This window comes from Gossypium hirsutum, chromosome D07 (assembly GCF_007990345.1).
Source record: "Gossypium hirsutum isolate 1008001.06 chromosome D07, Gossypium_hirsutum_v2.1, whole genome shotgun sequence".
Classification (NCBI taxonomy): domain Eukaryota; kingdom Viridiplantae; phylum Streptophyta; class Magnoliopsida; order Malvales; family Malvaceae; genus Gossypium; species Gossypium hirsutum.
The window spans coordinates 16,488,551-16,559,128 of NC_053443.1; the positions used below are offsets into that span (position 1 = coordinate 16,488,551).

General features: G+C 31.7%; 6 protein-coding genes, 2 long non-coding RNA genes and 1 other non-coding gene across 28 annotated transcripts; 4 read left to right on the plus strand and 5 right to left on the minus strand.

The window, feature by feature from the left end:
- Positions 1 to 8,437: 8,437 nt before the first annotated feature.
- Positions 8,438 to 9,521, minus strand: LOC107956640 (NDR1/HIN1-like protein 1). The gene has a single exon (XM_016892228.2). The coding sequence runs from the start codon at positions 9,366 to 9,368 to the stop codon at positions 8,736 to 8,738; it is 633 nt and encodes a 210-aa protein (XP_016747717.1). The 5' UTR covers positions 9,369 to 9,521; the 3' UTR covers positions 8,438 to 8,735.
- Positions 9,522 to 12,398: 2,877 nt separating this feature from the next.
- On the minus strand, positions 12,399 to 14,892 carry LOC107954114 (NDR1/HIN1-like protein 2). Of its 3 annotated transcripts, none has more exons than XM_016889587.2 (2): positions 14,014 to 14,892; positions 12,399 to 12,630 (listed from the first exon to the last, which is right to left on the minus strand). In XM_016889587.2, the coding sequence occupies exon 1, from the start codon at positions 14,725 to 14,727 to the stop codon at positions 14,020 to 14,022; it is 708 nt and encodes a 235-aa protein (XP_016745076.2). In that variant the 5' UTR covers positions 14,728 to 14,892; the 3' UTR covers positions 12,399 to 12,630; positions 14,014 to 14,019. The 3 variants fall into 3 exon arrangements, with proteins under 3 accessions (XP_016745076.2, XP_016745077.2, XP_040953536.1); XM_016889588.2 differs by having other exon boundaries at positions 12,399 to 12,799; positions 14,014 to 14,870; XM_041097602.1 differs by lacking the exon at positions 12,399 to 12,630 and adding an exon at positions 12,806 to 13,774 and having other exon boundaries at positions 14,014 to 14,870.
- A 2,636-nt stretch (positions 14,893 to 17,528) lies between these two features.
- LOC107954113 (piezo-type mechanosensitive ion channel homolog) lies at positions 17,529 to 20,192 on the plus strand. 6 transcript variants are annotated; one of them, XR_001699420.2, is made up of 5 exons: positions 17,599 to 17,993; positions 19,171 to 19,303; positions 19,479 to 19,549; positions 19,696 to 19,791; positions 19,908 to 20,192. XR_001699420.2 is itself a non-coding variant. In XM_041097603.1 (3 exons), the coding sequence occupies exons 1-3, from the start codon at positions 19,491 to 19,493 to the stop codon at positions 20,146 to 20,148; spliced, it is 396 nt and encodes a 131-aa protein (XP_040953537.1). In that variant the 5' UTR covers positions 19,171 to 19,490; the 3' UTR covers positions 20,149 to 20,192. The 6 variants fall into 6 exon arrangements, 1 of the variants encoding a protein (XP_040953537.1); XR_001699418.2 differs by lacking the exon at positions 19,479 to 19,549 and having other exon boundaries at positions 17,529 to 17,993; XR_005916172.1 differs by having other exon boundaries at positions 17,574 to 17,993; positions 19,171 to 19,549; positions 19,732 to 19,791.
- A 3,466-nt stretch (positions 20,193 to 23,658) lies between these two features.
- LOC107954112 (bystin) lies at positions 23,659 to 28,983 on the plus strand. Of its 3 annotated transcripts, none has more exons than XM_016889585.2 (12): positions 23,659 to 23,913; positions 24,011 to 24,211; positions 24,601 to 24,727; positions 24,834 to 24,885; positions 24,980 to 25,307; positions 25,620 to 25,699; positions 26,213 to 26,260; positions 26,512 to 26,658; positions 27,493 to 27,565; positions 27,674 to 27,749; positions 28,387 to 28,497; positions 28,687 to 28,983. In XM_016889585.2, exons 1-11 carry the CDS (start codon positions 23,794 to 23,796, stop codon positions 28,464 to 28,466), a joined length of 1,332 nt encoding a protein of 443 aa, XP_016745074.2. In that variant the 5' UTR covers positions 23,659 to 23,793; the 3' UTR covers positions 28,467 to 28,497; positions 28,687 to 28,983. The 3 variants fall into 3 exon arrangements, with proteins under 3 accessions (XP_016745074.2, XP_016745073.2, XP_040953538.1); XM_016889584.2 differs by having other exon boundaries at positions 28,701 to 28,983; XM_041097604.1 differs by having other exon boundaries at positions 28,712 to 28,983.
- On the plus strand, positions 27,047 to 27,166 carry LOC121219737 (small nucleolar RNA snoR111). The gene has a single exon (XR_005916628.1). It is a non-coding gene; the product is annotated as a small nucleolar RNA snoR111 (small nucleolar RNA).
- A 4,195-nt stretch (positions 28,984 to 33,178) lies between the features above and the next one.
- LOC107956639 (uncharacterized) lies at positions 33,179 to 33,763 on the plus strand. The gene is made up of 2 exons (XR_001700182.2): positions 33,179 to 33,391; positions 33,548 to 33,763. It is a non-coding gene; the product is annotated as an uncharacterized lncRNA (long non-coding RNA).
- A 16,583-nt stretch (positions 33,764 to 50,346) lies between these two features.
- LOC107956638 (uncharacterized) lies at positions 50,347 to 51,294 on the minus strand. Its single transcript, XR_001700181.2, has 2 exons — positions 50,975 to 51,294; positions 50,347 to 50,560 (listed from the first exon to the last, which is right to left on the minus strand). It is a non-coding gene; the product is annotated as an uncharacterized lncRNA (long non-coding RNA).
- A 905-nt stretch (positions 51,295 to 52,199) lies between these two features.
- Positions 52,200 to 58,748, minus strand: LOC107954111 (serine/threonine-protein kinase Nek5). The gene is made up of 14 exons (XM_016889583.2): positions 58,177 to 58,748; positions 58,018 to 58,084; positions 57,864 to 57,929; positions 57,693 to 57,739; positions 57,551 to 57,596; positions 57,379 to 57,459; positions 57,262 to 57,304; positions 57,058 to 57,107; positions 56,086 to 56,167; positions 55,964 to 56,013; positions 55,454 to 55,527; positions 55,046 to 55,097; positions 54,337 to 54,969; positions 52,200 to 54,254 (listed from the first exon to the last, which is right to left on the minus strand). Exons 1-14 carry the CDS (start codon positions 58,272 to 58,274, stop codon positions 52,497 to 52,499), a joined length of 3,147 nt encoding a protein of 1,048 aa, XP_016745072.2. The 5' UTR covers positions 58,275 to 58,748; the 3' UTR covers positions 52,200 to 52,496.
- Positions 58,749 to 60,307: 1,559 nt separating this feature from the next.
- Positions 60,308 to 64,152, minus strand: LOC107954110 (endo-1,4-beta-xylanase 5). 11 transcript variants are annotated; one of them, XR_005916181.1, is made up of 11 exons: positions 63,865 to 64,152; positions 63,210 to 63,332; positions 62,928 to 63,029; positions 62,686 to 62,832; positions 62,436 to 62,608; positions 61,789 to 61,875; positions 61,514 to 61,600; positions 61,317 to 61,371; positions 61,109 to 61,205; positions 60,737 to 60,794; positions 60,308 to 60,577 (listed from the first exon to the last, which is right to left on the minus strand). XR_005916181.1 is itself a non-coding variant. In XM_041097605.1 (4 exons), the coding sequence occupies exons 2-4, from the start codon at positions 63,087 to 63,089 to the stop codon at positions 62,591 to 62,593; spliced, it is 327 nt and encodes a 108-aa protein (XP_040953539.1). In that variant the 5' UTR covers positions 63,090 to 63,363; positions 63,775 to 64,151; the 3' UTR covers positions 62,435 to 62,590. The 11 variants fall into 11 exon arrangements, 1 of the variants encoding a protein (XP_040953539.1); XR_005916180.1 differs by having other exon boundaries at positions 63,775 to 64,152; XR_005916178.1 differs by having other exon boundaries at positions 62,686 to 62,827; positions 63,210 to 63,363; positions 63,775 to 64,152.
- Between the last annotated feature and the right edge of the window lie 6,426 nt (positions 64,153 to 70,578).

Consider the following 70,578-nt stretch of genomic DNA (forward strand, 5'->3'; position numbering starts at 1 on the left):
AATCTTTTCTTAATTCCCGAGATCATTTAAAAACTTGAGTTTGAAAAGATTCGTATATTTAGATTTATTGTGAAAATCGAAACCCAGTAAGTTAGGGTACGATCTTCTCGAATCTAAACACGAAGTGCCATTTTTTAAAACAAATTTTGTTATATCGAGTGAAATAAAAACACGAAGTCGTAGTAAAAATGTGAAAGCAAATTACATTATTATGCATGGCAAAACCATGATGAATACAAAAGTATAAAAATAATACGGGCAATAATACTAAAATAAAATAAAGAAAAAGAACAAATCGATAACATGTGAAATAATAAACCGTAACATATAAATAAAATGCGCAAATACGTATAAATATTATATAAATATATATATATAATATATATAAAAATGTGCATGTGAGATTTAAAAAAATAAAAATAAAAAAAGATAAATATATATATGTATAGATATAAAAGAAGCCATATAAAAAATATATAAATATGTATATGTATATTCGTGAGAAAAAATGGAAAGTATATAGATATAAATATATATAGATATACATATATAAAAAAGGTATTTATGTATATATTAAATACGTTAGAAAAAGAATAGATATACATATATACATATATACATATATAAGCAAATATATAATAATATTAATATAATAAGCCAGATACATTTAAAATTACATAAGTAAATATAAATGAAAATATATAATGAGAATGAGAATGAGAATAATAATAATAATAATAATAATAATAATAATAATAAATTTATTAAGAAAATAAACAAAATAACGAAAGGACTAAACTAAAAATTTAAAACAAAATTCGGAGTTAAATCATAAATAAATTAAAGGGAAGGGACCACATTGAACACGCGAATAACATAGAGGGGCTGGAAGGGAAATTTTCCCTTCTCCTCTAAAACGCATAGCTTCAAAGGGGATTAAATTGAAAACTAAAATAAACTAAGGGGATAAATTTAAAGAAATAAAAAAACTAATTACGGAGGCATTAAAAAGCGGAGGGGCTAAAAGCGAAAATAGCCCCTCCAAGCATAACACGCGGATCCTGACCGCATTCGGGTCAGGTCAAATGCGGGTCAGCATATTTAAATCAAAATTTTTCAAAAAAAAAACACTTTAACCACCATTTAAAAAAAACAGAACCCCTCTTATTTTTCTCTCAAACTTCTGACTTTTTGGGTTCTCTTCGCGCCGCCGTAACGCTTGCCGCACCGCCACAGTTTTCGACGGCCGACGAAGCGTCAGAACGGGTGTTCGAAGCCCTGGCCGGTGAGTTTTTTCTTTTTCCCTATTGTATTACATATATATGCGAATAAATAAACAGAAAATAACAAAAATAGAAAAATAAAACAACTAGGAAAACAAAAATGAAAAAAAAAACAGCAATCACCTTGAATCTTTTTTTTTTTATTTTCTTTCTGTTTTAATCTATTTTTGTTACAAAACTTGAAAAAAAAAAGAAAAGAAAAAAGAAAAGGAACCCCCCGATTACAGTGATTTTTTACCCTACAAAAATTGCCCCCCCCGATATTACAAATCTGTGTTTGGCTTTTATATAGCCAAAGAGAAAATAAAGAAACATCAAAAGAGCTATTGTCCATATTGCTTACTTCTATTTTCTGTCTCTATTTCCTTTTCGTGTTTGCAGGCATTGACGGAGACGTATCAGCGAACAGGTGGAGCAGAGGGCAGGTATGGCAGCAGCGTACGACGCACATGGGAGCAGCAAGGGATGCGGCGCCCTAGGTTTGGGGATTAAGGTTTTTTTGTTGAAATGTTTTAGGTGATTGGGCCATTGGGCTTGCTGTTTTTTTGGGTTTAATTTAGTTTGTTGGGCTGGGGCAAATTTGGGCTTTGTACATCATATTTCCTTATTTCGAAGGATTTCAAAGCAATATCAACCTTTTTAAATTCATTCACGTTTCTTCCAGCAGCTTCGCATGCTATTCTTCTGTGATGCAATAGTTTTGAAACTGATAACCAACTTTTAGGCTTTGGTCCGGAGATGAGAGATAACAAATCCTCAACCATAGAACAAGTCACTACTTCAATCTCCTTCAGCATGCTAACAGTGGCATGTGAAAGAGAAAGAGAAGAACCCAGAAACGGTTTGCATTGGTTCGTGGGCTGCTAAATGTTTACTTTCTTTTGGGGTTATTTTAAGAATGTCAAAGAAGTACTTTCAAGGTTTTAAGCAGAGAAAGAGAAGAACCCAAAAATGACTGATGATGAAGTGATGAGAAAGAGACGGGAAAATTGTTTTTATACTATTAATATAGAGTTCTATAAAATATAATTAAAAGCAAAAGAAAAATGTGAAGTATCAGTTACTCAATTAGTTAGTTAATATTTTATTACTAGTGAATGAAATTTTGATCGTAGGGATTAATTTGTATAATTATTTTAATTAAAGTGATTAAAGAGATTAAAATATGACAAATGTGATTAAAACCAAACAATGATAAACATTGCGGATTTGCGAAAAATTGAGAATCACTACTAGAAGCGCTTTACGGCAAAAGTGAAACAAATTCTGATGCATTCATCAGGTAAGTTCTGAAATGAATTGGACCATCAGCACTAAAAAAAAGAGGATTTAGATAAAAATATAAGTTCAAAAAATGAGTTTGGGTAAAAATATAAGGCTCGTTTAAAAAATAGGTCGGGTTTTAGGTAAAGTTTTTTTTTTGTTCGAGTTTGACTTGGTCCAATCCAAATTTGTTAAAAAAAAACTTGTTTTCTCACTGTTTTGCTGTTGTTTTTTTTACTATTTTCTTACTATTTTGTTGTCATTTCACTATTATATTGCTACTATTTTGTTGTTATTGTTTAGATATTGTATAACTATTGTTTTATTGTTAATTTTGCTACTATTATAAAGGCATATACTTGTTCAATTGTATCTATTTTAGTCTTATTTAAGTATAAAGACTTTTTTAAAAATTTATTTTCAATTTGTTGTGAAATATATTTTTAATGTTTTTATGTTTTTTATGAATTATATTTTTAAAATTTTTAATACGGGTGAGCCAAGCCAGGCTTAAATATTAGCATTTTTATCCAAACCGAGCTTGGATAAAAATTTAGGCTCATTTTTTGGCCCGGGCCCGACTCGATTCATGGACAACTCTATCAACAACTAAATTTTATTTGAAATAGATGCCACATAAGGCAAAAGCGTGACTCATCGATGGTGCTTTTAGAAAACGCTTTTGCTTTTTGTGGCACGTTCCGTCACCAAAAACAATCTATTTTGATAAATAAAAAATATGAAGTATTTTATTAAGATATTTGAAAGGAAAATCACATAATATAAGAATGTGCCTAATATAACCTAGTAGGATCAATAATCACGAAAAGGGAGGATTGAATTGGTGTTTAAAAAATTTAAACAAAAATGAAAAACAATAAAGACATAAAAATTTATAGCGTTTCAACCTCAATTACCTACCTCCACTGTCCTTACCACAACTAAAGATTTTCTAAATTCACTAGATTTTAACCTTTTAAAAACAATGTTTAACTTTTACAATCTCTCTTTTTACAAGGCAAGATAGGACCACTAGGTTTTCTACCCAAAACCTTAAGTAAATCCTCTCGAAAATGAGAAATAAAGTTTGGAAAGAATTATCACCTCTAGAAGGTTGATATGTACAATAAAAACACTTTTACACAATAATACAACACTTAAAGAATGAATCACAACTAAACCCACAAGTGTGTACAAGAGAATATGAGAAATGATTGGAATTAAGCTCTTGGTATTTATGCACTTGTTTCTTATCTTCATGTGAGTGTTCTTGAATGATATTTATACAGTCTCATTGAATTATGGACGTTTGGAGCCGTTGGAAGGACTTTCTAGCCTTTGGGAGCATTTATTTCGCACATTTAATGCAACATGTAGTAGTGCGTCTCAAGACACGGACCTCTTGCCTCGAGACAGGAAAAACAAAAATATGACTGTTAAAGCTAGAAGCTTTGAGACACAAATGGCTTGTCTCGAGACACATGGAAAATTGTCTTGAGACAAGGCTCCCCTGAAGCAAACCTTAACTTCAATGTTTGGTTATCTCAAGCAAAAGGCCTTTTGTCTCTAGATAGGGTTCCCCTATAGCTTACCTTAGGTTTGGTGTTGGCTGGTCTCAAGACAAAGTGACTTTTTCCTCGAGACAAGGCTTCTTTAAAGTATTTTTAGCTTTGATGTTGGTTTGTCTTGAGACAAGAATGGGAACTTTAAAAAATGTGGCTTAGAAACATTTTAAAAGACTTGGGGGTTCTCAAAACTTTTGTAGAAAGTTTAAGTCATTTAAAAACTTTATTTTTTGAGTTTGTAACAGTTGAAAATATATTTCAATAAGAGTGAAATAATTTATACAAATTTGATTAAAGGATCTTATAATTAAATTTGTTATATCAAAACAATTGAAAATCAAAGCTAACATAACCTTCTCATAAAATTGAATGGCACATCTTATGTGTCTTTAAATTAAGAAATCTTATTTGCTAATAAAGCAATCATGTGAATTTGGAAATTAAATTTTATAGTAAAATATAAATATATGGAACTATAAGAATCAAATAACTCACATTTGTTTGTAAATCAATAGTATTATAGTGTAGGTGTGAGAGCTTGGGTTCAATTTGGTAAAAGTGTCATGGAGATCCCTATACTAAGAGTTGGATTATATTTTGCCCCTTTACTCATAAAATGGGTAAATTAGTCCATTTATGTTAAATCAAAGAGCAAACTGATCTTTCTGTTAAAAATTTTATCCATTTCTACTATTAAAAACTAGTTCATGTATGTCAGCATGATGTACACGTGGCATGCCACAAATCATTGTCTGATTATTCTGTTAGCCATGTAAGTTTTTTACAATACAAATGGATGAAAATTTTAATAAAAAAAGACTAATGTGTTATTTGAACTAATGTACATGGGCTAATTTTTCCCATTTTATGAGTAGAGAGGTGACTGCGCCACGAGTCGAGAATTAACACAAAATGTAATAATTTAAAAGTGGTTTGACTGCAAGTGTGACAGATCAGTTGTAATATTTTTAAATATTATAGTGGAACACTTCGAGCATTATAAGGATTGAACCCAACAGAGATCTGGTGATAAGGCGAATGACATTGATCAAGCATGCAATTAAGAAGTCTAGCTAGCTAATCTCTAAGTACTATATTACGACAACTAATCATTCAAGGTTAATTACACTAAATTACACTTAGGATGACTAAATTGAATAATAGTCAAAAGTACACAACTATCAATTCAATGAGATCAAGTGGTCGATTGATACCCGTGTTGTGAATTAATTCTTAGATTAGGGATCTAAATTTCTCAAACTCCTAATTGGTCTAATTTTACCTCTCGGTCGTCATTTTACCCAATTAGACGATTTAGTCCGTTTTATCTTTCGACCTCACTAAACTAAATCGGGACAATCAAATTGGTTAGCGATAGGATCTCCTCTCGGCCTCACCTATCTAAATGTTCACCTAGAGGCATCAATTCTAGGTTTTGAAGTCTATTCAATTTAGTCTAATTTTTACGATTTAGTCCCTGACCCAAAAATTAACCATGCAGCATTTCAATCAACCAGTCACCATAAAACTTAGTGCCTATTCATCACAAAAATACAAATATCAACCAAATTCATACTCAGATGATTCATCAAATAACCATAAAAAGACAAGGTTTAGAGGTTCTTAGTGACTCTTGAAGGAGTCCTTGTTGAAGATGATGATAAGAAAAAGGATGATGAAACACAACCAAAGATGATATTTTTTCACTTTTGAAAGCTAACAAGATGAAAGTCTATTGAATGATTCAAAGAGAACTCAAAATAACAAGAGAAAGTTTTGTATCTACTTCCAAGAAAACTAAAGCTACAGTAAAAATAAAGTAGAAACTAACAACCATTAACTACTAACCTAAAAGAGGAAAACCTAGAAAACTAAAAATGTTGAAAAGAATAAAAAAGATGATAAAGAGCCTCCTCTTTTTTTTTTTGGCATCAAGTTGCCTTTAATACTACAAATTCTATAACTCTAATGTTTGACAAAAATGCCCTTGGAGAGAATGAAGTGACTTGTGTTGATGTTGGATACAAAATTACCTTTGTAGTTTTTTACACCCCATTAGACTTTAGTGTCACGACATCCTTGACGGTAGGCACAATCTTGGCTTTGGGGTTTTTGATGTCACGACACAGCCTAGCTAGTGTCTCGACATCATTGACAGTGGCACTAGGTTCTTTCACTTCAACCATCAGCTTGGAATCGCGACCTTGAAGGCTTGTAGTCGAGACAATGTCTCGACATTCCTAATGTCGCGACTTCCATGGCAGATTGCTCCAAGTTGATTTTTCGTTGAAATTTGATTCCTTGAGGAGATATAGGGTCAGTGTCGCAACACATACAACGGTTGATGTTCTCCTCAAGGTTTGGCCTTAGTCATCTTCCTACACAAACTCAAATCAACCATTAGACTCCCAATGACGGTTTTGTCAATTTGGGTTTCAAAAGGAGTAAATCGTAAGAAAAGCTATCATTAACTTTAAAAACTAAAAATCAATAAGAAGTATTAAAAAGGCTCATAAATTGCTAGAGAATAAACTAAAAATCAATAAGAAGTATTAAAAAGGCTCGTAAATTGCTAGAGAATAAACTCGTCAAGTATTCGAGAGAGCCTAATTTTACATATCAAATTATGACGTATCAAGAGGGAAAAATGTAATCTAACTCCTTGTATAGGAACCTCCATGGTACTTTAATTGTTCAATCCCATGCAACCCCATTCCCCACCCCCAGTTATAAAAAAAGAGTTATGGTCCAGAAATAAAGATATGATAATAGGTACTATATATGAGATGAATTTCAAAATTATATATAAACTTTGATTTGATGTACAATTTGATATATGAACTTTGATTTTAATTCAATTGTATACATTAGAAAAAAAACAAATAATTCTACTTATTTTCACATTGATAACTATAATTATTTATGTATTACACATTAATAGCATTATTGGTTATTTTTGAAAAATGCATCAAAATAAAATATTATATACACAATAAAATAAAATTAAAATTCACATATAACATTACATAATAAAACAAAGTTGATATGTAATTTTAATATTTAGGTTTATTGCATGTTAATTTTTTTCACTAACATACCACCATTTTATTAGTTAATTATATATATATTAAGTGTTGTATTCGGTACACTAACAATGTATTTTTTTATTTCACAAGCAGTCTTAAAAAATTATCACGAGTCCCTCCTCTCTTTTTTAATATTGTACTATAATCTTATAGGATACTTGTCAACCTCCTATTTTACTTGTGGAGTCTAAACATTGGTGAGAGTGTACCAAATATTTTTTTGGTATATTAAATATATTAAATGAAGTTAGTTGTGAGAAAGAACCAAACTAGTGTAGATGTCAAACCCCATTAAATTTCCAAAGATATGTTGGAAGGTGAGAGGTGAACGTGATCACCCTTCTTTTCTAGAATCAGCATCTCTCAAGTCATAGATCTTGCCACCAAAATGAAATCCGAAGCCATGAGCTATATTAATAGCACCTAACATGTATTGACAAAAGTCTTCAGCAAGAAAAACAGTAGTGAAACATTTCTAAGTTTCTTAATTGACTTATATTTAGGTCAAATTTTGATATTAGACCTTGTACTTTATGTAAATTATGAATTTAGTACCTATACTTTAATTTGATACTTTTAGTTCTTGTAATTTTCGAATTTTGAAATTTTAGTCTTAGACTCAATGGTAACAATTAAATTTGTTTGGTTAAATTATGTTATTAGTCATGTATTATGCTTAAAGTTATAAATTTAGTCCATTGGATTATTGTTAATGGCTATATTTTTTGAATTTCAAAATTCTAGTCTTAATGCAAATAACAATCATTAAATATATTAACTGATTTTTTGTAAATAATATGTAAAGATAACAAACAAATATAGATAATATGTTTGACACATCAAACTTTAAAAATAATATAATTTAATGAATTTAATTAGTTATGATTTGGTTAGAACTGAAATTTTCAAATTCTAAAAGTGCAGGGACTAGAAATAACCAAATTAAAGTACAAGTATTAAATCCGCAACTTATATAAAATACAGGGTCTAATATAGCATAATTTGACCTTATATTTGTATCTTAATGAAAGTCATTGAAATTGTCAGTTTTGTATAGTCCCGTTATCTTGATTTACCTAATGTTTACTGTTTAATTCAAGGTTAGAGAACGTGACTCGAATGACTCAATGTCCTGCTACCATGGAACAGGATCCAAAATTTGTGCTATTACACATTAAACTAACCCCATTTTCAATGAAAGAAAAAAACAAAACAAAAACAGTCGTAATGATTCACTGGATTGAAGAAAGTTGCTGAAGCTTTTGCATTGCAGTTTCCAACGACATGCATACAACTCTAGAATTTCACAATAATGTATCATGACCTGACTCGGTTTGCTGAGGCTTGTTGTGGGTGCATAATTCGAAATTAGGTCTTTCTAGATTTCAACCTGCATTAATTCTCAAATATAAAGAGAAGGTGACAAAAACTTGAGTGATTCGTAAGTGTTCAGAAAAGAACAATTTGGGATTATATCCACAATGTGGCCTAGTAGGTTGGGTCAAGTCCTGACAAGAAAGGGAATAAAGAAGGATCTGTTAAAGAGAAATATCAACTCTGCAAGTTTGGAGAAGTTGATACTTCATAGCAGAACCAACTTGGAAGCCCTTTATTCGATCACTAAACGAAATATAAGCAGGACAGTGGACGTTAATTTGATAGCGACGCGAAATCCAGGACCCAACTTTCCATTTTACATGGCCGAAAACCTTGATGTCGAGCATCACCAACCCACCATTCATGTCAGCGCTCAACCCAGCCTGAAGAAATGGAGCCACCGGCACATCATTACCGTACAAGAATGGGGACCAAATGGTGAAGTCTCGATGGCCCTGGTAGGTTGTGGGTAGGAGTGTGGGTAAAGTTATCTGCTGGTTACGATAGGATGCGAAGATATCGAGTTTGCGGTAGGAAATGCCGATCCTGCTATTTGGGTTCCTTGCAGCTAAAGTGATTTGGAGGTTGGAAGTGAGCAAGTGAGGGGCAGTACTAAGGTTGAAAGCGTAGATGGTGACGTCTTGGAGGAGGAATCTGGGCTTGGAAGGGTGGAGAATTGCCCATACCAGGAGGACTACTATGGCGCAAACTATCAATAACCCGACAATGGCTATCGCTATGCGCTTCACTAGTTGGTTCCCGTCCTGGTGGTGGGGGCAGTATTCTTCTGTCATGATTTCAGGTGGCGGTGGAGATGGCAAAGATTGAAAGCTTTTGGAGTTGGAGATTTAGCAACACGGATAACAACTAAGATGCCACATATAAAGAGTTCTCAGATGTGTATTAACTAGTAACGTTAATTAGGTGAAAATGAATCAAGCATTCAATCTAAATTTCTTTATTTGTTGGTATGCGAAATATTCAATTTGAAGCATAATTTATAATTCTACAAAATAATATCACATCTTTTAAAAATTTTAAAATTAATTTTAACCCCTTTAAAGTATTAATCATATTTCTTAGTTGATTGTTTAAAATTGAAGGAGATTAATAAAATAAATAGCCAGATGCCATCATTCTTAACTGTTATTTGGTTGATTATATAAAATTTAAGGGGATCAGTAAAATAAATATAGAAAGACCTAATTAATAATGAGTCAGTCAAACCTATTTTGGGATCCAATGCAAAAGTTGACCTGTACAGATATATAGAGGTAATTATAGCAATATTACTTCTGCTTTTTCTTTTCTCAAAATCAATAAAATGATTGTAAAAGTTAATGCTAATTTCCCTTTCCACAATAATATATACTTCACTGTTGCACCAAATAGTTATGACTTGTTCTTGTTATACAAGGTTAATTGCTACTCCTAATATTTCTTTAATTTTTAAATTCACGGGCCGGAGATCAAAACTCGTGATCATTGCGCATAAAATGTCATATAAAAATCAACTTATTAAATGGAGCCCATTTGACTCACGTGAATTGGCCTAATTTATGGATTCCAAAAAAAAGTCATCTACTTGAAGCCTTGGTAACCTAGTGAAACACTTCAATAAAACTAGAGTTACCTGAATAATTAATGTAAATTCTAAGGGATAAAGAATGTATAAAGTTTAAATCCCTTAGGACTCTCATCTTGTAAATAGGCACAAATCTTGACCGTCGATGTAACTCAATCTGTACCGTTGGTTTTGGAGGAGTTCGACTATAAATAGAAGTATTCTCCCTCATTTGCATTCACTCAATTGTAATCTTTCATAGTAATTTAATACTATTGAAAGCATTTACTCAAACACTTGGTGTGCACTACTTTTCTGTGGTTTTTTGTTCGTTCGTAATTTTTTTTGTCTTTCAAGTTTGTTTTCGCTTTGCTTCAATACTTTTGAGAATTTTTGTAAGAATTTTCATTTTTCGAGAGTAGGTTGACTTAGGCAGGATTTGAACCCAAAAAATCACTTAAAGCCACGTGATTTGCCAGACTAAACATCTAGCCCTGTGACACTTGAATGTGTTCGAATCCACGTTCTTCTTATCGTTGTAATAACAACAGTGCTAATTGAGTTAAGATTCAATCAATTGCACCCAACACTTATTGGTTAAATATATTATTTTTAATGACACATATTGTGTTATGCATGATATTATCAAATCAAATCATAATAAATTAATTTAATAATTTTTAAAAATATCAACATAATATTAATTACATTGCATTAATATGAAAATTTAAATTTAAATTCAAAATATAAATAAATATAACAAAAAAACATATTATCAATTAGAAAATAAATATGTAATCGCTTTTTTTAGAAAAATCTAATTGAATGATATAAAATATGAATATTATAATATTTTATAATACAATTTAATTAATTAAATTGATGTAATAATATTTAAAATATATAATTGATAATGTAATTGTAAGTTAATTTTTGAAAATAATAATTTCAATATAAATTTAATTAGCTACTATAAAGATAATGGTACTTATAAAAATATATAACATTTTACTTAATTAATAAGTTATGTGAATTTTTACAATTGTAATTAATCTTAAAAAATGAACTTATTAAATATTATATTATAAAATTTAAAGCATAATTAAGCTTTGATATTATAAAGATTATGATATGTAATGTAAAAATACATTTTTGGTCCCTTTCAATTTTGATATTGAGCAAATTGGTCCTTTTAAAAAATCAGAGTAATTTAATCCTTATTAATTTCAAAAGTGAGCAAATAAGGATAAATAATCATGACGTTAATGCATTTCGTCAATAGTACATAATTTTGATTGGTATAATGACAAATTTAGTTTTCGATGTTTACATATTCTGTCAATTTGAACAACTACTTGTATATTAAATTATAATCTATGATATGGTATTCCATAATATAATAATAGAAAATACATATATATGTATAATTATTAATTATATTATATTATATATTGATTTATATTATTTATTAAAAATTTTAGCTAAATTCAGTTAAATTAATATGGTATAAAATGTAAAGCAAATTCATGATTACAATGTTTATAATATTTTATAAAGTTTATATAATGTAATATAATATAATATAATTATGCAAATTGTAACAATAAGTTTGCATTGTATTATCATTATGTAAAAGTAAAATTAGTTATTACGTCAAAAATTAAAAAAAAATATTTATAACTTATAAAACACTAAAATTATTTAAATCCACTAAGCCCGCTCAACCTGAATCAAGTTGAATCTGATTTGAGCTTGAAAAATTTAAATACAAAAGAGTAATCTTAAAAGAACCAAGCTAAAAAATACTATATCCGAAAAAGTTCTAGCCCGAAATGATCTAAACCTAATATACGTAAGTCCAAAATAGTCTAAATCTGAAAACATGATCTGAACCCACGTATTTGGCACCTCTTGTACCAATATCAACGATTGTCTTAATTTTAAAAATGGTTAATTGTTGGTGCGGTGAAAGAAAAAGATTTAACCAAAATTTGAGATATATATATTTATCACACGTATGATAAATTGATTATCATGAACTTCAGTCAAATTTAAAATAATAAGATTATATGATCTCTAATTTATCTTTCATCAGACAAGATATATGTTGAATTACTATGCTTGAAAAAAATACATAAAAAAAGTAGCTTGCATGCTCTAGGAATTAATTTAATAAACCTCTATATTTTTGAGAACTAGATTTATTAATAAATCGAAAATTAGCAATTTATTCACTCTAGACTCAAATAAATATCACTTCTTGGCCGAAACTATAATTATATTTATATATAAATAGAACACCTAAAAGAGAACCATCAAATTTACATTCATATTTAACACAGGATGAAAGATAAATAGAGATTGTTGGGGGCAGGTTAACATCCCTCGAAACTACTCAAACAATTCCTCCCATTTGTAGCCTATTCATTCTTTCCTTGCCTCTTTTCTTCTCTATTCTTCCCCTTTTAACCATGAATGCCATTCATCTGCTCCTGAAAAATCCAAAATACAAACCAAAATCAAAGCTGGATGAGTTTTGGTGCATGACAAAGAATGGCATATGCCATTCCAGATAAAGATGACAGCACGTTCATCATCACTCCCTCGCATCTCAAGTTTCATGAACCAAATTACGAGTGAAATTTGATTTACATTCCATGTCTGTCACCAAGAAAAACTAGAATCAACATATATAACACAAGTGACCAAAGAGTGAAAAAACGAATATCACCTACTCAGAGATGAGGACAAGAATATGATCATGAAAGGAAAAAGCTAAAAGATTGACTCTCCCAAAAGATGGTAAGGAGGACTATCAAGCAGTGAAAACAGAGTAAGACAGCACAACTAAAATCGAGAAATGGAAAGCACAGATGTATAATCTGTTTCTAACATTAATTATAAGGGAAGATTTATTTCTCTGTAAAAGATTAGCAACTAGGTACCAAAATTCAGTTTCCAGTCCATTAACAAAACAGAGAAAGAGGAGCTTTGAATCTACCAATTCACAAACTTGAACATCAGAAAATAAAATTACTAGTTAGTAACCCAGTTCCACGAATAGGCCAAAAACAAGGATTAAACAAATCAACATAAATCTGTGACAGCTAATTAACATAGTGCACTGCTCCCCACTGTATACAAAAGGACTCACATTGAAATCCTCTCCCTTCCCATTAATCCAAAAATTTCCCCCAAAAAAGTAGTTCCATAGCCAAATCTCAGCATAAAACTGTTTAAAAAGATCTATCAGGTTACGGGTATGATCAAGTTGGCCATCCTTCCACCACCAACATTATCCCTTATACGAAGTACAAACTTCTGCCAACTGCGAAAGCAAATATTTACTTTCATGTTCGGAACAAAGTCAGCAGAGAGCCATCCACTCTTTTATGGCAATATTATACCAGTAGTGTCATTATAATTAGTTAGTACAACAACCAGTTCGATTGTATTTTGGATCAAATTTTGCCCTTCTCAAACCATAACCATAGCTGAAGGTTCAAACATCAAATCACTGTGCTTTAGCAGCATAAAACTTAAATCAATTCCGAATACATTGAAAAACCTTACACAGCAACATTATGTCACGGCTGCAATCATTTTCATTGAAGTTGAAATGAAGATGAATTTTAGCTTCACAACAAAGAAACTTCAGAGTCAAAACTGATTTCAAAGGAGAATAAAGAAGGAATAGGAAGTGAATAAAATAATTAACCAGGAACCATTAAACTAGACATCCAACAACCTATTATTCAATAGATTAATACATAAAGGCTAAAAAAACGTTCTCATTGAAACTATTTTATCATTTTAAATCCTGGAAATTCCCTAAGTTAGCCATGATAAGGAGAGAAATTAAACTGAATACTCACAGTAAATCAATCAACACTGCATTTTTTGGAACCGCCGGTCATCTTTCCGGAGGAACCAGTAAGCGCCACGTCGTCACACCAAACCCTAAGTATCCTACGCCGTCCTCTCCACCCCCCGTATCGAAACGCAACGTCGGCGACCACCTTTATATTGAACTTGAGCTCGCCACGGCTCCTCTCCCCATTCATCGCGTCGACAACCTTTCCTTCCACGAAAGAATCCACCACCGAATAACTTGCCTCCACCGAGTTCACCTCGCGCGTGCCCTGCACGAACTGCCCGATCTTTGTCTCAGTCAAGAAGTCGTCCTTGTGGAAAACCGACGAAACGATGTCTCCGTAGTAGATGGAGAGCTTCTTGTTGGGGTTGGAGACCTGGAACTGGGCATTCCACGTGCCGTTCACGCGCTGGTTGGAAGCGTTGAAGTTGGAAAGGGAGATGGATTGGATGGAGAAATCGGGGAGGTGAGGGCGGAGGACGAGCCAGAAGATGAGAAGGATGGTGCCGAAGATGATTAAGAGTAAGGCGAAGGCGACGAAGAGGCGGCGGAAGAAGGTGGGGCGAGGATTTTGAGGTGGGGGCGCTGGGTAGTAAGGGTATGGGCTGGGGTTAACGTAAGGGTAGGCGGTAGTGGAGGTGGCGGGGGGTGGCGGACCGCAGCCGTTAACGTTATGAACCGGGTAACCAGTTACCGGTCTGGAAGAGTCCTGCATTTTCTAGTTTTTTTTCTTTCCAAAAGGAATTTACTTTTGCTTTGCTTTGCTTGCAAACAGTGGAATAGGAATCGAAGAGATATTGGGGCGGCAAATAATACTCCTTGCTGTCACCAGTTAACAGAAATTTGTAAATTTAATGTTCAAGAATTAAATTTATAGTATAACACATATTTTTATGTACCAAAAATACATATCTATCTAGATTCTAGAAATATATAATATAATTTATAATCTATATAAAAATATGAGTTTAAAAAAACAGTTGAGAATATCTTTTATTTTTTATTATATTATTAAATTCATATTTATAAATAATTATCATATTTAATTTAGAATTGTTAATTTTAAAAAGTTGAAATAAATTAAAAATTGTGACAGCTATACATTTAAAAATAATTAATTTATTTAGTAGATAAAAGTTCGAATTTGAAAAAACATTTGAATTAATAAAAATATCCATTATTTTTCATTGTATTATTAAATTTATATTTAAAAATATTTATAATATTTAATTTAGAATTATTAATTTAAAAAAATTAAAATTATTAGTTTGAAAAGTTTGAATAGAATTTTAAGTTTAATAATCATTTGCTGAATATGTTAAAATCGTTTTATTTATTATTTAAAATTTTCTATTATAATATTTGAATGGATAAGTTAATATATTTTAATCATCTTCAATAATTCAAACAATGAATATTATTTTACGTTAACTTCTCTAATTAAAAAAACAATATTTAAAAAAGCCAACTAAATATTAAATGTGTAAAAACACATATAACACACGTGATATTAAAAATTACTATATATAAATGCATAAATTTGGAAAATCTTTTGAACGGATAAAAATACTTTTATTTTTTAACATATTACTAAATTCACATTTAAAAATAAAAATTTTTAAATAAAATATAAATTGTGATGATTGTACATTTAAAATAATAATTTATTAAAAACTAAAGTTGTGAGAAATACACATTTAAAAGTAATTATAATTTAATTTACAATTATTTGTTAAAAATTGGTGTACTACTTTTAAATAGAAGTTGTGCTAATTTTATTTTTAAAAAGTTGTGCTAATTTTATTTGTGTAAAATAGAGTTATTATTGAATAAATTTCTAAGCATCTTAATTATCGTTTAATTACTATTAGACTTAATTAAGTTAATTAATTATTATTTTAAACAATATTATTTTGCATTAATTACATAAATAAATAGATATTATATGTTAAGGGAAAATTAGGGAAATATTTCAATTTTAAAAAATATTCAAGATTATAGGCTATTTTTATCAAATTTAGGAAAATAGGCCGTTTTTGAGAGACTCGAGTACCACAAGGCAAAAGCGCACCATGCAATTGATTTATTTAAAATAAATATATATATTAACCGTTGGATCGACAATGGTTAGAAAATCAAAGACGTTTTTACTCAACGACTATAAAAATCCAATGGTAAAATTTTTTCCTATATCCCTTTACACTTTCAAAATTTTTCATTCAATCCTATTCATCTATTCTCTCGACTCTTTTACTCAAATTTCTCTCAACTTCTTCTTCTCTTAATTTTTTATTCAATTTTCATCATTTTAAATATTTAAAAAATGATAATGCCTCTAATTTGTTTGGATCACAAACACATTTCTGATGTCCAATTATAAATGGTAAGAAAATATTATTATATTTTTATCTTAATTAATATCATTATTTAATTTGTTACTATTATTAGTTTTTTTATTTTTTATGTTTATATAATCAGGATGAAGATCGGACTATTGAAACATATATACACAATTTAAGTGCAAGAGCACCGTGTGTTATTGATACACGTCTCGTATGCTCGGTGGGACTAAATTGGAGCCTCACTTATTAGTGCTTTGCTAGAAAGATGGAGATCCGAGACATACATATTCTATCTTTCGTTCGGCGAGTGTACAATTACTTTCGAGGATGTGACATTACAATTCGGTCTACTAGTTAATAGGTCAGTCATTTCGGAGTAGCGCGCGTTGGTGATTGGAGCGCAATTTGCCACCAACTATTAGGCAATGTGTTGAACAAGTTTTGTGGTAACCGGATAGATATGAAATGGATAGAAGATAATTTCTCACATCTCGACAACTATTCTAGTGTAGTTAAAAGACAGTAGTGCCCTCAAGCATGCATATTGAGGTTGATTGAGGTTTTTTAATGCTAGATAAATCTTAAAATCTGGTACGATATTTAAAGTGGCTTCTACAACTAATCGACCTAAAAGAAGCTGAACAATTCAGTTGGGGATCAGCTATCTTAACTACATTGTATCGAGAGATGTGTCTGGAATTGAAGTATAAAAAATCAAAATCAATGGTTATGTACTCCTTCAGTCATAAGCATAGTATCGCTTTACCATTTTTACGTCCCGAGTAATATTTTCTTATCAATTCACACTCATAGTAAGGTAAGATTCATTTAATAATATAGTTACCATATTATTATTTATTATTATTATTATATTTTTGGAATAACATACTATTTGAACAGGTGGAAATTACTTGAGTCATGTGGGTATACCGAACGAACTTGAAGATATCCAGTTATTGTTAGATCAAAATTCAAAAGTTAATGTTAGTTTTTGAAAATTTCAATTACATAATAATTATGTAAGGATTTGAAATTTAATGTTAGGTATGTAATAAAAATTATAACTAATATTACAGTTTGAATAGATGCAATACTCTAATATTAGAATTCAAGAATGTATCTCAGTCAATTTTTGACAAATCGCAATATTTGGCACGTTAAAGTGCCATCGATAGTTTTTGCAACAATTGAGATGCATGGATGTGATCGAGTGATGCACCAATTTAGGTTTGTGCAAAATATTTCGCCCTCACCCTAAAACCTTGATGAACTTCACAAGATTAACTTGCAGAGGAGAATCGATGAAAATTGGCCTAAATTCCATGCTAAGGGCCCGGTCTTTATCCTGTTTGAGAATCACTTTTTCACCCAAAAGTGCTTTTCTCTTAAAAGGAGCAAAGAACAGCCTCCTTTTTCTCTTAAAATTTCTCCATCAAAAAAGTGCTTCTCTCTAGATGGAGAAGCTAAAAATTTCACCATCTAAAACGCTGGAAGTGCTTTTGGCTAATAAAAGACCAAATTAACCTATTTCTCCCCCTTGAAAAAACGTTCTTTCCTCTGCTGTGAAAGCTCTATACCCATTTTTTTTTCACATTTTCACTGTGAAAGCTCTTTTCTGTTCTTTGTTCCTCTTCCGCAGGTAAGTTTGTTTTCTTCTTCTTCTCTTTAATTATTAATTATGCTTTGTTTTTAGTTGCTTTTTAGTTTCTCTTCCGCAGGTAAGTAACTCTTCCAACAGAAAAAAAAGAGGGAAAATTCTGGCTTTTGTGCCTGTTTTGCTTTTACTGCTTTGTTCCTCTACTGCTGCTTTGCTCTGCCTCTTTTGCTTTACCGCTTTGTAATTATTCCAAACTATTTTAATTGATAAAAATAGAAGAAATATAGACTAAATCAAAATTCGTATCCAAATTCCATATCGTTGGTGAATTTTCTGTATCTTTTGTATTTAAAAGTTTTGATGATGTTCTTTTTAATTGTTTCTAGGGTTTAGCTTTACGATAAGAAACATTACTAATTACTGGAATTCAAGCTCTCCAATCTGTTGTTGATATTTTGATACTGAAAATTAATTATATAAATGATCATAAAATCACATTCAACGGTTGGATTTTGCAATGAATCAGATTCGTATCCAAGCTAAAGGGGAAGGTTTGATTTGAAAATGCTGTGAAGTACTTTCAAATTGATAACCAGCAAGGCCTTTCTTCTTAGAAAAGTCAAATAGATTGAATGTGCAGATTCCAACTTTGCTCAGTTTATGTAATTGTTCTTAGATCTGTTTGATTATATTAAAGGCTGAAGTCCCTTTTCTTCTTTTAGTAAATTATGGAATTGGTTCTGCTTGTTGCATTCTTTGCATTCGAGAATCGAGAGAAAAATCAAGAAGAAGCAAAGAGTTTTATTTATTAATAATGATATTTACGTAATGAAAACCTGATTGGTTCTTTCCATTTTTGGTGTTTTTACTTTGTGGTTTGGAAGTAGTTAGTAAGATGCTTTTGGAATTAATTCTTATCTAATATAACAATTGATTTGATCAACGTGATTGCTTGGATTTGAGAATAGATGAACTTGTTTAATGTTGGGAACTTAGTTGGAGAACTTGTGAATAGCTAAACATGGTATATTTCTTTGTTTTGGTAAAAGAATCTAATGCCAGTAAGTGCCCATTGGGGTATATTCCTGTTCCATTTTTTAACATAAGTTTTGGCTTTTCTCTGCTAAAGCTTGATTTATACTTAAAACATTTAATCAAGAGCCATTCTTCTCTCTACGGCACTTGGCTCACAGCCTTCTGTTTGTAAATTTGTTCCCAGGTAGAATATGATATTCTCAGATGCTAGCATTTGATGTTGGTGAATTATGTGACATTTGGTGGAGAGTGTGAGGCTCTGCGCTGAGCAAATAGATGCAGGCTGTTGGCTTTTAGTAGTAATGAAAAACATACAGGTGTTTCCCTCTTTTAATAAGTAATTATATGTATATAATTGCTCTCTTTGGTGTCAGCTAAGTAGCCACTGTGTCAAGTTACAAGTGATTATTACTCCTAAGTTAACATATAAAAGAACTGTTCACTCCTAAGTTGCAACTGTTGTATTTTTTGGATTTTTTTTTTTACTTTTAGTAGGAAAAAAGTATGATTAATTCTGTTAAGTGGGACAAAGAGATTGGAAAGCATGGCTTGAACTTTGAAAGGTGATATCATGTGTAACTCAAACCATATTTATGTTTGAGTTCCTTGTTTTAGAAAATGGATATAGCTGCTGCTTGCTGTTGACGATTCTTAACCCAAAGTATTAATGCTTGCTCAGATTCTTAACCCAGTGTTTATTTCATGAAAGGTTCCATCTTAAAGTTGCTTCCTGTTTGACTAGCAGTTTTCTAGTATTAATGCTAGTGGATTGGTCTTTGACTAGCAATTTTCTAGGACTATTCAGGTGATTGCTTCTTGACTCTTTGTACATTGTTCTATTTCATTTTCTTTGTCAATGAATTTGATTTTATCATTGGTTAATGTTTTTAGTAGCTTATGTTCTATTTCTTTTTTGTCAAGGTTGTGGAAGGCTCTCCAGTTTTATGCAGGCTTCAGCATTTTCATGCTTTATGTGTATCAACTCCCTATAGAGTTCTCAAGTATGTTACAGTGGATAGCTGATTTTGTTGGTCTATTCAAAATATGTTCAACATCTGAGTGGACTGAAATTTGCTCTTCTGTTTCTCTTGTACTTTTTTACATCATGGTATGTACTAGTTTTATTACTATAGGTCTGATTTTGTTTAAAGATTTTAGCTGAACCTTTAAATGAAATGCAATACACGTTAAACTGTTCAATTGAAACTATGTTTGCTTTTATAATTCTAAGTATTTTGTTTTATATTCTCAAACATTTAATCTAAGGGGTGATGAAATAGTTAGTTCGATCCATTGTTAATTGAACTATAATTAACTAAACCGTTAGTTGAATTGAGCTTTTTTCTGTTAAAATAATTAACCGAATCGAACCAACTTCAATTAATTTTGTCGGCTTTCTATTGAATTGTTGTTTATATAACTTTTTTTTTCTTTTGGTCCAAAGTTCATACCATTTTGAAACAATTATTGGCAAACATTACACTAAAATAGTAGTGTGCATTAAATCGGAACAAAAATATGACAAACAATGTGCATTGTCATATAGTAGAACAAAAATATTATAACATTACAATACAATGACAGTTGGAACGAAATTGATAGGTGTTTAATTAATTAAAAGTAAAAAATAATTTTTATAATAATACAATCGTGTCAATATCTAATTACAAATATTTAATTTTTATATTTAAATATTTAAATATAGTTTATATATTCTAATTAAATTTTATAAATAATTAATATTAATTACTTAGAAATATTTAAAATTAATATTATATATTAAAATATTAACAATAAGTTATAATAAGTTATTTTTTTATATTTTTGCTAAAATATCATAATATTAACTAATTTGAACATTATTTAAATACATATTTGTTACTTTATAATCTCATGTCTAAAATGGGCATTTTATTCTTCAAAAACACTTTTTGACAGCAATGCCAAACACTCAAAATTCTCAAAAGCACTTCTGAAAAACACTTCTCAAAAGCACTTCTCAAAAGCAATGAAGAACTGGCCCTAAGTATATCTACTTATGGGAACATAGGTACGACTTCATACCTATATTCGAACCAATTGTTAAACTGGATTTGGCAACATCTTCAGATTATATGACATGGTTTAGACTTCATGGTAAGCCATATTTATTGTCAAAAGGAGGAAAGAAGTAGACAAATTCGTCGTAGAAGGCCAACATGACCCAACATGAGGCCACAATTGGGAGTACATGCAACAAGTTCATCATCATCATCAACTTCAACCTCGAATGCTATACCAATGGATGCACCTTCCAACCAGTATGGTTCTTATTTTTCTAGTGCATTTACTAACCCGTGTTTTTCACACAAGCACCAATTTATGCACCATCATACCATGCATCAACACCTTCTCCAGAAATATTCTACGTACCACCTCCATCTATAAGAGCATATTACACTCCACTACCATCAATAATACTAATTCATCCGCCATTGCCTACAATTCCAACATTTTATGCACAATCGGATTATTCAACACCATATATTTCTTTATCAATAATGTCACAAGCACCACCAGAATTACTGTTATTCAAAGGTGAGTCATCTTTACAACCACCTACTAATACAATCAATTATATAAGATGGCAACTTAGGATGCAAAGAATAACAATATGAAGATAATGTTAGAGATGAAGATGAAGATGAAAATTGATGTGGAGATGGAGATGAAGATGAAAATGACAATGATAAGCTAAATCCTCAACCAATAAAACATGTATTTTAATAATTTTATTTATTATAATAATTTTTATATAATTTTTCCAAACTTCATAATAGAACATATATTTTATCTATATATTACTAATATGTTTAGTTGATTTTTTGTAAACTTGTCTATGGGCCGGGCCACCCGACCTAGCCCAAAGACTCACTCGGAAAGTGGGAGAGTTTAAGTAAAAATATAGACCCAAAAAATAGGTTTGAGAAAAAAAAGGCCCTGCTTAGAAAATGAGTTAGGCATTGGATAAGGCTTTTTTGGCCCGACCCAAATATGCAAAAAAAAAAACTGTTACTTTTCCTTGTTGTTTTTTGTTGTTGCTATTTTATTGTTATTTTTCATTATTTTGCTACCATTTCACTATTATGTTAGTACCATTTTGTTATTATTGTTTGAATATTGTATAACTTTTATTGTTAATTTTTTTTTACTATTTTAGAGACATTTTCTTGTTAAAATTTACCTATCTTAGTGTTATTTAAATATACATATATATATTTATTTTTAATTTGTCGAAAAATATTTATTTTAATATTTTTAGTATTTTTGATGTATTATATATATTTAAAAATTTTATATAATAAATAATATAAAAAATTTAATACAGACAGGTCAGGCCGGACCCAAATTCTAGCATTTTCATCTGGGTTGAGTTTGGATAAAATCTTAGGCCATTTTTCGGACCAAACCTAGCAAACAGACTTTAAATTTTAGTTGCAGCCAACCCATAGATACCTCTAATTTTTTATGTTAACATTAATTTTACATTAATTTTTATTTATTTTTAAAGTTGACAAACACTGCTAGCTCATGCATTGCACAGTTATGCAAGCTAGCATTTGTATAATTCTTAGTAAGTTTTTTAATTATATTTTTTGCACTTTCTATATATATTTTAATAAATGTATATATTTATAACTTTTATCTTTTTATAATTTTTATGTAACAGCCCGTTTTTAGTAAAATCAGAATACTGATTTTGGGACCATAAATTTGAGTCCAAAAGAAAAATTATTTTAATATTATTGCATGGTCTGCATAATGATAGAAATATCGTATAAAAATTTCGTTAAGAAAATTTTACCGATTACATGTTTAATTAGATGTAAAGGACCAAATTGCAAAAAATGTAAAAATTGAGTTCTAGTAGCTATATGTATCAATAGCTATAGAAATCAAAATTTGAGGTCCTTATATGACAAATAGACCATTAAGAGGAGTTAGTAGATAAGTATGCTTAGTCATCAATGGAAAATTAAACAAAGAAAATGACTAGGGGTGAGTTTGGATGGGCGGTGCGTTTACTTGCGGTTAGTGTTAAAATAACGGTAGCAGTGAGATTAGATACTGTAGCGATATTGTAGCGTGAGACAAAAAGTAAGCTAAACGCACCGCACCGCATCCAATCGCCCATCCAAACCCACCCTAAATTGGAAAGATGAAATAATAAAAGATGATATTTTAATTAAATAAGAAATATCATTTTATATCATCTTTCCTCAAATTAAATACATGGAAACCATAGTTAGAAGAGCTTGAAGATAACAAACTTATTTGGTATTGGGTAAGTATTCTTGTCCCATTTTTAGTAATTTTCATATTTATGAGATTGTAATAGTTTAATCTAGTTATCTCGGGGATTAATTTGTAAAATTATCAAAGTACTAGGGTTTTTCCATTGATAAATATAGTTGAATTATAAAATTTTACTGTAAAAAATGAAAGATGATTGATAGATAAACAACTTTTGTAAAGTGAACATTGATGAAATTATTATAATTTTTGATACCATACTTAAAATTATTATAATTTTTGATTGAATACTTAAAATTATTTACAATCTTTCTCAACTTTAACAAAGATAATGTCCACTAGAAATAAATCGAAATTACGAAAAGGAAAAAAATATTACGAAATTGCTTCAAGTTAAAACCCTGGCACCGTATTACTAAAACCTCGTCTCTTTTGAGTGCCATAGCCGCCTCCACATTCCTTTCACTCTTCCAAACATCGAATTTTCATATTCCTTTTGGCCGAAGCTCCGTCAATGGCGAAGAACAAAAGAGAGCGAAACCAAAATCCGCAGCCATTTTTAGCAGATGACGATTCCGTCGCCTCTACAAAGAAACACTCCAAAGCTCCCAAACACCACCAGAAGCAAGACAAAGTAAGATTCCGCTTCCTTCCTTCAGCTTTTTCTTTATTTATTGAATTCTTTTTGTTGCTATTTTTTTTTTAAAATCTATGTGTGTGTGTTTTTGCAGATGATTTCGTCGGGGATGAGCTCGAAAATCTTAAAAGAAGCGCTTCTTCAACAGAAGGAAATAGAAGAAGAAGCGTCAGGAGGGATCGCTAAGAGCGCGTTCGGTTCGGTTGAAGAAGAACCTAACAAGCATGAGGAAGAAGAGGACATTGACGATTTTGGTGGATTTTCTGAGACACAAAGTCAATTTGGCAACTATGAAGTAACAACTTTTTATTTAATCATTTAATTTGATTTAATTAAACATTTCAATATTGCTTTCCTGACTAGTTATCTTCACTAGTATTCTCTTTAGGAACTTAGGCTCGATTTACTGTTACTGTTTCCAATTTTCCTTTTGATATGAAGTATGAACAATTGAACTTTTATTTTTATGAAGAAAATATCAGGATTTTGTTGCAATATCAAATGTTAATTTTCTTTTTAACAATTTTAAGATACATAAGCAAATAGGACAAAGCAAGTTTCACAAGTAACAACCAAATGGAGCCTTAGTTTATTGAGGATTGCTTAGTTTTTTCCCCCTCTATTTGCAGATCATTGCAATTATTCTGGTTAAAAGGTCAGTTCTACGTTTATTTTATGTTGTAGGAGGAAATTGATGAGGATGATGAAAAATTGCTGGAGGCATTCTTATCAAAGGATGCTGGTCCACAAAGGACACTTGCGGACGTTATAATTCAAAAGATCAAGGAGAATGATGCAAATGCTGCTTCAGGTAACTTTTTAAGTTGATTATATTCAGTTATTTGATCTACCGATATTGTGAAAGAATTTTACCTACTTAGAAATGGGGTTTTATGGTTGAAATTGTTTAATTGCAGAAAAACAACCTTTGCCTAAGTTGGATGACTCTCTTATTGATTTGTATAAGGGGTAATATTGCTCCCCTTGTGTTTGTAAGATTCTTTTTGTTTCTATAAAAGAAAGTGCAGAGCCCTTAACAGGTGAATGCAAACTAAATGTGCAGAGTTGGCAAGTTTCTGAACAAATACACAGCTGGGAAAATGCCCAAAGCCTTTAAACACATTCCGTCAATGCAACTCTGGGAGGATGTTTTGTACTTGACTCAGCCTGAGAATTGGTCTCCAAATGCGATGTTTCAAGCCACAAGAATATTTGCTTCCAATTTGGGTGCTAAGAAGGCAGAGCGTTTTTATAGGCTAGTCTTGCTTCCACGTGTTAGAGATGATATTCGGAAGAATAAGCGACTTCATTTTGCTCTATATCAGTCTTTGAAGAAGGCTCTATACAAACCTGCTGCATTCAACAAGGGAATATTGTTTCCATTGTGTAAGGTATACAAATTTCTGCCCACTGCAATGAATTTTGGTATCTAGTTTTCTTTTTCTATCTGAAAAAATTCAAATAATCCATGTCTTCTTTATGAAATCCCTTTTGCTGCTACTGTTGTAAGCTTTTAGCCTTAAGACTTTCTCTTTAGATTGATATTTCAGCTTCTTCATTGTTCTTCACTTCTACCTTATTTTATTTGCATAAGTTTTTGGGTTTTTGGTCATGTGGTAGAGGATATTTTTGGATTGTATGATAGGCTGCTTTCTTTTATTTTGACATAAAAGCTTTTTTTTTTCTCCCCTGCTCCTTTTCAGTCAGGGACATGCAATCTCAGAGAGGCAGTTATCGTTGGGAGTGTTCTTGAAAAAGTCTCCATTCCTATGCTTCATTCAAGGTATTTTACTGGTGGTTTAGTTATTTGATACTAGGAGGGGTTTTATTTCAATGTTAGAATTCAGGTAGTATGTTGAACCTGTTACCAAACTTATTATCATAGTTTTTACTGTTACTGGAGATTGTAATTAATGTAGATTTTACTTATGCCTAAATAAGAATCACAATATTGGACACAGACTGAATAGGAGTTTGCAAGTCAGGATCTTGTGGCTGGCTTTGCCAGAAATTTTGGATAGCCTGCAGCTTCTTGTAGGAAATGCAATAATATCCTTTCCAGCAAGAATATTTTAAAGTTGGTACTCATCATTGTGGATGTTATAAAGTGGTCGGGAGAGGTGTTTTTTTGAATCTTTAAAAGCAAGTTAATTGCTTATAGTTTATTATAGTAAATGGAATTGATGATCTGAGCATGGTAGGTTTGTTTAATTCTCTCTAAGGCTGCTGGATTGTCATTCAAATTGTTTAAGTTCAGATGATTACGAGGGCCTCTAATTTGTAAATGGAATTGCAGTGTTGCATTAATGAAGCTTGCGGAAATGGAATATTGTGGCACAACAAGGTATTTTAATATTTTGACATTTCCTTTTGTTGTTTCTCTCTCTCTTAGAAGCAAAATGGTGGATGGTGGTAGAAGTAAAGTTTCAGCATGTTTTATGGTTCATGGTTTCATGATCTTGATATCTTGTTGATGCGTTAATCTCTTTCAGTTATCAGATAGGGATCAATAATCTAGAGATTTGCAATTCATTTTTTTTCTTGTAGTGCCCTTTCTTACAAACTGTATCATGTTTGTCGGTAAAATTGTTACAGTTACTTTATAAAGCTTCTTTTGGAGAAGAAATATGCTCTGCCATATCGGGTTGTTGATGCTGTTGTTGCTCATTTTATGAGGTTTCTTGAGGATACAAGGATAATGCCAGTAATATGGTATCAGTCTCTTCTGGCATTTGTGCAACGGTCAGTGAAATTTATTTGAGATACTCTTTGCCTCTTGAGTATACCACTTCACATCTTATTTAATATGCACCAAATTATAATAATGAGTTTGAGATAGTATGGTAGACCTTTACTGAGGAAAATATTTATGTCAAGCATCAATGGAATTGTTCCTAGTTTATATTAAAGCAAAATAAGGTAAGAAATGGTTAAAATGGATGAGAGAAAATAGTAATGGAGAGACACCGTCCTTCTTTACTCTCTGCAGCCATAATGACATTGCTGGCTCACTGGTTCTGCTATACTTGGCATTCATATTTGTTGACTGGTAGTTTTATTTTTTAGATACTATTGAAGTTTCTTGATCTTCCCTTTTTGTTATTTTAAAGGAGACCTCTGTTCATCTAAGGAAGTGAGGAGACATTTTATTATTGTGTCTCTTCCTTGAGGTATAGTGAAATCGAAGGCTGAGATATTGTTCCAGTCATCAGTTTTCTCAATTGATAAATTGGTTGTTGCTTGTACACATTTTATTCTCTTAGGTTATATCGTGTGTTTGTGTAGCAAAAGATTTCTGTTTTTAACTTAATAAATATGAAAAAAAAAAGATGATGCTGGTGATTCGAATTTCCTTTTCCGCGCTTTGAACTGATGAATTATTAAGTACCCATGTGGATGGTGATGCACTTGTATGTATTTGTTTTCCTTTTAAAATTGCGCGGGAATGTTTCATGAATTAAAAGTTATTTGAAGTTGATTAATCTGATGGAACTATAGCATATCTTTAGTATCTCACTAGCTCATGACACCTCTGTGATGTCCCCGTTTACTGCATTTTTATCTAAATATTTACAGGTACAAAAATGAACTGCTCAAGGAAGATAAAAATAACCTTAGAGTTCTACTTGAGACTCAAAAGCATAAATTAGTAAGACATCGCTCTCACATCCGTACTGATGACGAATAGCTTCTTTTAACTCCCCCCCCTTTGGTCCAATTTTGACAGTCAATGATCCTTGTGCTCATCATGATATAGGTTACACCTGAAATAATGAGGGAGCTAGATAACAGCCGTAACCGAGGCGAGAAGGAGGATGATCCTATGCTATTAGATATCCTTTTCTTTTTAAGTGGCCATTTCCTTTTTCATGTTTATGAATGTAAGAATTAACTTATAAATTTTGTTGCTTTGTGGTAATGGTGCTTGTTTATGATTCATTTATTTGCTTTGAGGTTTTTAAAGATGACATTAGTTGTACTGTGTTCAAGGAATAACTTAAATTAGTACGTATAAGTATTGTGCTGTAATGCAATAGAAAGCAAGATGCCATGCTCTAGGATGTATGTTGTTTAACTGTTCATTGAAGGGCAGAATATTAGGATTGACATGCATTAATCCTAATCCTAAAAGCAAGAATTTACTGTGCACGTTTGGAAAATTGGATGCACTTGATATTAATTTTGTCTGCTAAAAGAAAAGCAGACGAATATCCGTTGTATAAATGGTTTATTTATAATATTATATCCTGTATGAAGTTGCCTATACCTGTTTGCAATCTTATTTATGTCTGCTTGAGTTCAAGTGTCACGTAGATACATTTCAGTATTAATAATAATTATATATGTTTATATCTGAAGACGTCTCCAATATTGAATAAAGAGTATAATGTTATACATTGTATTTCTCTGTTTTTCTCATATTGGTATGTTGGCGGAGTTGGATTTTTTGTTACCTTGACTTGGTATTACCATCTTCTGTTCATGTGATCAATAAAACCATTGAGGAAGACAGGTTTGATATTCCAGAAGTACCTATGGAGGAGGATTGACTTTACGATTGCTGACCCCATTGATGCCTTGGTATGATTGATTCCTGCTTATGCATGATATAAAATTATATATTTAGGATTCTGAATGTGAGCTTTTCTTCAAATGCATCCAAATACTGGCATGATTATTATTTAAATTGTTTTATGTTGTTCTCCTATGCTTAATCCAGTTCTTATGTTTCTGAGCAAAGTTTTGAACAAGACATTTTTTATTATTTAGACTTCCTGGTACAGGATTTTGATAGGGTTGCTGGACGAAGCCCCTTAAGTTAAATGGTAAAGCTGGGTAGCTGAGATGGGAAGTACGCGAGGAGTAAGCATGAATTCTCGGGTGGGGTCTTGCCAATTAGAAGTTATCGAGAAGGTTATACCATGATTGCATGTAAAATATGATTGCTAGTAGGGGAGCTTTACAATTCTTTGAACTTGTTAAAGATTTAGGGTTCACATAGGTGACAAATTTTGCCTTGAAGATTGCAGGATGAATTTTGTTTATGCCATTTATAATTTTGTGGCACCTAAATTGTTTTTAAGCAGTTCGTACCAACTTAATCATTTGTTTGGTAAGTGTTAAACCGTTTGTTATTTTTTTTTAATGTCTGGGGGTCGGCAGAGCAATGGCCTTACCATTAAATTTGTCCTTTGTTCTTCACATGGATCAGGCTGGCCGAACTCTCTAAAAAGCTCTCAAAGTGTAAGGTTCCTAGCTCAAATGCCATGCGACATATATTACAGAATTCATGTGAATCGTGTGTTTTATACAAGTATATCTAATTTTTTTATGATCACATATTTGTTTTAGTATGTTGAGCACACGTGTCAGATTCGAACTTGTAATAGAAAATAGTTTTAAAAATGTGAAAATAAAAGATAAAGCTTATTTTAACATAGTGTGAGTTTAAGGCTGTGTTTCTTATGGAAAGTGCTTTTGGAGTGTAGCAAGGTTAAATTAAATATGTTTTGTTTGGGGTCAAAAGGTACTTTTACATCCAACTTGGGAACTAGTTTTGGCTTTTGCCAAAAGCATTTTTGGTTATCTTTTTACATTCATTTAACCCATTTTCATGCTGAATTTTGAATACTTTTTCTTATTCCTTAAGGGGCAAGGTTGTTTTTTTTTCTTTGAACAAATTTTGCTTGTATTTGTGGAATTGTAGTAGAGAACCTTCCCGAGTTAATATTTTGTGCTTATTCCTATCATTTTTGAATAAAAATAAATTTTAAAATAATTCATTAAATTATTGAAATATAAAATATTCTTTTTGCTATGTGGAAATAAAATAATAACAAATTTAATATAGGTATAGGTACTAAATTCTAAAATTTTGAAAAGTGCAAAAGACTATAAAAATGTTTAAAATTTATATTTTGTGTCAAAATGTTGATAATGAATTACAATAAATTAATTTTATATTGCACTAAAATTTAAGTTATATTTTATACATCAAAATATTAAGTAATTTTAATATCATTTAAATGTATATTATTTAATTTTACAACATCATGAATTTACTTATTAATGATTCAAATGTATTAATTCATCACTTGTTTTGTATCAACTGTACATATTTATTATTATTATAACAATAAATTTATCTTCAAAGTTTTCATATTTTGTCATTTTGGTATCTCAATTTAACAAATTTTATTCTTAACATTTATACGAATTGACAGTGATTTAATAAATTTAATTTGTAATATTTACATATTTTATTAATATTTACCTAAAATATATAAACATTAAAGATTAAATTTATTATTATAGTAATCAAAATTATATAAAAAAATTATTATTTTTTAATATACAACAAAGAAAAAACACAGATTAAATAAACGTGGTCAATGTATAGGGGTCTAACGATTTCATCCGATAGTTTCAGCAAGCAATGAAGTCCAAAAGATTGTAAGTACGCCATCAAAGTTAAACTGTTAACAACTTTGTTTACTTCTTTCTTTAAATATTAATGCCATAATTAATTTCTTTTAGTTGCTGATTTCTAAAAATGATAAAATTTTAATAAAATAAAATTATTTAAACTTTTTTTAAAGAATAAATTTAAATTGAGAAGAGTAAAAAGTATTTTTATTTAGGGTAAACTATAAAAATAGTTACTTTCGTTTAGTCACTTATATTTGAAATGTTACGTTTTAGTCACTTACACTATCGTTTTGTTATAGAGTGGTCATTTTACCGTTAAGGTCCGTTATCTCCCTAATGGTAGTCCTACGTGGTAGTCCAAATAAGTTTTAAATGCCAACTTGGATATCTAGTTGCTGAGATGAAAATAGGTTTTTAATTAAATAAAATTAATTTGGACTGCCACGTAAGACACCTAAGTTGGCATTAAAACCTATTTGGACTGCCACGTAGGACTACCGTTAGAGAGGTAATGGAGCTTAACAGTACAGTGACCACGTCGTAACAAAGCAATAATGTAAACAGTTAAAATGTAACATTTCAAATATAAGTGACTAAAATGTAATTTGAAGTAAATAAAAGTGACTGTTTTTATGGTTTACTCTTTTATTTATTTATTTTATATTTATTTAAGATCAGAGGTTTTGACTTTATGGTAGGATAGCATCGCAAGCATCCTTAGCCCATGTTATTTGACCTTTTATTTATTAAACTTTGTAGTTGTCCTGAACCTGAAAAGATAATAGGAAACCGAAAGTGAAGGAAAAGTTTATTTCATACAATTAAAGAAAATGAGAATGAGATTATTTTATCATTTTGTAAATTAGGATAAAAGAGAGTTTAAAAAATCAGTCTTTAGGCCGATTCACTCTAAAAGTCAATTTCACTTAAGAAAAAAAAAACAAAATATTATCAATCGACACTAATAAATAATATCAACTTGAATTTAAACCATTTTTATTGGAATCTGATTAATTTATTTTTACCTACCTACCCGTAAATACTTTTTAAGCATTTGTATCAAATGAATCAAAAAATTACTATTTGTTAACTTTGTTGACGTGGATCTAGGTGTATATCGCATTAATAACTAATTAATTTTTTTAAAATTTTAAAAAAAACTTTTTTATATGTTTATATTTTTTTGATAACTTTAATAATTTTTAAAGATAATTATTGTACTTTTTTTAATTTTTAAAATTTTAAAAAATTAATTAATTGTTAACATGACAATTCACGTGTGTGTATGCCACATCGGCAAAATTAACAAGCGTTAGCATTTCTATTCATTTTAGCATGATTTGATAAACATCAATATTTAAGATTAAAAAAATTGAAAAATTAAATGAAGGACTAAAAAAACTTATAATTAAGTTAATCATATATAATATTAATTGAGCTGAATTATCGCAACTAATCCACCCTACATATATTGTTAAAGATTTTATAATTAAGATAATCAGACGAATATTTTAGGGAATCTTTCATATTTCGTGATGTAATAAAATAAGCTGAAAATTTGGAGCTTTGAACGGCCACTTTAATGGTGCTATAAAATAGGAGGAAAGAAAATGAAGACAAATTTAATTGTACTTCATCTTGGATGATTATTTATTTTTGAGAGTCAAAGAAATATAAAATTCAACAAAAATATTGAGGAAACAAACAAATTTCTCATTCGTTTCTCAAGGTTATAAGGATTAATAATTATTATCAATTGTGTCATCGTGGTACCTACATTATAAAAATGTTCATACATTATTGACTCCCCTTTTTTTTTGTTAATTTTTTAAATAGAATAAAGTTATATTTAAAACATTAAATTTTTTTTTAAAAGAAGAAATCATTTGTTAAAGGGTAAACTATGCCCATTGTCACTTTTGTTTACCTTAGGTTATATTGTAGTCACTTATGTTTGTAATGTTAATTACTTAGTTATTGTGTTGTAACATTTTAGTCACTGAGCCGTTAATTGCCATTAACGGTGTAACGGTAAGCTGATGTAACACGTTAAATCATATTTCAAACAAAAATTTTAGGTTAAATTATACAATTGGTCCCCATATTTTTTCTTTTTGAGCAATTTAATTTTTTTTATTTTATGTTCTTTAAACATTCTGTTTCCATTCTCTTTTGCTTCTCCTTTTGTTTTACTACTTCTCCATTTCTTTTAACATATAAAGAAGTCAAATTGGCAGTGAAGAAAGAAGCAGGGTTTTGATAGTTAGTAGATGGTATGTGTTTATGGGTTTTGACGGCTTTCGACTTCCTGCTTCCTTTTTCATTGCCAATTCGACTTCCTGATATGTTAAAAAAAATGGAGAAGGTAGGAAAACAGAAGGAGAAGCCGAAGAGAGTGGAAAAAAAAGAAAAAAAAAGAAAGTTTAAAGAACTTAAAAGAAAAAAAATTAAAGTGCTTAAAACGAAAAAAATATGGGGACCAATTGTATAATTTAACCTAAATTTTTTGTTTGAAATGATGATTTAATGTGCCACATCAGCTAACTGTTACACTGTTAAGGGCAATTGACGGCTCAAAGACTAAAATGTTACAATACGATAACATAAGTGACTAAAACGTAACCTTTCAAACATAAGTGACTAAAATGTAACCTGAGATAAACAAAAGTGACCATGAGTGTAATCTAGCCTTTTTTAAATTAAAAAAATATTATAAGAATTAAAATATTAAAAAAGGAAATGAAATTATTTTCAAAACATGAAAATTTCTTGATTGGATAATGATTTCTAAGTAATTAATTAGCGCAACTCCGCGTTGAATTAGTTTGTGAATATTTAATAAATCAAGGTGGATAGTGAAATCAAATCAAGATTATAATATTATGAAGCTTTGAAGTGACTATAAAATGGAAAATGAATCAAGCAAAATCTTTAATCTCAATAATGATGTCCAAAATGAAGGCGTTCCTTATGGCTATCATTCTCTTGGTGTTCACTCTTCTTACTTTCACGGCTCCAGCTTCAGCTCGATCTCTAGCTATCCACAGTAAGATCAAATTGATTTACACCGAAATTCTTCTTAATATTTCACAACATATGTTGATAAAAGAGGCTCTTTTTTCTTTTTGAAGATGTAGATACTAAATTTTCAGATTTGGGTTTGGTTTAATTAGCTTATATATGGTATTGTTAATATTTGCAGAAAAAAGTAGCTATCCATTGCCAAAGCCAACGCCGAGTCACAGGTGTTCTAGGGTTCGTGGTAAGCGTGTTTGCGTGGGATATTGATATGTATAAGGTCAAGTTGCTTCCCGTTTATCTTGTTCTTCAGGCTCCGATTATATTATATAAAAGATGGCTTTGAATCGTGTGTATTTGCACTTTGGAAATTGGAATTGGAATTTGTTGTTTGATGCAAGTGTTTAGAAAATAAAACATTTTTGTTTGGATATAGAACTGTCCATGGGTCGGGCGGCCCGGCCCGACGGCCCGTCCGAAATATGGGAGGGTTTGGGTAAAAATATAAGTCCGAAATATGAGCTTGGGTAAAAATTTAGGCCCGTTTCAGACAAGATTTTTTTGGCCCAGGCCCGGCCCGGCCCGAAAAATATTAAATATATATTTTTTATTTTTAAAATATAATAGTTTTTTATTTTAAGTTTATTTACTTTCATTTCCTTGACTAGTGTTACAAAATAATAATAATAAAACATCAAGTTTGTTTTACTAATCAAATGTTAGATTTTGTTACAACAATTAATACAATTAATACAATTAATAATTTGATAAATTTACTAATCAAATGTTAGATTTTATTACAACAATTAATACAATTAATAATTTGATAAATTTACTAATCAAATGTTAGATTTTATTACAACAATTAATACAATTAACAATTAATAATTAGATAATTTTACTAACAATTAATTTTAATAACAATTAGTTTTAATTTTATTAAATTTTTTTTAATTTTAATTAAAAATGGGCCGGGCCGGGCCGGGCTCGGGCCCCATATTTTTTCTCCGGGCTGGGCCTGGGAAAAATCTCAGGCCCATATTTCGGGCCGGGCCTAGTAAACGGGCTAAAATTTTTTTGTGGGCCTAGCCCGAACCCAACCCGGCCCGGCCCATGGACAGGTCTATTTGGATAAGTAGAAGTCTTTATTTATGCGTACGTTTAAATAGCAGTAATAAATTATTTATTGAATTCAATCCTTATCCATTACTTAGTTTTTGTTCAATTTAATTGTTTTTTAATAATTAAAAAATACTGATTGAGTCTTAGTTCAATTAGTATGAATATTGTTATCAATACAAGAGGACATAAGTTCGGATGCGCTAAAGTGCATTATCCTCCTATTTATGAGTTGTGGAGGGGCTATGAGTAATTTTAGGTTTTGTGTCAAGAAGAATAAATATTATTGGAACCTATAATGAGATTGTTAAAAAAAAAATTGAAAAAGCACACTATTGAAAATCCTATAATAATAACTGTTCTAATAGAATTGTGAAACAAAGTGTAGAATAATATTGTAATTGTTTAGGTGGTTGAGATAATAATTTTAGCTGTGTGGAGAATGAATTCACTAATTAATTTTTTCAACACACCCAATGATTAACCCTTAACTATGCAATAACATAGATAAAAGTAACCTAATCAATGTATTTGTAACACCTCGATACCTGATCCGATTGTCGGGTCCGAGTTACAAGGTGTCACATCCACTTTCGGAGCAACTACGACCAAGCTACATTTAACTTATATGGTAAAATGGTTAATTTCAACCAAAACATGCATACAATACGATAGACAACTGTTAATTTCAACCAAAATGCACCCAGTGCTCATCGACATATAGCCAAAGTAACCCGTCTATCCTATGGCATGCCAACTATTTCTGACACTGCCCGAACAATTAATAGGGCAACTAATAATCCAATTTCATTATAAGTTCAATTCACATTCTATTAATCTTAATATGTCATTAATTCACCATTTCATCATTTCATATATCATGTTTCAGCTTAATATCATATATAAGACCATAAAATAAGTTATGCTACTTTTCATTCTATTCAATTTAGTCCTCTATCTTGATAATTCATCCAAATCATATCAATTCGATTCAATTAACTATATTCAACTCATCTCAGAATCATACCAAGCAAAACATCATGAATATGCAATAAATAGATTGATTCAAACCATAGAAATACAAATCGAAAACTCGAATTACTCGTCGTCGGCTCTCGCCTTTCCTTTCCCTTTCGACGGTCCTACGCCGTCTTTAGTTACAAATAATAATTCAATAGTACAAAATATCAAATTCCATATCAAATCACATTCAATTATAAAGTCATACAAAATTTTCAATTTATTCAATTTAGTCCCTAAACCCGGGACGAGCATAACTTTCTATCTAGACCTTTGGATTAAAATTCGATTTCACATATATTCATTAGGGACCTTCTACTTTCTATTAGGGGCAAGGGTGAGCAAAATCCGATTCGATTCGAAAAACTCGATAAAAAAATTCAAATTTTGAATTAAATAGTGAGTTATTTGAGTTAATTGAGTTAATTCGAATAAACTCGAAAAAAAATTAAGTTTTTAGGTTCAACTTGAATATGAATTACACAATTCGAGTTATATGAAAATCCAAATAAGAAAAGACAAAACTACGTCGTTTGATAAATGTTTACCTTTTCTAAAGTTAAAAGTTAAAACCATTAAGTTAAAAGGCAAAACCATTATGTTGTTTATATAGTTAAATAATCTTGTACTTCGTCTACTAGTTAAATAATCGGTCCATGTAAACGCAACATTGAGTATAAATAATAGAATTCGTTAAATCGACTCGAAATTTCTTGGCTCAATTTGATTAAAAAAATTCAAATTGAGTTCGGTTGCTAAAATAGGATTCGTCAACTCGAATAACTCAAAATTTTTTGACTTAATTCGACTTGACTCGATCGAATACCCACCCCTAATTAGGGGTGTTCAAACTTCGGTTAAAATCGAATTAATCAACTGAACTAATCTAATTTGGTTAATCAGTTGGTTACCTGATCTAGATTGGTTAGAGGTTGGTTAAAGATTTTTTTTAGAATTTCGGTTAACGGTTAATTCAGTTTTAAATTAGGTAACTAATTGAATTAATTAAACTTAATAAATAATATTATATATTATATGTTAGGGTGAGAAAAACTTGATTCGATTCGAAAAAATAAAAAAAAAAATTGAATTTCGGGTTAATTGAATCGAGTTATTCGAATTATTCGAGTAAACTTGAATTTCAAGTTCAAATTGAGTTAAATTTTACAATTCGAATAATTTGAATAACAGATTGGTGTAAATACCTTTTTGGTCCCTGTCAAGTTTGAAAATGAGCAAATTGGTCCCTCTCTCAACAAAGATTACAAAAAATTCAAAATAAATTTTAAAATTCAAAATATTTATAAAAAATCCAAAATATATATTTAAAAATTTATAAAAATTTCAAAAAAAATCTAAAAAATATATAAAGTAAGTTAAAAAATTAAAAATTTCTAGAATAATAATTTTGGGACCTAAATAAGTTAATTAACAATTCAAGTTTATCATACTAAAATATTTTTTATTATTTTTCTTTGAAAAAGTTTTCAAATATTTTTGGTTTCAAATTTATGTGCTCTAACATGGAATTAGTTATACTGTAACAAGATTTTAATTTGACTTGTTTAGTTTCACTCGATTCGACTCAACTTGATTCGAAAAAGATTCAAATCAAGTTAGGATGATAAAATAGGACTCGTCAACTAGATTAACTCGAAATTTTTTCACTCGATTCGATCGAACGCTCGGCCCTGATTAGCCCACTGCCCAACCAAACCCCAACCACAGGCCCACCCCCTACCAATATAAACCCAACCTAATCCTAAAAACAAAAAACAATTTAATAATTTAATAAAAAACCTAAAAATCCTAGAAAAACACCGAAATTCCTTAAGACCCTAATCCTATTATGATTTTTGATCTCCTAAAATTGAAAGTCCTTTGAAATCTCCCAAAATCCCTACTGCCGATAGCCCAACATCGGCAACACGCTCAGTGTAACACCTTAAACCCGACCTGCTTTACCGGATTCGAATATAAGTTGTCACCAGAAGTTAAAACACTTAACATAAAATTTAGAATGGGTGAAGATGTTACTGAACATACTTCTTACCTATTTATTATTATTCTAAGCCATGGGTTCTGAAGATAAACGTTTATTTGATTACATCTGATTCTCAATGATAGTATAAGATAATATCACTTAAAACTTTATTAAAATAGACCCAATCATGGAATATAACACCATTCACTATTTAAAAACATATTCTCAAATGTGTCCCTATGTATGCATAATATTGCTATTCAATCAACTACTTTGGTGCGCCCTTGGCTTATTCCCTTTTGGTGAACTGGTTCAACTTAATAACCTGCTTTGCAAATAAGCACCCATAAGTTCAATGGAACTTAATGAGTCCCAATCAATATTACCTTTTAACGTTATTGTTGAAATCTTTGACTTTAAGATTCTGGACTTTCAAACATTTGCAAATACTTTTTTGATCCCTGGTTGGTGGATAACCATACACCAATCTTTACACTTAACCATCTTATACAGATTTCACTCGATTAGTGGATTAAATATTTTATACCAATATTCAAATACCATTACACAATTTCTTTACAGATAGTAGTTGGATACACTTCTCAAAATGATACTCAGCGGATGCTACTCTTGACGGATTCTTCTACAGGATTCAGTGATTATCAAAACACTAGTTAAATCGTATCTTCAAATTAGTCCAGACAAACAGACTTATTCAAAAGGATATAACAATTTAATTAAAGTAATAGATTCCTAGATATCTTTAATACAGGACCTAAGAAATTCCAGGTTTGGTGGAAACTTGCACCACCCAACATTCCAAATACACAAAGTTCTCTGTCCTGATGATCACTATGGTGTATTCCCCAGTCTATTACACTTGTTTTGAGAATTCATTCAGAAAATGCCTCGAAGGCATACCCACATTTCACCATATGACTGGTTAATAACTTGTCAATTAGACTCATATGCTAGAATTCAATACACAGGTTTTCTACATGGCTTGTCACCAAGGCTCTCCATATAAGACCCCGCATAAGATTTACAAATTTTGTCATACAAGCTCTTCAGATAATTCCTCAGGATTTCCAGATTGCTATGCCATTAAGGCTTTCCTCTATAATATGCCACAAAGGCTTTTCAGGTAATCCATGTTTACTATCCCGGCATACCATTTTTGTGGATGCCATGGGGCTTTTCACAAATGAAAGAGGAAACTCCTCTCAAACAAATTGCTGCTGAAGCAGCAAATGTTTCAAAAAATAAAGAGATTGTTTTACACAAACCAAAATCTCTTAAAAATGTTTTAAAAGAGACTTCTCTCCAAGATGTTTTTCAAAAGAGATAGCAGCGTCTTCACAGACTGCTACACAAAAATCTTCACAATATTTTCCAAACAAATATTTTGAAAAAATTCTTGTTATGGAGGAAGAATTTTCAGAAAAACCTCCACAAATACTTGCAAAATAACTTTTCAATGGATGACATTTCAAACTATTGGATTCTCAAAAACCCCAACAGTATTTTGAAAATATACTGGTCCAAACAGGATGAGTATTGTTCAAACATTACACAAATCCAAAAGATCCAAATTTTATTACCCATTCAACAGCCCAAATATTAAAAATTCTTCGACCAAGGGATTGGAGTGAAAACCCAAATTCTCCAAAGAAATTCCGAGCCAAATTTGCCACCAAAATAGTCCATTACCCATATTTTACATATTGGGATTACCAAATGGCATGGTACAATGCCTTCTTAATGAACAACCAACACATGAGACATTCTTGGCTCATATATTTCAAATATGACACCCAATTCAAATTCCCAAACTGGTTCCATGAGTGGTGGAATTGGTATGGACCATCATCATTTGAGATACTACCAGAAAAAATTCAAAACTTATGGCCCAAATTCTTTGACAAATTTCATCCTAAACCAGATCAAAAACACATTTACAGGACAATCCATTTTTTCTCAAAACTATGTATTTCTTGGATTGTCTCAGGGAATTATTCTTATGAGCAAGACCAACATACTGGAATTCTATTATTAGTTCGCAACTACAGGACTAAATGGTGGGATAAATTTAATGATTAAAAATATGATTCAAAATATTTTGATAATTTTTTCAACAAGAATCCAAGATTATGTAAGTCCGCAGCCCCGGATCAAACCACAACAAAATTTCTTCAAGCAAAGTCGATAGCTAGTGTAATGTTAGCTCAAGCCAAGACCAAAAAAGAATACAAAAAACTCATGGCTGAAATGCTCAGCTCATTGGACTCTGAATCTAAAGATGAATCTTCAGCATCCTCAATAAAGATGGTGAATCTTGTAGATGATACCACTTCGGTAACCATCACCAGGTCCAAAAAGGAATAATACCAGAATTGATGTATGAACATGAGAGATTCCCTGCAAGAAATGATGTGTGAACATGAGAGATTCCCTGCAACAAAATAATGCGTGAACATGAAATATTCCCTGCAAGAAATGATGCGTGAAGAGGAAAGATTCCCTGCAAGAAATGATGTGTGAACATGAGAGATTCTCTATAACAAAATAATGCGTGAACAGGAAATGTTCCCTGCAAGAAAAGACAAGAGAATAGTTCTGTAATTTGTATTTTTGTAATCAGAGAATATATTCTCTGAAAAGTTCTAATCAAAGTTTCAAATGTAATGATTTCCCAATTCAGATAATGTAAAGAGAGAATAGCCCTCTATAAAAGGCTATAGTTTGAGAATGAATGACATATTTAAAATTTACCCATTTGAATTGTTTCTCCAAATTTTCCAAAAAGCTTCTTCAAAATTTAATTTTAAGTTTCCAAATTTTCAAATTAAGTTTTCAAACTTAACTTTTCAAATTACAAATATCTCATTACCACAAGATCTCTATTTAATAAAAATATTTACAAGCTCAATTTATGAAAATGAAGTCCTGATACTTCATTTTTCATAACCACTAGCTTCCGGTACAGACAACTTGTAACTTTATTAACTAATCACTTAATAAAATCTGTCAAATCAAAATCTCATATAATACTAAAATAAATTTTTAAATATTATTAAATAGTATTTATAGACTCGACCATCGAATAACGGGATTTCAAAACCATCATTTCTGACACTACTACTTTTCGGGTCGTTAAAGATGAGATGAATTTTCTTGTGTTTGTTGCTTGTGTTTAGATCCTAGACAAAAATTGAAGTATATTAAATTTGCACTTAGTGAAATGTCTAGTGTTGAAAAAGCTTATGAAATGATTCAAAAGTTGAAAGAAGCTTTATATAAATTGTTTGATGAGTTTAAGCCTCCACTTCATAATGCTTGTAGCCAATCGAGTGTGGCAGCACATATTTCTCTCGATGAACCACAACAAAAAATGAAAGGGTGTATGCAAGCTTTGTATAAAAAGCGTGAGTTAGAAAATGGTGGTGAGGACAAAACATCTGAATTAGATAAATATCTAGTTGAGGCTAATGAGAATTTTATTGAAGATCTTGATTTTTTATTGTGGTGAAAAGTGAATAGCCCTAGATTTCCCACTCTTTTAAATATGGCCAAAGATGTGTTAGCTATACTAGTTTCTACGGTTGTTTTAGAGTCTGCATTTAGCACCGGGGGGCATGTGCTTGATCAATTTAGGAGTTCTTTAACTCTTAAAATTTTACAATCTTTTGTGTGTACTCAAGATTTGATTCGAAAATCATCATAAAAAATTGACGTCGAGAAGATTGAAGAAAGAATCCAAGAGATAGACAATATTGAAAATGATATATTTATTTTTAATTTAATAGTTTCAATTTTTTACCACATCACTTCTACATTAACATATTTAATTATTTCAATGTTTAGACTTTTCTTGGAATGCATCAGAGCCTATTCTAAATTCATGAGCTTTCGTGAATTGAAGAGTATGCTTGCTATCTTATTCTTGTTAACTTACAATTGATTCCTTTGTTTATATTATTTGATTTTTTGAAATGCATATATTACTACTATATGCTCATTTTTTGCACCTATTTTGTAGGTATAATGCAAATGGAGATATTTTGGAGAGAAGAAATAGATGTAAATGAAGAATATTAAAGACAAAACATTTTAATTATGTGATAATTTCAAGACTTATGTAGTGTTTTTAATATGTAGTGTTTCAAGACTTATAATTTGGTTAATTTGGTTAATTCGATCAAATGAACATTGCAAATTTATTTTTTTGATATGTTTTATACTTTTTTTAACCAAAAAATAAAAACATATAAAATTTGGTTAACCGAAATATTTCAGTTCAGCTAAATTTTTTTGAAAAAAATTCGGTTCGATTAACGATTAAAAGATTAAAAAAGATTAAAAGGTTCCATTAATTCGGTTAATACTAGTTTGGTTCGGTTAACCGTTTGAACACCCCTAGCTGCTGCAGACATAACATGGCTTGAGTTGTTGTTGAGTGAGCTTTGTTTGGATTCAAAGGGCAAGTCTGTTATTTGGTGTGACAATTCAAGTGCTGTGGTTGTTTCTGCTAATCCTATTCTTCATTCGAAATTCAAACATGTTGAGCTTGATTTTTTTTTCTTCGTGAAAAGGTTGCTGATGGGAAATTAGCCTTGGGTGAAGTTCTCGCACATGATCAGGTTGCTGATATACTTACCAAGCCGTTGTCATCGATATTTTTTTCTCTGTTGCGGAGCAAACTAAGAGTCACAAAACATGGATGATGGGTGAATATTAGAGTAACTGAAGTCGATTGTGAGTATAGTTAAAGTTGTTAATTAGTTAACAACAGTTTTTCAAAGCAAATCTCTGTATAAATTCACATCAGTGTTCATCTATGAAAAAAAGTAATTCTCTCTATTCATAAATGAAGAGTCAGAAATATTTTCTTCATTTGTTTACTATTATGTTCTATCAATGTGTCATCCATGTCAACCACCTCATCGACTGAGATGGCATGCCATATAGGATAAAAATGTTGGTAGTTAGTTGACTGACAGTTTCCATCAATTCTGGTTATATTTGAAATTTTTTTCAATGTTGTGAGTCAAATTGAAACAAAAAAAAAAGTTAAGGGCTGAAGTGAAAAATCCCTGAAACATTAAGAATGATTTTTATAATTATGCCTTTTTTATAACGTTGAGAAGATTTTATTTTAACGCATTTGAATAATTAAAAGTGCCACAAAAATCTAAGTTCTTTCCTTTGAAGTATATTATTTGATAATAATTAGAATAGATGTCTCTATCATTAAGGTAGTATTTAGTAGGATGAAAAGTGATCGCTTTCCTAAGAATTTAATCAGTTGAAAAGTGATTCCAACATTTGGTACGCCAAATTTTTTTTATTTTTCTTGGAATCTAACTTCTCTTGAGTTACTTTCTCTTGAACACAGTAATATGATTCCCATGATAAAAAGTGAGGAAATTACTTTCTCATGTAGATTGAAAAGTAAAAAAAATATCAAGACAAAATTAACCCACTTTATATTAGTTTAGGGCTTTAGTCTAGTAATAAACATTAAGAAGAAGAAGAAGAAGAAGAAGAAGAAGTTATTGCCTTCCTCTTACTTGATTTTCTCTACTACTTCAATAGATTTTTTTGGAATAATTTCTTTTCCTTAATTTTATTTTTTATATGTATATTTAATCATCTATATATTATATCGTTTACATATTATATTTATCTTCTATTGTTTTTTTTTCTCTCTTTCCTTTCGTTATATTAATTGAAAAATCAAATTTATCATAGTATTTATGAATCTTTATGAGCAAAAGGGAAAAAAAGAAAAGGTTTAGGTTTAGCTCTGTTATGAATAAGAGTTAATTGTAAAAGTTAGTCAAGATAGTTAGTTGAGTTCAGTTGTTGTATAGTTAGTCAGTTAACAGTTAGTTAGTGACTTACTGTATTAAATACTTAGCTAGTCCCTCTTTTATTTTCAATGAATTCAGTTTATCTTAACATGGTATGAAGAGCCATGGCTTTCTTGGTATAAATTTTTTTTATCTCTTCTTCTCTCTCGTGTTCATGGCTACAGAAGGTGTTCCACCAGTTGACACACCTCGGCATTCTACCAACTCTGGTGAAGCAGTCCATCAACCAGATTCTGGGATTCTTAATTCATTCGGTGTTCATTACTTTGCCAAGCATGATACTATTAAACTCAGTGAACAGAATTTTATTTTGTGGAAGCATCAGTTGCTGTTGATTCTCGAAGGGTATGGTCTTGAAGGGTTTGTCTTAGGCACCACTCTTCCTCCTTCTGCTTTCATACTTGGCACTGATGGTCAGCTTGTAGCAAATTTGACATTTCTTGTACATAATAAGCAGGATAAGTTCTTGGCCTCGTAGATTTTATCCACAGTCTCCGATGAAGTGTTAGTGCATCTAACAGCAGCTAGGACCAGTTTTGATATTTGGACAACCATTGACAGAAAGTTTGGTGCCAAGTCCAATATCAAGCTCTCAAGTATGCATCATGCGCTATACTCGATCAAGAAAATAGGTCTTCCCATTAAAGATTACTTTTCCAAAGTCAAGAGTCTAAGTGACAGTTTGACTGCAGCAGGTAGCCTAGTTAATGAATAAGAACAGATCAACGTTATTTTGGCTGGCTTTCTCATCGAGTTTGAGTCCATTCGAGTACTTGCCTTTGCCACTCCCATGAGTCTTGAGCTGGTTATTGAGATGCTTCTTGATTGTGAAGCATGAAAATTGGCTTTATTGACTGATATGCCTCTACAAGCCAACTTGGTGTCTCGTTCACAGCAAGGTAATCTCGACAACTTGAAATCTGATTCAGGTTCTAGTCGTGGTTCTAATCATGGACACATGGGTCAAGCTCGTGGGTGGTTTCGTGCTCGTGCTCGTGGCTCGAGCTGAGGGTGGTCTCGTTCTAAACCACAATGTCAATTATGTGGTAAAATATGACAGTTGGTGCAGACATGCTATCACCGCTTTGATGAGAATTTTTCTGGCCCTGGTTCAAGTTCTTCAATGTCAGTCAATTACCATCATCTTGGTAAAGCTCCTACGTCCTACTGTTATAGCTCGTGTTCACAGCCTTTCACGGCAGCTCCTTCATCATCTTCTCCGTCTTTGTCTTCCTCCTTGGCTAATCAGACTTGGTACCCTGATTTCAGTACAATTAATCATATTACCCCGACCATGACTAGTCTTAACAATGCTTCTACTTACACAGGTACAAGTCAAGTCTCTATGGGTAATGGTGAGTCAGTTTCCATTGCTAATGTAGGTTCTTCAACTTTTGTAGCTGGTTCTCGGTTGTTACATCTAAAAAATGTTCTACATGTTACTGCAGTTTGTAAAAATTTGATATCAGTAGGGCAATTTGCAAGAGATAATACGGTGTATTTCGAGTTTCATCCTTTTTTGTGTTTTGTGAAGGACATTTAGACAAGGAAGATTCTACTAGAGGGCTACATGCATGATGGTATGTATAGGTTTGACTTCTCTCGAGCTACTTCACATAGGCCTAGTCCTGCTCAAAGCTCCGAGTCTCCTCTTTTGTGCAATGTTAAGACTCCTCCCTCTGTTGAACTCTGGCACGACAGGCTTGGACATCCCTGTCATAATACACTTGCTCGTGTTTTGAATTCTTGTAATGTTTCTTTCAAGCATAGCAGCTTACAGTTTGTGAGTACACCTTATAAGTTGGGCAAATCTCACAAGTTGCCTTTCGGTACCTCCCAAACAGTGTATTCATTTCTATTTGAGTTATGGCATCTAATGTTTGGGGACCATCACATGTGTCTCGAATGGTTTTTCTTACTATGTTTCTTTTGTGGATATGTATAGCATATATACATGGTTGTATTTTCTTAAATCCAAGTCAGAAGTGTTTCGCTGTTTCCTTCATTTTCACAAGATGGTGTAAGTACAATTTGGGACGTCCATCAAAATGCTATAGACAGATTGTGGGGCGAGTATCATTCCTTATCCACTACTCTCTCTCGGCTGGGTATTCAACATCGAATAACATGTCCATACACCTCATAACAAAACGGGGTTGCTGAAAGGAGACATCGTCATATAGTTGACATGGGGCGCACATTACTACCTCGAGCTTCAATGCCTTTGGAGCACTGGTCGTCTACTTTTTCTCATGCAGCTCATCTTATCAACAGGTTACCAACACCTATTTTGCAACATCAAACCTTTTATGAGAGACTATATAAGGCTCCACATGATTATTCTCAACTAAAAGTATTTGAGAGTGGCTGCTATTCGTACCTGAGACCTTTTCAGTAGCGTAAACTTCAGTTATGATCTCAGAAGTGTGTTTTTCTCTGGTTTGGTTCTAACTGAAGGGTTACAAATGCCTTGCTGAGGATGGCCGTGTTTTTGTTTCACGTCATGTTATGTTTCATGAAACAAATTTTCCATTTCAAGCTAGTTTTCTCCACCAACAGCCGTGACTCCTATCAGATTTTTTCATCAACAGTCTCATGTTCCTGTAATTGCACCGACTAGTCTTTTGTCTTCTGGCTTGTTACATTCACCTGCAGCCCTCCCTGTCTCTGCTTCAACTCAGTCTCTTGTTATCCAACGTTCTCCTAGTTTGTTACCTTCACCAAGGGAGTCGTTTACCATGGACAGCTCACCTACATCCAGTGCACCAGCTGATACTCTTGCACAGTTACCTCCTCCTGTTAATTGTTATCTAATGCGAACTTGGTCGAAGAATGGCATTTTTAAGCCAAAATTTTTTTCCACTATCTTGAACGAGAATGAGCCATCTACCATTGTTGAGGCATTTAAAATTTCTACCTGGACTGTAGCTACACGAGGCGAATATGAAGCCTTATTAGCTAATAACACATGGGATCTTGTACCATTACCCGAAGATCGTCGGGCTGTTGGTTGCAAGTGGATTTTCAAGGTGAAACGACATGCAGATGGATTCGTAGCTCGCTACAAGGGAAGGTTAGTTGTTAAGGGCTATTTACAAGAGGCAGGTATCGATTTTCTGGAGACTTTTAGCCCAGTGGTCAAGCCAACGGCGATCCGGGTAGTTTTGGCTCTTATAGTGTCTCGAGGGTGGTCTCTCAGACAAGTCGAGATCAACAACGCTTTTTGAATGGGGATCTGAATGAGGAGATTTATATGACACAACTGCCAGGTTTTGAGCAACAACAAACTGATGGTCGTCAGCTTGTCTGTAAACTACGAAAGACACTTTATGGCCTTAAACATGCACCTCATGCATGGTTTTATAAGCTGCAAGAATTCTTGCTGGCTACTAAGTTTATAGCATCTAAAGCTGATAATTCTCTCTTCATTCGGCGAGTAGGGTCTCAGCTTCTCTATGTTTTAGTATATGTCGATGAAATAATAGTCACTGGCACGGACTCTCTTGCCATTAATCACTTTGTCAAGGATCTTAATGTTCATTTTCTTTTAAGGACTTAGGCCAGTTGAACTATTTTCTTGGGATCGAAGTAACACATAATCCGAGAGGTATTTTCTTGAATCAGAGGAAGTACATCTTGGAGTTACTTCAAAGAGCTTTCATGGAAACGTTAAAAGCTTCTCCTTCCTCAATGGTGACCACCTGTCGGCAGTCTGTTCATGAAGGAAGCCCGATGGAGGATGAACACTTATTCAGAAGCATTATAGGTGCCTTACAGTATGTGGTCATAACAAGACCAGACATTGCCTTTTCTGTCAACAAGGTTTGTTAGTATAAGCACAAACCTTTAGATGCGCATTTCAAAGCTGTCAAATGAATTTTAAGATACTTACAAGGGGCACTAGACTATGGGTTACATTTTACTCGAAACTCAAAGCTTCTTCTTGAAGGTTATTCTGATGCGAGTTGGGGATTCGATATTGATGATCGCCGGTCCACCTCTGGTTTTTGTGTTTTTCTTGGAGGAAATCTGATTTCTTGGAGTTCTAGGAAGCGGCAAGTGATGTCGAGATCCACAGCTGAGGCCGAATATCGAAGCTTGGCTCATGTCACTGCAGAAACAATTTGGATTTGGTCGTTGTTGACAGAACTAGGTGTTTCAGTTCAAAGTAAAGCACTGGTTTGGTGTGATAGCTCGGCTGCTATTGCTGTAGCAAGCAACCCTATGATGCATTCCAAGTTTAAACACGTTGAATTAGACTTGTTTTTGTAAGAGAAAAGGTGGCAAACGGGTCGTTGCAAGTAGGTCATATTTCTGGACAGGATCAAATTGCTGATATCTTGACCAAGCCCTTGTTAGTAGGATTGTTCGACAAATTCAGAAGAAAGCTTAGAGTTGTTTCTACAAGAGGGGATGTCATGCAGAAGCAGGGAAAGTCGAGAAGCACGGGCCATGTTATGAATAAGAGTTAATTTTAAAAGTTAGTCAAAATAGTTGAGTTCAGTTGTTGTATAGTTAGCAGTTAATTATTGACTTACTGTATTAAATACTCAGCTAGTCCCTCTTTTGTTTTCAATGAATTCAGTTGATCTTAACAAGCTCTAAGACTTGTTTGATCATAACCTTTTTCCATGCTTTTTAAATTATGGTTTGTTGTATGTGATTGAGAAGTCAATTGAAATGATTTTCGAGAATGAGCAAATGGTTGACAACCCATTTAGAAGTAGAATAGATAAGGCAAGTGATCAATCAAATTCCAAAACAATAATGTATTATGTTCATGTAAATTATTTTCTTTTTTCTACGCTAGGCTTTGAAAAAAATGTAAAAATTATCAATTAAATTTTAATATCAAATATTTAATTCAAATATTTGTTAAGAATAAAGTTTATTATAAAAATTAAATATATGAATATTATATTTTATTTAATAAGGGTAAATTGTAAATTATCATTATATTTCTAGGAAAGTACTTAGTGAACCAAACATGATAATGTAACTTTTCGGGATTTTAATCAAAATTATATTCTAAACATTATAAAATAAATTTTTTGACAATCACATTCTATTAGAACCGTAACATAGAAAAATATCAAACACTATCTTTCTTTTAATTTTCAAATATGTTTGAATTTTATTTATTAAAATTAAATATTCAACTTGATAGGGAGAAAATCAACATTTTACCAACAATCATCATATTTGAATTTGACTCTTTCTCCTTATTATTCAATTCTGCATTGTTCAAAAAATTATATATAAATGTGGATTTCATTCCAAATATGAACACAAATTGTATCGCAATAATTGTAAGCATGTTCTTTGACTTACAAATGTTAGGCTTTAATTGGACACTATCTCTTTTTTAAGCTTTGTAGAATTTGGAAATGAATTATGGAATAATATTTTAATATTGTATCATTTTTTCAGCCTATTTCAATTTCATTTAGGCATATTATATAGGTAAAGTTTTGAATAAATAAAAAATTATTTTATTTTAAAAAATTGTTGATAATTAAATATATATTAATAAAAACAGTATATTAAATTGATATAATAAAGATATGAATCGAAATTTACATGAATAATAAATATAAATATATTAATAAATTTAACAATTAGATATTGTTAAAATTTTAAGCTATAAAAATTTGTGAACCACTTTAATTTACATTAATATAAAAAGATAAAAAAATATATTTTAGAGTAAAGATTGTGTTGAATTAGTCATCATTATCTAGTAAGTTAAGGTGATTGTGAAGATTATAATATAATCAAGCTTGAGTATAAAACTGGAGGGAAAGAAGTTTATGCTTTGAACTACAAATTTAGCTATTAATTGAATGAAACAAAACTTCGAATGACGTCCAAAATGAAGGCGTTTTTTTGCAGCTTGCATTCTTTTGCTGTCCACTCTTGTTATTTTCACTACTCCAACATCAGCTCGTGCTCTAGTTATCCAAAGTAAGATCGGATTTATTTATCAACTTGATTGTGAAATTTGGATCTGGTTTTATTACCTTATGTTTTACTTTGATCCATACATAAACAAAGTATTTTTTTTTTGGTTTTTAGTAATATAGTAAATTAGCTTAATTATGAGATTTGGGTCTAATTTATTAGCTTTAGTTTTTGTGTTTAAAATAAGTGATATTGTTGATTTCTGCAGAAAAGGAAAGGAATCCAATACCGAAGCCAAAGCTAGGTCCCAGGTGTAGTAAGGTACATGGTAAACGTGTATGCATAGGATATTGATAAAACCAAAGAAAAACTACATATATATATATATATACATGCCCAAGTTGCTTCCTCATCTTGTTCTTCAGGCCAGTATATGTTTATAAGCTGGCTTCCATTGATGTATTTATCTGCACTTTGGAAATCGGAATTGTAATTCGTGGTAATGTTTGATGTAGTTGAAAGTGTTCTTGAAAATAATATGCGCTCACATCTTTTTTACTATTATCATATCAGTGATGGTGTAAATTAAATTAAAATTCAATCCGCAAAATCATAAAATTAATAGAGATAGAATTGTATTAAAAAGCTGATGAAAATACCAACCTTCTAAAATGTTGTGAATTGAAACCATTTTTCTCTCAACTTTCTTTAAAAGTGCAGTGTGTTAGTTTTTGGTGAGATTAAAAATAATAATTTTGGTGAAATTAGTTATTATAATGGTGTGATTGAATATTTTAGTAGTGAGATTAAAATCAATGGTAGGGTGTGTGTTTGAATTCAAACATAGCTATAATGGTGAGAAAACAAAATGAGTATTAAAGGTATTATATTAAAAATGATATATAATATAAAATTTAAATTATTTTCTTTTTATGAAATTATTAAAAATATGTGAAATTATAATTTTATTTAATAACATAATATGTATCACATACAAACATATTAAATTATTGTTTTATAATCAATTTAAATTATTTAGGCTTAAAAATTAAAATGCAATTTGGTACTTAAACTTGCCGATTTTTCTCAATTTGGTACTTGTGATTTTTTTGACTAATGTGATACCTAATTTTGGTAAAGGTTACATATATTAGTCCAATAACTTAACACCATTTGTTTTTGATATGGTGCATCGAACTAATGAAGGATAGACACATATATAGGAAATTGATGAGCGCAAACCGAAAATTGATCACTCCTATAACACTCTCCTTCCCCTTGTCCTTAGATTTTCGACCACCTAGTTTCATTAACACAATCAAAACAATAATCTAAGTTAGTATTACAAGAATCAAACATCAAATCATCTAAATCAATTAAAGTTGATGCATTCGATACAAGAACCCTATTTCACTTTTAAAATTTATAAAGAACAACCAGTCAAACTCGAATCTAAACTCACCTAATTTGAAATCTAATGATGTAATTAGCATCTAGAATTTAAAAACACACTATCTTCACTAAATTAAGACCAAAATCTTAAAACAAACCTTGGCTCATTAGGAATACCTATTTTTTGGTACATCATCAAAACAACTCTATAGAATGATCACAACAAATTGAAGATACAAAACAAACTAGATCACAACAAATCAAAATATTGCAATGAGTATCAAGTTATGACGTATGACCTATGAACTGGATGTTTACTTACCTATGAATAGTTTGGATTCGAATATGATTGTAAATCTAAATCACAAACAACTGCAATCCTAAACTCAATCATAGACCGGCAAAATCAAAACAAAAGAAAAGAAAGAGAATAATAGAATCATCCCAACACAAGACGAAGATTTGAGAAAGACCTAGGAAAATCTTAAATGAAATTGGGAGAATTTTGGTTAACGAGAAAACTGCACTCATTTTAGAGAGAACCGACAAAGTCTCTGCTTAATCCTCTATGAGAAAACTTGTTTGGTAGTCAAGATTTTAATTACTTCCTTTTCTTTTATTACATAATTTGAAATTTCAGTTTGTGTTAACTATCAATTACTAAATCAGCCATTTAGTTTTGTCAAAAATCCCATTTCCCTCAACTACTCCCCCCATCTTTTGCCACTTTTCACAAAACAAATTATACCTTGCTTATGTAAATAGATAAAGGGTCGTATGTATGTCTATATTCGTTTGTATTGGAAGTAACTGTTACTAATTTAATAACTTGTATACGTGATTAGTTCTTCTTATCATTATTATTTTTAAAACATTATATATTTATATAAGTTTTAACATATTTATGTATTTTATTTTTGCATATTTTGATTTGGGATTATTATTTCCAGACTTATTTTAATTATTCTTAGTGTCGTATTTAAATTTACAATACCAACCTCAGTCTAGATTTTATTCTAATAAAATTTATTATATATGAATCTTATTCAAATTTAAATCCAAATATTATTTTTCTATTTTAATCTAAGTACAGATATTATTTCGATTATCAATCTTTTCATGATAATTGTTCAAATGTGTAATTATATATAACGGTGATTGTACTTCTAAAAAATATTTTACAAGATCAACCTTCCGTTTTTGTTGTTGCAGCCACATTTACAGAAGAATTGCAGGCAATGGGATTAACTTAACGCCGTTACTCAAAAGCATTACCAGAATGGAACTCTAAATGGTAATAAAATCGAAAATGAAAAGCACTTACAGCAAAGCTACAAATGATACGCTCAAAACATCCAATAAATCCACAGATAATGTAAACTGCAATGCCATGTCGATTCAAACTTATGTTGCCCCGCCTCTTTATTGTTATTGAACACTTCATGTTCAGACACATTTCTGAACATGTATATGGGGATATAATCCTATAAGAACCCCCTAGATTCATGAAAAAACATGTCCCCCTCGTATCCAGCAAACAACCAATAAAAATCGTAAACGATTCCAATTTGCTTTGCATTCAGTACGTTCTACAGCATATGCATACATATGTATGTCTGGGACAAGTTTAATTGATCCGTATTATCAATTATGTACAATAAGACATTGCATTGAAAGAATGAGAGAATGTGGTGAAAAGACAAGACCTGCTGCCTGCTAGTACCGTTTAAAAATTTTCAAATGCAATTAAAAGGGGGTAGGCATGGTAATCACGGAGCTAAGAACTACAGCAGCAATGTGAATAAACAAAGGGGGAATAAAAACTTACCCCCAGAAATAATACTTCATGAACACCGTCCCGAGTCCTCGATCATCATTCCTTTCAGACTCTTGGCTAACCAGATTGCCGTCTCCCTTGGGGACACCTTATCTTTCCCAAAAGGCTTCAAAACGACTGCGAGCTCTTCCAACCTGTTCTGCTGCAGTAACTCTGCAGACAATTCTAGAAGCCCTTCAAGTGCCTCTGCCCTTTGCCTAAAAGACTTGACATCCAAAGTTTCCTTTGCTGGTATCTCCTCTTCTGGCACAGAAGAGCTGGGTTTTGCAGGCTCTGGTGAATTAGATTTTAGAGATGAGGAAATGGAGTTCCTAACATCCATTTCTTTAACACCAGAATGATCAGAACCATTTGATTTTGAATTTAAAGCTTCGGAGCAACTTGATGACTTAAGGGTCACTGGACTACTCATGTTTCCTATATCCAAGTCATCCCTCACAACATTTATGAGTTTCCCAACATCCATATTTTGTGTGCCCATTTCTACTTTTTCGATTACAGGCTGCTCACTGCCAACACGGAAACTACTATGCCTTATAACATGAATAACGTCACCGAAAGCTGGAGGATGATAGGTCTCAGCTGGTTTTTCAGTTGTTTGATTATGAACATTTGATCCTTCATCTGGCTGTGAATTCTTCTGGCTGGATGAAATTGGTAAGGCAACGCAATGCATAGTTTCTGCAACTGATGAGAGAAGTTCCATTACAGTGAACTTGTCATCGCCACTCGATGCAGAAGAAATATGAGAGTGGAGCATCATGTCGGGCCTACTAGGTCCATTTGCCACAGTTTCATCCTTCGCACTTGACCTGATAATGGAGCACTCTTCCCCAGTAGTTGGCCCACCTAAAGGGACATTTCCCCCAATACTTAACCTGATTATTGAGGCATCATCGCTGCTACTTAACCTGCTTATAGGGGCACCATCACTGCTACTTGGCCTGCTTATTTGAACATCATTCCTACTACTTGGGCTGCATATAGGGGCATCATCCCTGCTACTAGTCTGGATTAAAGGGGCATCAACCCTACTAATTTTTGTCCTGCTTACAGAAGTATCATCTTTAGGAACAGATATTTCTTCAGAAATCATGCCTGTAAGGTCCAATGGTACACTCAGACTCACTTTTGCATCAACTGAAGTGGAATGCGGAAGATCCTGGGTTGGAGCAGACTCTTCAGTTAAACACCTGACAGATTTATGATTGTGCCTGTGGCTTTCTCTTGATAGAACCTCAGGCATCTCGGATTTCGGACCAGGGGAGCTGTATGGTGGATACGGTTCCAAGCTATTGACGTGGGTGATTATCTCATGATTATGTGCCTGTTCCTTCATGCTGCTAAAAGTGGTTGTTGCATCATCACAAATCTCAAATGCTTGAATTGAGATGGAAGATGAGACAGAATTGCTGCTCTCTGTTTGCACCCCCTCAGTAGCTTCAGTTAGAGCTATCTCAGCTTCTAGTTTTATCTCCCTAGAATCATTTGTAAGGCAACCTTTGTGCAGCTGAGGAGGAATAGCATCATGCTCCTGGTTTGTCTCTGTAGATCCTAACTTTGGTATGTTGCTTTGCCCATTTGAAACTTCAGTTCCAGCGTGCTTCATTCTTCCTGTAATAGTTGATCTTCTTGCAACAGTGGGAAGAGTTCTTTGCCTCGGCTTAGAAATTTGTCCATCTTCAGCAAAATGCTTCCCAGGTGCAGGCGGAGGAAGCCCTTCATGTCTAGGTTTAGTCTTCGGGGAGGATTCAGTTAAAGGTAACTAGAGAAAAGAATCTTGCAAAATAAGTGACGATACCGATAACAAATTAAATTAAAACAAATTTACTAAGTGGCATTCATACCTGGTGCTTCAAATGGTTTGATCCTGGCATCCTTTTTGCAGCATCTAGAGGTAACTTTGCCGAGGGAACAGTTGGTGAATCTGCATTGGCCTTTGAAGTGCGAGAAGGTGGTTTGAGAACTTTGGGAGATGCATCCACATTATTTTTTTGAGTCAATCCATCCACAGTTTTTGTGCTGTTGCCTCTCATTGGGGAACCATTTTCTATTACTTTCCCTATGCTTTTGATGGTTTTTGTTTCCTTTGATTGAACATTAGATCCCTGTTCCGAATAAGAACGTTGTGTTATTCCTTTTCCATCAACTTTGCAAGTAAAAGTAGCGGGGCCATTCTCTTCTTTACGTGGCAGGTGCTGCTTGGTGCCACCTTTATCATCATTAGAAATAGTATCAGTGTCAATGACCTCACTATTGCTATTTGTAACCATTGTGGCAGTGTTTCTGTCATTTGAAAGCAAACTATCTTTATCACTACATGAGCTATTACTATTCTGGCTCTCGTCCATAATTTTCCTGTTACCATGACCAGAGGAAATGTGCTCATCTGCAGAGCAATTCATTGAAGGGGAGCTAAACGATGGACGGTATTGATCAACATATGGCTGCAAATAAGGGTGCTTCAACAGCTCCATTGCCTAGAAAATCCAAACTGTCACATTGAAGTCCTGCAGGTCAAGAATTCTGAGCTGAGTGAAAAGAAAAATAACTTACGCTGGGTCGATGCTCTGGATTCTTTCTTAGCATGCCCTTGATAAATGTTTTCCTGCGAGTGTAACATTATACATATTAACTATCATGTATGTGAGGTGCTGATTAATAGACAGATGATAAAGCATTAATCATACCACCCCCCAAATACAGATTATTGAGTCCCTTGGGATTTTAAACAAATTTTACAATTTGTGCTTTATAAAATAAAATAGATAAAAGAGTTTCCGAGACATGTAAGAAGGAATTCAATTAAGAGATCTACACCTGGTCCAAACATAATATATAAAATAATAACTAAAAGCAACAAGGAGGAATGGAATCACAGTCAGAGCATGAAAAATCATGGAGAATACTTGGTCATCATGAAACATACTACAGTGAACTCTAAAAATAAAAATTAAGACTTACAAGGACGGAGAGTAACAAGAAGGTAAAGGGCCAATGGCGGAGCGATTTATCTTGCTTATTAAACCTGCCATGTCCTAGAACAAGTTTGACAACAAAATTAGTTGAATAAAAAAAATTAGTACATGGTTAAAGGAGGCAAAAAAAATTAGTAGTTCCAGAAAACCTTCAAAGGACATTACATTACACCAGACAAGTAGAGAACAGTAAGTACTTTGCCAGCATTTTTTAAAAGAGCAGAGGACGGATTCATGGAAAGCTGTTATGAACCTAGCAAAGCTTACTACTAATAATTCCTAATTCAGATAAACAACAGACTGAAAGTTGTGTTACATTTGGCAATGGAGAAAATTCCACCATAAGATTAAAGGAAGAAAAAATAAAAATAGAAACATAGAAGTTTTAATGTTTCCTATACTTGCCAACATGGGATATATGTTACACCTAAAATGAAGGTTATCATAGCAGAATACAAGAAACAGATCCAACCAAAGGAACTGTCAGAACTCTTACAAAAGCTTTAAATGCAGGGCGATGAGCAGCCATCTCATACATACAGCAGCCTGTTCAACAAGAAGCCAGTTAGCCAAAAAAGAATCTATACAACTCAACAATTTATTTAGGAAAAGGCATACCCAGAGACCAGATATCAGACTTGAAACCATAAGGAATATCTGCAAGCAGTTCAGGACACATGTAATTGGGGGTGCCAACCACCTGAGACATGCATAAAACAACCATTATCTTGCACATTCTTAGGTAAGGAAGAATAGATGCATATGAAAAATGAGATCCAAGGTAAATAACTTTTATCTTAATTGAAAAAGCTCCAAACCCTGTAAATGGTTGGCTGTCAGTACGAAGGCTTGAGAAAATCAAGTTTTAGTAGATTAGTGGCACGTACAAAACTTGTGTCTTTAGACACCATGTACCTAATGTATACTGTCATGTATGGAACTTAAGTCTTTTGGCATTTATAACTGACATGACATATTCATTGAATATAAGCTCCCTTTGATAAAGTAGCGAGAAGTGGCATATATGCATATATTCTCAATTTTTCAGTAATGGAGTCATCCATCCAGAAAGTGATAAGGTATCAATCAATAATTTTTTTTTATTTCTTTCCTCGAAGAGAAAAAGTGATTACTTAAGTTAGTCTAATTGGTCTAATTATAATTTTGCTTGCCAATTAATAACAATTTGTTCTCAGAGGATAAAGCTCTAATGTAACTGAAAGCCGTGCCACGCACACTATGTTTGTTCCTTTTGACAACTCATATTATTTTTCTACTCTATCAGTCCCTCAACAGGGTAATTGAGAGAGTGGAATGAGTTAGCAACGCTATCAATACCATGCTATGATGTGCGATTTTGCAATAGAATGCACAGAGGAATTGAGGCATCAGAAAACAGAAAACAGAAAACAAATAATAACAGCAAGCTCTGTTTTTGAGCTAAGTAGCAGATCTTATTACCCAACTGTAGGAAGAAATAAAAAGAAATGGTAGAAAACAATGAATAAAAAACTTCTTTTCTATCACTGGAGATGGTTGGAAAAGATTTTAAAAAGTTCATCAAAAAGTATTTCATGACATAGTACATACCGAGGAAGCCAAATCATCTGCCTTTAGAGTTTTGGCAAGTCCAAAATCCCCTAAACCAGGACAGACCAGAAAGATAGTTTAGGAAAACAATCAAAGAATATGTAGTCAGGTAGGATATCTAATATAACTCAATGATGATAAAGAAAAGGAAAAAGAGAGAGAACCTATAAGAAACCAAGGATAAAAAGGAAAAGACAAACTCACCAAGGCGGACATCTTGATCCTTGGTAAGAAAAATATTGGAACACTGCCAAGATAGTGCAAAAAGTCAGTCCATAAATCGTCAAGTTATTAGAAAGACTAATCTAATTAACAACAGACCTTTAGGTCACGATGCAGAACATAATTTGAATGCAGATATTCAACTGCCAGAAGCAGCTGCGCAAACCACTTGCAGAGTTTCTGGAACATGTTTACAATCAGTGGTGTTAACTGCACGTCATAACTCAATAAGAAACTAGGAAAACCAACAGGTATAGTGAAATTAGATTACCTCCTCGGGGAAATAGACCCCATTTGATTTTTTCATCAACCCAGCCCTGTGGTAAAAGAATAACAAAAAGAACAATATTGGCACATTGCTAATATTGCAGAAATTGAGAAGCAAAGTTCTCCATACAAGCTTGGAAACTCACATATCACCGCCTTCACAGTATCCGGTAACAATGCAAACAAAGCAACCCTACATTACGATCACAAAACTCAAAATCAACATCAATAAAAGGCAGTCACGTACTCTACAAGCTACTATTTAAAAGTAGATTTCTATTCCAGAATCCTAGCAAATGAAAAAAAGAGTAGTATACTTTCTCAACCCAAGCTTCCTTAAACTCAACAATGTAAGGATGCTGAACTCGCGCGATAAGTGCCATCTACATTCCACAAAATTCAAACCAAATTAAAGGAAATTTAAACTCTCTATTACAGATTAAAGTATTTAAACAAAATAAATTAACAAACTTCTTGATGTGCAGATCGTCTGCAACGCTCCGTTTGCCGCGCCAGTCTGATCTTCTTCAACACATACCTGAAATTTTTGAAAAAAACACCAAAAACTTCAGAATAGAGAAGAAAAACACAGGTTATTAAAAAATTGGAAAGTAGAAATTAGAAGAATACTTTTTCTTCTCGGATTTGTGGTGGACGAGAATGGCAGCACCGAAAGCACCACGGCCGATCTGTTCCATGATTTCGTATTGATCCATTCGAGACTCCATTGCTTTTAACTCTTTGCTCGATCTTTTTCTTCCTCCAAATCAAATGTTCGAAATAAGGCGAGAAAATAAAATTAGAGAGAAAGAAAATCAATTGAGTTTCGTCTTAAAAACTTTCCCCCCCGGATCTCGACAACATTGCCGGATTCTTCGCTTCAATTTCAATGCTGCCAATGCGTTTCAGCAATCATAATTTTTCAAAGCCATCGATATCTTCGTCTACGAATCTCTCCTCTTTTTTCCATTGCCGTTGAGTTCTCGAAAGCTTTCTCTTAAGCTTCACTCCATAAAAACCATGGAGAAAATAAGTACGGAGAAATGATTTTTCTTGTGTTTTAATTAGGATTTTTGTAGACAGAGAGCGGTGGTTAAGTAACTAAGCAAGACGGTTAGCAGTTAACCGAAGGTAAAAGTTAAACTTATAATTCTTTTCGGCAGCAGCGATTACAAAGATAACCAAATTAACACTCAGAGCAAGTTAAGTCGGTCAGTCATATCCCCGATCAGTGAGGGATGCGATATTCGTTTCCAACTCCCATTTTCAAATTTAACTTGTGTTTTATAAATTTAAATATTCTTTGAACTTACTAAATATTTAATTAATTTAAATTTAGAGTCGGATAATAGTACTAACAATAAATGGCTGCACCCGGAATTTAGTTTCTGACATCATACGCTATTGTGACATAAATATAACATAGATGACTAAATTTATCCAAACCCCAGTTTATATATATAAATATATGAATTTTGTTTGGTTTGGAAGTCATTTCGTTGGTTTGAAGACTCATAATTAGTTGAGACCCTTCCATTCATGCAATAAGTTTTCTTTTTGAATAAAGATTTTCTTAAAAATTAATTTTCAGTTCTAAGACAATCAAAGAAACAAAAAGACACCCGCGTTCAAACAAAAACTCTGTCTATTTAGTGTGTGTTTGGATTCAAACGCAGCTGTAGCGGTGAGGTGAAAATAGAAAATGATATATAATAGAAGTTTTTAAAATTATTTAACAATTACAAAATTAATAAATGATTAAAATTTATTATTAAATATAATTTAATAAAAATATATAATTTAATAGAATATATGAATTTACTAAAATTATAATATATAATATTATAAAATATAATTTAAAATAATTATTATTAAATATAATTTAACAAAAATATATAATTTAATAAAATTCTTAGTATTAAATATTCTTATATGAATTTACTAAAATCCTAATATATTATACTATAAAATATAATTTAAAATAATTATGATTAAATATAATTTAACAAAAATATATAATTTAATAAAATTCTTAGTATTAAATATTCTAATGATTGTATCAACAAACTTCATAAATTTCTTCTATCAAATATTAAAATATTTGAACTTGACTTTGAATATTGATTTTATGATTGTTACTTTACCATCAACAACCCAAGTTCAATTTACTTAACAACATAATGAATTAGGGTTTTTCTTCATATTCCCAATTATGTATTCCATTTCCGACCGTAAAGCACCTTTCAACTCATCTCATCAGTAATTTTCTGTCCATTGAAAAATTAGGATTCTATTGTTTGTGCATCAACAATTTCAAACTCTAAAATTTAGAACGTAAATTTTATTTTCTCAATTTCAATTTTGTTTCTAGATTTAAATTGCAGCAATTTTGGTCTTCAATGTTGTTTTCTTCTTTCATTTTAACTTCTTCTTTTTTTGTTATATTTTCTGTAGAAAGATGGATTTTTTATGATTAAACTTTTAGACATATTTATTTTCAATTTTTTCCACGAGCATTTAGATAAGAAAAATATTAAAACTATTCAAAAGTTACTTGTTTGCTTCAAAACGAAGCATATAAGGACTAAATTGCTTATTTTTATATTAGAGGACCCAATTTGCTCTTGAATTTCTAATAGTTTAACCAACAAAAGTCTTACATGACCTAACAAAAAACCTTTCCAACTAAATTGCACGCATAACTTGTTTAGCAAGGTTCATTTTGTCTAAAGATTGAACAGACTTGGATTAACAATTTATATAGATAAAATGTACTCTTATTGTAATCGACTTGGACAAATATGAATGGTGGTCATCTTTTATAAATACAAATTTGTCATCACACAGGTTTAAAAGAAAGTAAAAAAAAAAAAAGCTGATCATTTCATCATTCAATTTTAAACATTTGAGAAAAGTATAGGTTTTCTGTCTGGCCATGATTCTATTTTCTCAAAGCACTTGACAGGTACCACCCCATCAAAACCCTCAGTCAATATCACTTTGTTGTCTGAAATGTAAAGCTTCATGCCTTCTGCAGTCATCAAGAAAACAAGCGAAGACAACTTAAGAACCGTAGTTTGGCAAGAACAAATCAATATATGTTCGGCCACGACTCTAAAGAAAAGTGAGAAAGATGACTTGCTTCTTTCATGATTCTATGAACCGAAGCAATAACTGCAAGCATGCTTACCTTCCAAAGCTTTTCTAACATCAAGATAGATCAAAACGTTTAACATCTCATCTCATACCTGAATAGGGTAAAAGAACAAATCATCATAAGCCCTGTACAGCATTTAGATTCACTAAAACTCAATTTATGCCGATTAGTGCTTGTCATTTCCCATTATTGCTTAAAATTCACGTTATATATCGGCATCTTAGTAATCCCCTTTCATAATCTTTAGCATGAATCCTATAGTGAAATGCAGATAACAAGCATAATAACACCCCTAAGCAGTTTGTCACGTATATCATGCTGGCATATTAAAAATAGAGAGTAAAATGAAGGAGTTCGTATGTCAAAGTTCAGAGGAACAGTAAGAGAAATTTCATGATATCTCACCACTTATCACTTCACCGTCAGTCGGCAAGCCACTTGAAAAGTGAACATGCAATCTTTTCATGCGCTTCAAACCCGACCCAAAATTGATTCCAAATTCCTTTTATAGGTTCCATGTACGCAAACAATCATCTCAGGGAAAATCAAGAGGATTATGCAAAATAAAAGGCATAAAGAAAGTCCATAAATCTAAGAGACATGATGTTCTTACATTGCACTTCATCAGCTGAAAGGATTTGTTTTAATAATCTTTCGGACTCAACTGTCTGCCAACATGACATACAATATCTTCCTTAGAAGTGCATAGACATAAATAAAGATGCTCAAAACAACAGCTAAAAATAATCTAAGGTGACAATTCAGATAAAGCATGAAGAAATTAATAAATTTTTAAGAAAGATTCATCACCATGACGGTGTGGCCTTGGTTTGCACGTAGAAGCTCCCCATTTTCCTCAAGAAGGCTAAACTATTGTTTATTATCTTTTCTGACAGCCTACAATCAATAAACATAAAAACCATGAAATTTCTGTTGGCTGCAAAACGAACATTTTCCTTCTCATGATTGTTTATACACCAACATTTTGGAGACCAAGAATCTAAATTACTACTGGTAACAGCTCAAAGATCACTTATAAGTAAACAACAAATAGTATTTAGCTCAAAGAAGGAAAATGTTTATACATCAACAGCTCAAAAAACATTTCTGAGGCAGTGCATGAACTGTCATCTTTCTCCTCCCGAGTTCGGCACAACTCATCTGCTTCTTCCCTGCATTAGTAAATTGATCACTTAATTTGCTTATATAAAATTCAACATGTAAATACATGGATTTAGCAGCACTAAAAGGAATAGAATTATGGAATAAGAAAATAGTAATTTTTTTGTCGGCATCATCCAGCTTTTGCTTTTGAGCATCGTCAGCTGCTGACTGCTCACTAGGCGATGGATACACTGGAAAATCATTACCGAACATAATATTAAGTTGCTACCAACTATGAATTTAGTCAATTGATACAACAGTAAGTCCACATATTCTTCAGCAAAACAACTGCACAATATATTTGCTACTTGAAGAGATTTATGTGCTTCACCTCATTTCTTTCGCATTATTTACATTTTAGAAAAGATTTCCATTCATTTCCTCGGCAAAGGTTTCATTAACATTGTCTTTTACAAAAACTAGAAGTTTTTCATAAGAATTTCACGACACTACTTATTAATGTATTAGATGCTCAAAGAAAGAAATTGCATCAGTTGCTAGTTTCAACTGCCTAAAACATTTTAATCTAGCAGAAGACAAAAGTAATTTCACTCATGCAGGCGTGTACTTGGGGTCTTCCCAGAATATGTTGTGGCCTCTGGCTATTATTTGGTGGGCTCTAACAAACTCCAGCATTTGGTCAGCTAAGGTGTAGTTGGTCTTCCCTTGATCTGGTTCTGTTGCATACCATTTTAGTTCATTTTCAAACACTGCTGCATTGAATCATTCAACAAACCAGTTCTGGAAGACAAAAAGAAAACAAGATCAATTAGCTAGCATTGTCCGACAAGTATTAAGAAATGAATATGAACACTTACCTGATAGGGCAAATTCCCAAGAATGGTGTGTGCTATTGCAGAACCAAATGGAAAATCCTTTGAGACTTGGTTTATAGTTATTACTGCTCCTTGCAACCTATTACCTTGTTGATCTGAGACATGTATTGTTACAGCACACTTCCTTTGCTGGGGGAAAAAATAGACGGTAAGTAATTTTGTTAAGATATTGAACATTACCATTGTTGAAATATCATTTCACAAAGTGTGTCAACGGTAATTACAGTGTTAATCATGAATTGCTGGTTAAACCTCCATTCTTGATCTGTAAATGGCTGTAACGAGGAACTATCAATTGTTATATCAATGTCTCTATCATCTGAGTTCTGCATATCCAGGACATTAGAAAAAAAAGGGTTCTTAGAAGCAAAAATCAGTGACAGCATTAATAATCTAATGCTCAATCTTTTTCACATATAAAAGCCTAAATTTATATTGATTTGAAAATAGGTTCACTTGGAATAGCAGTAAAGCTAAATTTGAAGGTGAATCAAGAACAAATCCACCTTTGAGAAATGACCAGCAACCATTCTTAGCCAAAACAGTCCCTATACAATTATATGTTCTGTTTTCTGTCTTCAAGCTTGCCCTAATGAGAGCTGAATTTGCACATTGTATTTTGATCCAAGCTGTAATTGCACCAAACAGAGTAAGCCAATCCTGTAATGTTTCAAAATACAATTTGTCTGATATTCACAGTAAAAGTTTTCCACTTGAACAATTATCATTGCAAACAATTAAAATTATCGGAAAGAAAACATAAATTGATTCCATAATTCTGATATTCACTAAACCCTCATCATTGGTCAAAAGCAAGATCGACCCAACACTTCTTTTTCCAATCGAAAGGTCATTAATGTAATCCAAAGACAACCAATCTAGTCAATATCATCACGATCTGACAAGGAAATATATATTTTTCAAGGATTCCAACAAAACCCAGAAATTCAGTAGAAGAAAAAAAAATCTCATATAAGAATTTCCACAACGAACTATTTGTTTCTTCAAATAATTATATGCATGCACATTTAAAAATCGATAAATAAAAGCTATTAGTTTTTAATGGAATACCTGATTAGAGCATGTAGGTCTTTGGATTTCTCCTTGATTTCAACGATCTGAAAAAGGAATGAAGAACGGAAGAAGGAGAAAGAGCGTTACCTGGATGAAGGAGGAACCGGAAGAGGTCATTGACCAAACTGATTTGCAACCCAAGGGGAAGGGGAAAGGGAATGGGAAAGAGGAGAAGAAGGGTAACCAAACATCAGAAAAACCTGAAGAATGCAACTGAAGAATAGATGGGTAAAAGAGGAAAAGAAAAAGTAACTGAAGTTGCTAAATTTTTACTGAAGCTTTTAGCACCAGTCAGCTTAAGGCTGTCCAGTGCAGTAGAAATTCCTCACTGTACTGGAAGCCAACACATCCAAAGGCTGTCTAGAGTCTAGTCCAGTGCAGTGAGATTGATAATAGAGGGGAAAACATTCAACCCACTGTTGTGCGTTTGCATCCAAAGGGGCCCTTAGTAAATTTGGATTTATGCACTTCATTTATTCACCTCAACTTCCTTTTTTCTTTATAATAATAGACTTAGAAATGTCCCTTTTTTTTAACTACTAAAAATTATACCCTCAAATTTGAAAAGATAGTTTCAACAAATAAAAATATGGTCCAATATATTATTTTTTTATGATTAGAAAATTAAATAAAAATAATATTTAGGAAATTACTTGAATTCTATCCTAACCTAAATATAATTAATTAACAAAACAAAAACACATGACTATAAAAAAAATTTAAATGTGTCATTAGTATATGTATTTTCATAAAATTTGAAATTGATTTCTTGTACTTTTATTTTTAAGAATTTAGTCCTTTAACTTTTCAAATTTTAAAAATCAAGTTTAACATTATTAAAATCATTTTATTAAATTCAGGTTATTACATCTTTTTCTTAGCTACATTGCTACTAAGTGAGTTTTTTTAAAAAAAATGTTACCTCAGCAAAACTTAACAGTTTTAACAATTGAACTTAAATTTTGAAATTTAAAAAAATAGAGAGACTAATTCCTAGAAATAAAAGTATAAGGGCTAAATTACATGTCGAAACCATTTTTAACCAAAAAAATAACTTGACGATATGGTAAAAATGAAGATTTTAAAACATTGGGTTTTAGTTAAGAGCACAAGAGTCACCACTAATCCTTTTTGTTAGGTGCGATTGGACACCCACAAAATTATTTTTTAAAAAAAAAGAAATTGAAAAATCCTTTTAAAAATGATAATTGTTAGGTCTACGTTAAAAATCAAAGAAAATTTAGGTTCAAAAGTTGATTACACGCGAGGAAAGTTTTAACATTCTCGTGATGCCCAAAATTGATACATTATTAAATTTGTGTTGTCTTAAATTTTGAATATTATAAATTCAAATTTACATGTTTAATTATGAAAATTAACATAAAAATTAAAATAAACTTGAAAATTTGCCTACGAAATTTTATAACAAAACAAAACATTTATTTATCCGGATCAAAAGAAGACGTTCCAAAATTAACAACAATAAAACGAAATCGCATTTCAGTAATTTTAGTCATGACTTCATCAATCTTAGTAATACTAAAATGTTACCTTAATTTGAAAATAAGTTTATACACGTCAATGATTGTAAGCTCATGCTTATTAGATAATAACACAAAATTAAACATATTAAATGGTACGTTGTATCTTCGTGATCACACACATATATAACCGTGCTAGTTGTACATAATAGCAATACTATAATTAATTTATAGGACTCATAATAACATACACCATAATAGCAAAATGACATTCTCACAAAATATGGATATATACACCTATGTAATTACAATATTATATAGAAACCTTAAAAACTTGCATGGAAAGTGCACACACGTATAAATATCTTCATGCCACAAAGGTTTGATTTTCATGAAATGAGAGCACATGCAAGTTAATGATTTTTTTTTTCTAACAAAGCTTATTCTCAATATCCTTCAAGTAGTTATCGTATTATAAAAGAGCCAAACTTGAATAGAGACGAGAATGAACAGTAGCATGAGATGCAAGTACCAAAAGAACTTGAGAAAACTTAAGGTTGAGGAAATTAAATGGGAATAAACACATAGCCTCGAAACCATGCATTTCAATAACGAGTACATAAACTAAGATAAAAGAAGTAAATTACAGACAGAAAAATGTGAATGTTGCTGCACAACTCGATCCTTATTCTTTGTCTTTCCTCTCTTTCGTTGTGTGGTGCTCCCTTAACTTCTCAGATTTCCTTCCTACTCCATGCTCGTACACTGATTCTTCAAGTCGTTTTGGCCATGGCTTTTTCCTACAAGTCTCCCTTTTTTTTTCTTAGCCGTGTGGTCTCTTCAGTTTCTATCCTTTTTTGTTTCCTCAAAATTTTACTGTAACGACAAAAAGTAATTGTGAGGTCATTGCAGGATTGTTACGTATACCTTCATTGTCTCAAGTATGTGCAATTTGTAAATTAAAATAAAATAATTTTTAATTATATATATTGTAATGACTTTTGTCGTTTTCAAATATAATATTTTTTAACAACAACTTAATTTATTTGTGTAAAAATGTTTTAGTTGCAATAAAATTAATTATGAAATCTATAAATCAACGACAACATTTCAGTTACAAAAATTATTACGTGACAACAATATATTGGTTGCAAAATAAAATTCACAACAACGTAAATTTAGATGCTAAATCTTTTACGTAACTATAATATAATGGTTGTCAATTATTATTGTCAATTATTATTTTGTGATGACATTTTAGTTGGTTGTGTATTACATTACACATCGACCATATGTCATTACCAAAATTTTTTTAACAACAATAAAATGTGGTTGTCAAACACTTTATGGGATAATAATATGGTTGTTAATATGATCATATTCATAGATATTTTTGTATAAATTTTTTTGTCATGAGCTATCAAACGGGAAGAGCGTTGGGCCGGGCAAGCAAGAAAGTGAGGCGAAGAGAAGAGGAACCTCCGCATGAAGGGGGAGGGATGGACTGTATTGATATGACGGCTTTGAAGCCTATTTCCTTTAGGGATGCTGTTATGAATACGAATCCTACTAATAACTCGTTGGAAAGTAATTGGGAGGAGGAGGAAGATATTGAGTTACGGGAAGGTGATGTGAAAAAGGAGGTTGTGGATGGTGTTCCATCGATAGATTTTCCTAATAGAGTGCATTCTTTGATTGAGGAGAGTATGTCCAAGACGGTAGTTGTCAAATTGCTTTGTGGAAAATTGACTATAATGCTATGGAATAAGGTTTGTGCTTTGTGGAAACCATCCATGCGGTTTCAAATAATGGACATAGAAAACGACTATTACCAAGCAAAGTTTGAATCGGTGCAGGATTATAAAAAAGTCCTTGTGGATGGTCATTGGGTGATATACGAGCACTATCTTATGGTGCAGCCATGGTCAAATTTTTTTTTCGACTTTACAGCCATTTCCTCATAGAGTTGTGGCCTAGATTTGAATTCCTGGACTTTCAGGAGCGCTTTATAAAAGAACTAAAATCCAGGAAATTGGGGAGATGGGATTGGTAATCAAAATTGACTATCAATCTGATAAAGGATCAATGGGACAATTTGCTAGGTTTGTTGTACAAGTGGATATTCTAAAACCACTTGTTTCCAAATTGAAGATTGCTGATCAAGGGGACAATTTGCATGGTTGACTGGGTGGACTACGTAGAGGCCAAGACACTTTTGTTGTAGCTTGGATTGACATTGTGTAAAGGATTTCAACTAACAACATTACACGCCGTTTTTCCAGTTTGAAAAGGTATATTTTCAACCCGATTCATTCCTTGTACATGGATCCATGGTTGATGATCGCCGAAATAACTTTTTTGCTACGCCACGGGCCGTACCAGTGATCCAACAAGTTGGGGGACTTGGGTTGAGGAGATTAGTTCCACACAACATATCATTTCTCATGAAACTTATGTATCATTTAGTCATTAACTTAGACTCCTTTTAAGTCAGGCTATTGTGCAGTAAGTATAAGGTTGAAGGTATATTGTCACAATCAATTTATAAATCAAACTCCTCAGATGTGTGGCGTTCTTTATCTAGAGTTTGGGAAAACTTTCGAAATAATATTTGTTGGAGTATTGGTGATGGACAGACAACTAATTTCCTGAATGATTGTTGGATTCTCAAGTTAGGGCCACTTAGAGATCATGTGCTAGATGGATTGATCCTTCCCACTCATCTTAAGGTAGTTGATTTGGTTAACCCAAATGGCTGTTGGAACTAGACTATTTTGCAGAATTATTTTACCAAGGAAGTTTTGGAATGCATTGTAGGGTGCCCTCATCCTTATGTTGAGTTGGGTGTTGATGGCTGCTTATGTAAACCGAATGGAAATGGTAAATTTTCAATTAAGACTGCGTATAATAGTCTAGTTGCAATGGATGACATGTCTGTTAATGAAGACTGGAGTGTTGTTTGGGAGAATGACCTACAACCAATAATTACACATTTATGTGGTTGGTGATGCATCAGAACAAATGAATGAATGAAGGGCTAAGAGGAATTTAATAGATGATATCAGATGTGTATTATGTGGGGTACACAAGAATCCATAATCCATGCTATAAGGGTTTGCCATGGTGTGAATGCTGTGTAGAGCAGGATGATTTCTCAAAATTATTTATTTTATTTCTCTTCATTAGAATTGTCTGGTTGGATTAAATCAAATTTGAAAGGTGAGATAAAATTTCGGAATGAGAGTGTTTATTCCAGCATAAATTTTGTTGTCTTGTGTTGGCTATGGTGGAAGAATAGGAATATGTCTATTTTCCAACAATACAACAACACTATTGAGGAGTTAATCCGTAGCTTAGATTTGCCAGCACGATCAGAGATGCTAATGCAAATAAAGATAGATTGAGACCAGGTTAGGTTAAAATAAACACAAATGGAGCTTCCAATAGATATGATAACAGATCAACAGCTGCAGGAGTGATACGGGATTCACACAGCAACTGGGTGGTAGGGTTTAAAAGGTTTATTGGTCGAAGAAATATGGTTAACTCACAATTATGGGCTATCCTATATGGCTAGAAATAACTTGAATTAGAAACTACACTAAGGTACTCATGGAGAGTGATTGTTTGATAGCTATTGAATTGACAAAGAAGAGCAACGTGAATCTTTCTTCTTCTACACTTATTAGGAAGTTCAATGAAGTAACAAGGTACATCCAAATGTTTAATTTCCAATATGTTCCAAGAAAAGGTAATATGGCGATAGATTCGCTAGCTAAAACTTGTACTAGAGATGATGTTGAACTCAGAATCATTGATTTCCCTAATTTTCATGTTAGAAAACTACTACTAGAGGATAAAATAGGTACATTCCATGTAAGAGATTGTTGATTAAGCTTGTTTATTTGCCTTCTTTTTCATATAAAAAAATAATATGGTTGTTAATACTTTTAAGTAACGATATTTATATAGCTACGAAATATTAATTTGCAATGACATAATAAATTTTTTTGAACATTAATCTCATTATATGTTCTTATCACATATGTTCTTTTTGATACAATGCCTAAAACTACCCATAGCCCCTCCCCAAAACCCTTAAATATGAGGATAATGTGCTTCAATACACTCAAACCCACATTCTCATGCACTGGCAATAATGCCGATGCCAGTTGAGCTAAGACTCAATCGGCACTATGACATAATAATTGAATATTTTTATGTTACACAACGATATTTAAACATCGTGAAGGTTAATTTTAACAACCATAATATTTGGTTTTAAAAGTTTATACGTAACAATATCATTATGGTAGTTTAATTTTATTTTATTGTAAAATATAATCCAATATGTGATAAAAATATATAATGACAATCTTAAAGATACTAGTTCAAATCTTAGGAGAGAATGTAAATTCAAATATTAGAAGCGATATTGTTGAGAGGGACAACTCTGAACTTCGAACATAAACCGCAAAATAGACATGAAGAATATAAAAAAAATTGAAATCTCTTTGATATAAAAATATTAAGATGGATATTTTGTAAGGTTCTAAGGGTTAGTTTGGCATTCAATAAAATATCAAGTAAAAGTGAAGCACATTCAATAATAATACTAAGGGTTATTTTGACATTGCAATTCCAATTTAAAAATGCTTTTAAAAGCCGATTGAGTTTTAGTTCAATTAGCATGAGTATTGTTGTTAATGTAGGAGAACGTGGGTTAGAGTGCACTGAAGCGTATTATACTCCTATTTATAGGTTGGGGAGGGGCTATGGATAGTCTTAGACATTGTGTCAAAAAGTGCAAATATGATAAGAACTTATAATGAAATTTTTAAAAATAATTGAAGAAAAGTGTTTTGAAAAAATGTTATTAGAAAAAGCATAATTTTGTATGATGTTTAGCATTGCCGTCAAAAAATGTGATTACAAATTAAAATGTTTATTTTATACATAAAGTTGAAAAATAAAAAATAAAATAATTTAAATGATATTTAATTAATTTAATCTAATAATACATGAAATTTAAATTTTAAATACTTTTAAATAATTAATATAAATTATTTTTAAAATTAATAATACATAGAACATTTTAAAATTTTAAATATAATGATAAATAATATTTAAATAATTTAATATAATGATATTTGTAAATGATATTTAAACATTTTTAGGAAAAATATAATAATAAATAATATTTAAATAATTTAATATAATGATACATTAAATAAAAATTAATATAAATTGAGTTTAGATATACAAATACTTTCAAAAATTGATTTTGATTTTAAAACTACGTGCTTGGCATTTTTTTTTC

What these genes read in the sequence shown, in the direction of transcription:
- LOC107954111 (XM_016889583.2), bottom strand. Translation starts at nt 58,274, where the DNA reads ATGGAGTCTCGAATGGATCAATACGAAATCATGGAACAGATCGGCCGT. An exon ending in TACTGTGAAGGCGGTGATAT is followed by an intron (nt 57,597 to 57,692) that starts GTGAGTTTCCAA and finishes CTTTTACCACAG; the next exon opens with GGCTGGGTTGATGAAAAAAT. An exon ending in GGGTCTATTTCCCCGAGGAG is followed by an intron (nt 57,460 to 57,550) that starts GTAATCTAATTT and finishes AACATGTTCCAG; the next exon opens with AAACTCTGCAAGTGGTTTGC.
- LOC107954110 (XM_041097605.1), bottom strand. Translation starts at nt 63,089, where the DNA reads ATGCTGTCACTGATTTTTGCTTCTAAGAACCCTTTTTTTTCTAATGTC. An exon ending in AGCAATTCATGATTAACACT is followed by an intron (nt 62,833 to 62,927) that starts GTAATTACCGTT and finishes TTTTTCCCCCAG; the next exon opens with CAAAGGAAGTGTGCTGTAAC.
- LOC107954113 (XM_041097603.1), top strand. Translation starts at nt 19,491, where the DNA reads ATGATTAATTCTGTTAAGTGGGACAAAGAGATTGGAAAGCATGGCTTG. An exon ending in CATGGCTTGAACTTTGAAAG is followed by an intron (nt 19,550 to 19,695) that starts GTGATATCATGT and finishes ATTTCATGAAAG; the next exon opens with GTTCCATCTTAAAGTTGCTT. An exon ending in AATTTTCTAGGACTATTCAG is followed by an intron (nt 19,792 to 19,907) that starts GTGATTGCTTCT and finishes TTTTTTGTCAAG; the next exon opens with GTTGTGGAAGGCTCTCCAGT.
- LOC107956640 (XM_016892228.2), bottom strand. Translation starts at nt 9,368, where the DNA reads ATGACAGAAGAATACTGCCCCCACCACCAGGACGGGAACCAACTAGTG.
- LOC107954112 (XM_016889585.2), top strand. Translation starts at nt 23,794, where the DNA reads ATGGCGAAGAACAAAAGAGAGCGAAACCAAAATCCGCAGCCATTTTTA. An exon ending in CTTATTGATTTGTATAAGGG is followed by an intron (nt 24,886 to 24,979) that starts GTAATATTGCTC and finishes CTAAATGTGCAG; the next exon opens with AGTTGGCAAGTTTCTGAACA. An exon ending in TATTGTTTCCATTGTGTAAG is followed by an intron (nt 25,308 to 25,619) that starts GTATACAAATTT and finishes GCTCCTTTTCAG; the next exon opens with TCAGGGACATGCAATCTCAG.
- LOC107954114 (XM_016889587.2), bottom strand. Translation starts at nt 14,727, where the DNA reads ATGCAGGACTCTTCCAGACCGGTAACTGGTTACCCGGTTCATAACGTT.